This window comes from Argiope bruennichi, chromosome 2 (genome assembly GCF_947563725.1).
Source record: "Argiope bruennichi chromosome 2, qqArgBrue1.1, whole genome shotgun sequence".
In the NCBI taxonomy this organism is placed as follows: domain Eukaryota; kingdom Metazoa; phylum Arthropoda; class Arachnida; order Araneae; family Araneidae; genus Argiope; species Argiope bruennichi.
The window spans coordinates 54,480,715-54,536,834 of record NC_079152.1 but is presented as its reverse complement, the minus strand read 5'-3'; the positions used below and the strand labels follow the sequence as shown (position 1 = coordinate 54,536,834).

The window sequence follows — 56,120 nt, the reverse complement described above, 5'->3', positions numbered from 1 at the left end:
CCATTTAAAATGCGTTTTCATGGAAAAGTTGAAATTCAAAAATTTTCTTTCTCTTTTTTTCTTCTTTGTCAATTATTAACAACTATTAACTATTACTTTGATGACGTTTCTATTTATTAGAGAGTTAAAATTGCATTCATAAAACGAAGTATTGGTTTTAAATTTATACAGTTCAAACGCTATATTTTACTAGTTCAATCAATTAATTTAGTCAGATTTTAAAGCACAAATTTTTTAATTCCATCAATAACATATATCAGTTGAAATTATACTTTACCTTTCATATGAGGTTGTGCATGTTGTACATGTTCCTTTCATTCTATTCACTTTAAACTTCAAAGAAAAATAACATTTTAATAGAAAAATTTAAAACCAAATTCAAAGAACAAATACCTTTATTCGATAAAATTTATTTATCTAATAACCATTTAATTCAATAAACAATTTTATTGATTTAACTTGTTCTTCTTTAGAAAATTTTGCAATCGATAAGGACAGAAATTTATAATTGATTTTTCGTCCAATTCCAAACGTACTTAAGTTTTGAAAATTCGTATAGTTTTGTTTCAATAAGGTATTTAATTTTTTCAGAAATTGATTATCAGTCAATCGATTTATATTACTAAAATATTGATTCAATGAGAGGCTATGGATATAACAATCAGATTTAAACAAAGCATGTGTTAAATATTATTATTGAAACCTATTTTAATGGAATATTCTAAGTAAATAATTTTAAGGCATTTATTTATAATTTTATTCATTTTGATTTTTTTAACCCATTTTTTTTTTCGGCCCACGTTGACCTGATGATAAGGTCTCGGCTTCGAATCCTGAGGGCTTCAGGTTCGAGACCCGATTCCACCGAAGAACCGACGTGTAGGCAGGTGCATGCTAAATTCGTGGAAGCCAAACATCCTCCAGCCGGTATGGTGTTGAATCTTGGAGAGAGGGTGCCAGATCATGTGTCATCCTCGTCAATTGACCGCGGTTCAAATTAACGAGGTCCGCCCCAAAACAGCCCTGTGTTGCTTTAAAACAAGACGTTAATAAGACTAAAACTAAACCTATTTTTTTCCTTCATATTCAAATAATTTAGAATTTTGAATTATACTTACTTCTATATTCCCGAAAGTAATATACCATTCAATTTTTTTTTTAGAATTTAATGAGTGTTATTCAATTGATTTGACTAAATTTTGATTCCACACGACTGATGCCACCTGGTGTGAATTTGTAAAGATGTTTTTTATATGATTCCGTTATACTCATTTGAGATTAAACTAAACTAAAATAAAGCGTTAGGTTTTTAACTAAATAAAACATTATGTTTTTAGAACTGTAATAGAAATTAAAAAATGGTTTTCATTAAATTTATTGAAGATTCCAATACATTCTTGTCTTTATTTACTTGGTTGAAAAGTTTCGGTATATAGAACAGCTAAGAAAAAGAGTCAAGAAAACATATTTTAAAATATCTTTATGGCGTGATCAAGAATCAAGTGAGATTACCACTTTCTTAAAAGATAATCTGTTTGTTCAAGCAGTAATAAAAAATACATTTACTTTTTCTAAAAAATAAATTTTGCCATGAAAAGGTTTTTCAGCTTCCTTTAATTTCTTTATATACAATGAAAAACATGACAAAGTAAAAGATTTATTCATTTACTTAATTATTTTTGGGTAAATATTTCTTTCTCATTACTGAATATACACAAGAAATGCTGGTGATGTTTTCATTATATTTCACTCAACTGTAAAAGTTCAGAATTTGAGTGGGTATGCTTTTTCATCAATTTAGAAATAGTGTGAATTTTAAAATTTAAGTTATTTGGTAAGTAAATAATTTTGAAAGAAATCAAGATTTAAAACAAGCAATATATTTTTAATTTTTTGGTATTTTTTTTTTATCTCGTTGAAAAAAATTAATGGATATTTGGCAAAGTGATGTTTAATGAAATTCAATAAAATATTTTTTTTTTTTGTCTTCAGGTACATTTTAAAATTTTAAGTAACATTACTTCCACAGAAAAAAAATGTAGTTGCTTAAAAAATAAAATAAAACATATTTTCTGCAATAGAATTGAAATTCATTAATCATTAATTATTAATTATCATTTAATTTATTATTCATATAATCATTTAAATATTCATTTAATCTTTTAAATTATTACTCTTTTACCAATAAAACCATGATCAATTTTTTTAAATATTTTTTCTTACTATATTCCTTTCCCTAATTAATCAAAAAGACTACGGAAATTTAAAATGTTTTAAACAAGCTAAAACTATTCGTTAATTTAAACGGATAAGACTAAATTCCTTAAACTAGCATTAAACTAAATTATTACACAAGCAGTCCTATCAAACAATTCAAGCGTTATATTTCCATGGCTGACTCCATGTTTTTTTTAGAATAACAAAAGCATTTATATTTTACATTTTTTTTCTTCAGGTTTTCTTTATACGTGAGCTTTACTGAAAAAATATTGGTACTTCGGTTAGCTCATAATAATCAATAAAATATACCAAAATTTAATATATTTCGTCCCCCAGTTCTGCCCTAAATTTTCAAAGGAGATCACTTTCGTAAAAAATTTTATTTGTTCCCTGTAGAAATTTTAGTGTCGTTTGTGATTGATGACGATTAGCGACATGGCATAAATTAAACCCGAAGCACTGTAATAAAAGAGCTCCTATCTCCAACCTCACGCACAACGAACTAAAGCCATCTTTTGACTTTACGAATAATAACTTCTTAGCTAAAAGGCCGTAGTGTCCTCAATTGTTTCGGAATACCCTCTAATAAAGATAGGTCTTTAAGTTATAAAACAAGAGCTTGAAAACTTTTATCGTGCCCTATGAATGCATTTTAACGATATCCTTTTATTTTAACCACCTTAGACGCAAGAAATCCGTCCTGTTGCCATAAAGGGGAAAAGGAATTGTTTTCAGTTACCAGTTAAGCGAGCTATGATGAGGAGTTAATTTTATGAGCGTCGGAGGAACAATTAAAGTATCCTTTCATCATTGAGTTCCTAGACTGCACCTTTGCAAATAATTTATGGACTTCATAAAAGTTAGCACCTTTCTTCTTGCCATGCATTTTGTTTTGACGTGAAAAGTCACCAGTGATTTACGATTAAATAACTGTACATACTTGTGCTTTGTGAAAGGATTTATAACAATGTCTTTAAGAAATTTAACCCAGCCATATCAATCCAGGATCCTCATATTTGTAAATTCTGCATCGGACTAACCTGGATTATTTTTTAAATAATTATTTAATTAACGAATAATAAATATTTTGGAATATTAATTGTAGAATATTGATAGGTAGAATTCTATTTGCTTTCTATTTAGAATATAGAATATTTTATTAAATAATTAAACTTTCATTCAAAAGTATTTGAAATGTTTTACCATAACCCCATAATTAAGATCACATAAAAAGCATTTCCCATAAAAATATCACTCACAAATTGAAATCAATTTTTTTAATTTAAGCCGCACTCTTTTAAAACCGCCACAAAAATCTTCTAAACGTGCGAAAAAAGTATACATACGTTTACGTTAATGGCTTAATGTGAGTCCTTATTGCTTTCTTCGTTTAATATTTTTGAAGTCAACTTCAGAATCTTTGTCTTTTCTCGACTATTATTAATCACAAAAAAAAGTTCATTCTAAAAGATATGTATTAAATCAATATCGTTGAAGATTTGATCTTTTAATCTGAATTCCACAAACAGCAAAATCAGTGTGTGTGTGTATGTGTGTGTGTGAGAGAGAGAGAGAGAGAAAGAGTGAGAGAGTGACTGTGACGACAATTTATAATCATTGAGTAGGTACAAAGATTTCCATGTATCCTTTAAAAAATTTAGTAATAAATCTTAACCTGAAGGAATAATAATAAACTATATCATCAATAGTAAAATAAATAACGGTGGCCCAAAATTTGTGCAAATGAAGATTTTAAAGAGGAGATACAGGACATTCCAATCGCTCTTAAACTTTTACATATTTATGAAAAATTTAAGGGAAGAATCTAGTATTTACTTATTTTTAAATGAATTATTTCAATCGGCAAAAGAATTGTAATAAAATAAAAAGCATGACAGCAGAATGAATGATTCACTTTTTAAAACATTGTTTATTATAAGTCACATCATTATTACAAGTTCCGCTGAATTAAATGATGGTAAAGTTTCCATATAATTGATATTTATTAAAAGTGAATTAATTTTTTCTCTTTTGAAATGTTATACAAAACTTATGCAATATTTGGACATTCTCCAAAAAAAAAACAAAAAAAATTCATTTCAATTTTACATTACTTTCTCTACGTTTTCTGAATTCTTTCTAAATACAGCTGAAGTGGATTCCTTTTGGAAAGATCAATATCTTAAACATTTTAACCATTAAACATTTTCGATGAAATCTATTCCTTCAATTTCTTCAAGTGCGTCCATGCTTGGAAATTTACCAAGAAGATATCTTACAATGCATAATTTCACAATAAAAACAAAGCGCATTCTCAAGAACTAACTTGCATTTTTTTTTCCAAAATAAAACTTTGTTTTGTTCTACAAAACAAAGATGATACAAATGATGCGTTCTAAAGAGAGTATAACGTATCGAGGATACAAGATTTAGAGTGGAGATGGTTCATAAAACTCAACGAATTTCGCCCTGTGATGCACATAAAAGAAGGCTGCCGCTAGGCGAATGAGCTGTAGGCAGCTCACCTTTTTATGCGACCGTTCGCATTTTTGAGAGTGTCTCTTTCCTCTTTTACGATTTTTCGGATGTTTTATTCGGTGTTTAGGAAAAACGGCACTTTATAGACAGTAGTAAAACAAATAATGATGGTGGTTAGAAAACTTGTGGAAAATGAGGATTTTAAAGCGTAGATACAGATCCTTCCGATTGTCGTTAAACTTGTACTTATTATAGAGAAAAAGAGCATTTACTTATTTATAAACGAATTGTTTCATTCGACCAAAGAATCGTAATAAAATGAATGGGAACAAAATAGGAAGAATTGCTCAGTTTTTAATAAATTATTTATATCTGATATAATTCTTTAAGAAGTAATGAAAAAATTTTCAAGCTTAACGGTAAATGGTAGTTAATCATCTGCAAAAAAAATGTAAAAATAACATTAGTTTACAATAATCCATAACGTTTGGGAGTACGCAGAAATCTAGAATTAATCTAATCATGGGTGAATGAGTACATGTTTGTAAGAGTAAAGAATTCCGTAAAATTATATTACTTTAATTTTAAATATGCTGTTCTATCCTAAGCATTATCCATAATTATCTTTTGAAACAAATTTCCACTTTAATATTCGAATTATCTTTGTATAATTTTGGATTATATTCAATACAATTAAATTAATTGTAATTACAACCCCGAAAGCACTACTCCCACCCTGCCTAAGCATCCGGCGTACTTAAATGACATGGCGGAAGTTCCATAAAGAGAACAAAAGTTGATATCCAGTGATCATCACTGGCAAAAATATACTCCCTCCCTGAAGATATATGTTCCAGATAACTTGTTTTCACTGAATTGCTTTAATAACAAGGAAAACAAGACTAGTCACTGAACTTTAAAAGCCTTTTATCCACATATCTTCAATACCCACTCATTGAGTTCAATTGAATGTAATAATAAACTGAAAGCTTTCATTAAATTGTCAACTTCATCTGCTAAGGCATTGTTTCAATTAATACATTTCTCAGCCAAAATTTTATGTACATTTTAAATATTTATATTAAAATTTCAATGTCGTATGAAATTTATAAAAATTAATGTTTAAAATATGTATAAACAATGTAAAGGCAATTTATACAAAAATTGCATTTTCTTCGTTTGAGAATTTTTTTTTTTTTTTAATTTAAAGAATTATTTTTTGGAATTGGTAATCCCGATCTTACTGATAATTAATATTTGTTGTTTTTTATTAGGATTATAATTTACAAATAACTCAAAAAGGTAAAAAAAAAATGAAAATATATCAAAATTAGTTAGATAAACAAAAACAAGCTAGCGCTTCGAAAAATTCAAAACTTAGACAAATTTAAATTGGCATTAAAAATGGAATACACAGTATCCGCATAATTATCACATCTAAAAATTAAAATACAAATTATTTCAATTTTTTCGTTGATTTTAACTATTAAGTCATTACAAAAGCAATGGTTTCATTATAATTGAGTTTCAAATCTGCCATGATAAGGAAAGAAGAAAGGCATACTTTGTTGCAATTCGAATATAGTCGCATTATTGTGACTATATTCACATATAAATTCTATTTTAAATCTAGAATTAAATACTGACACTATTTGATCTATAGTGAAACTTTGATCTGCAGCCAGAAGATCAAAACTTAACTATAATCGCCTTCAGTTCATATTTTAGTTTGAAAACAAGATTCTTCTATAATCATTCAATAAGTAGATACTACATTTTTATTTGTACAATCTACCTTATATATATTAAAACTCTGATTAGCCAAATTCAAAATTTTAATTAAAAGTTGGTATAATGATAAAAGACTGCAATAAAAAAAGTTTTAAAGTATTCATATTTCATTATTTTATGATTCATAAATCTATAGTTAAACTTTTCAGCAATAACAATTTTGACTTAGAAAAAAATATGAAAAGTGTACCAATGTTCGTCGAATTCTCGCTTAAATGCATGTAAAAGGGAGACTCAATTTAATTATAAAAGTTTTTTCTACGATATATGTTCTTTCCGGATATCCCGTTAAAAAAATCATTTTCATAAATTATAAAAAAGTAAATTCATCTCCAAAAATAAATTTAAGAAAATATATTATTAATACAGTAAATGGGTAAAAAAAAGTTCATTAAAAAATTCAAAAAAGTTTTGTTTATATTTTAGATTGAAAGCAAAGTATTTCTATTATCGTCTTATAAGTAAGCATTTTTATTTATCAAATCTGCATTGTATATTAGTACTCTAGTAAAACTCAAAATTGTAATTGAAAGTTGATACCGTAAAAACAATTTACGGTAAAAAAGTAATTGAGATAAAAAAAAAGTCTTTTTTTTAATTTATACTTAAATTTTTTTGCAAAAGCATTTATTTTTAGTTGTAAAAATTATAAAAAGTGTATTATCTTCAGTCAAATTCTTCCACATGTCTGACACAAATCAGTTATAAAAATACTATTTTCGATTTATGTTCTTTTTGTATCTCTCAGATAGAAAAAAGAAATTGCCAGACATTGTAAAAATGCAAATACATGACCAGAAGTGAGTTTACTCAAAAATAATATTGCAGTAACTGAAATGGGAAAAAAATATAATAAAAAACCCCACAGAGCACGAAAAATTTATCTATGCTTGTTATGAAAACTACTTAGTATTATCCTCTACCTCTTTTTCAAGGTATATTTTAAATTTTAAAATTTTCAATAAATTTAACATAATAAATAAATAAACATTGTCGCTGAAATCTTCTGCTATTTTTATTGAAAATTAGCGCTTTTTCTTTTCAATGTTTTTAAGATTATTTTATAATCCTTCAAGTTTTCAAAGGAATTTTGAAAAATGTTAGAAATTCTCAATCTAACAATCGATTCTTTAAATAAAATAAACATTTTTGACAGAGAAAGAATGTTGTAGTCTTTTAGTAAACAAATTTCTTTATAACTACATAGATGTTTCTTTGAAATATTAAAAAATATATTTTGTTTACTTCGTGCTATTTTAAGTGCAACAGCCTTTACACTAAATCAAAGACAACAAACGAAAAAAATCTTTTATTTACATTATTCTTATTTAAAAGAAAGCCTCTTTAGAGTTCTTTGATTCCTTTCAATTATAATTTCCTTTTTGTAATTGAAATCGCTCGTTCGTCCATCTTTTAAATAGACAACATATATAAGCAAGCGATTAACATTCAATTATTTTATTATATACTAGCCGCCTTTGGCGACCAGCCGTTCACCTGTTTTACCGCTCGCTACAATTTTCAATTAAATATTTTAAGTAACTTGTCTCTTAATAGCTTCTCAAACAAAACATTTTTAATCTTCAAATTTTGATAGTCATACCAAACTTATACTGTTGTTTAGATCGTTTCGTTCAATTTACTATATATATTTTGCTAATTTGTTGTCATTTCCGGTAAAACTTCAACTTTAATTTAAAGTGGAAATGCTGAAATTGCAATTAATATAAAGATATTTTTTAATGAAACCAAGCGTTTTATTTTATTTATCATTTTTGTTGTTATTTATTAATTATTATTATTATTGAATATGAGTACTGCAAACAGAATCGTTCGGTATTTAAGTCTTATGTGAACTACAAAATATTTTTCATAATTTGTGTAATATCTCAAAGAATAATTCAATAAAAAGTTCTCAGATTCAGCATAAAATTCAGTTTTCAGTTTTGCTTTCAAAAGGATTGAAATGAAAATTGAAATGGAATCAATATTTTGTTCCGGCCTATAAATATATTTCAAAAATTATGAAGTCTAAATTTTATGCAGTAAGGTATCATATTCTGAGAAATATTTTGGACACACCTAATTTTAAATAAATGAATGAATGTTTCTATTTTGCACCATTAACTAAGACTGATTTATGAAGTTTTGAATGTTAAAAATTTAGAAAAACACAACATTTTCATAATCTTAGGCCAATTAATCTTGAGAAACCTGCGCGTTGATTGGCGTATTTTCTTTGAAACGATGGATGGAAAATCTAAAATTATCCTTTTTTATTGAATAGTGATATTCAAATTTTCATAAATCAGTCAGTTTAAGTGATTGATTCAGTTGATTGGAAACTAACTCTTTTTATTTAAAATATTAGTGTTTCAAGAACATTTTGTTAAACGTGATTTCCATAGCAGAAGCTTTATGTAAAATCAAAAATTCGTTATTTATTAGAGCAATTATTGAATCAAGTTACACAAAATATAATCATTTTCCATTTAGACCATTTTAGCAGATCTGTGTCTATTACTAAAGGTTTACAAATTAGCTGTGTGGCACTGATTTGAATGGATATCCTGTTCATATTCAACAAAACTTGCCTTAAAATAAAACTGATTTATTGGATTAATAATATAGATAGTGTTTGTTTGTTTTGTTTGTTTGAATGAGGGGGATTTAGGGATTTTTAGCTACAAAGGCTGTCATCCCAATAGATAGTGTAAAGGATCATAAAATAATTTTTCTTGAATTTATTTTTTAGAAAAAAATAATATTTCATATTTGTTTCATTTCCTACAGACACGTGATGAAAATCATATTTTTGCAGATTTCATTTCCAAAAAGATTTAATTTATTTTTAAATGGAGCCTTAATCAATGTGATGGCAACACTTTGAAAAAAGATAATTTTTTCCCATGAATGCGAAACGTGCTCGTGCAGCTTAAATTTTATTTTTATTTTGTACGAAAAAGAATGTTGAAAAATATAGTTAAAATGTTTATTTAAAAATTAATTAAAAATAGAAATTTAATTTTAAGGTTAAAACATTGGTATCATTTAAAAGATAAATTTTTGATCTTTAACTTGATGTAAAAATCTTTTTTGTGCGGTAATATTTTTGAAAGTTATAGCAGAAACACTCTAAAATTTCACTTATTTTTTAAATAAATAGAACTCTAATTAAAAATTCGAAAAAATAACCCCGAGGTGCACATTCCCGGCCTCCAAGATATACACGTGCCAAATTTCGTAGCTGTAGGTCGAACGGTCTGGCCTGTAGAGCGCCAACACACACACACATTGAGCTTTATTATAAGTATATATATATGTGTGTGTGTGTGTGTGTGTGTGTGTGTGTGTGTGTGTGTGTGTGTATGTGTGTGTGTGTGTGTGTGTGTGTGTGTGTGTGTGTAAAGATAGTAAATTCGTGAATATTTGAAATTTTGTTAGAAAATCAATAAACATTTAATAAAACTCTAGAATAATTATTAACTATTGCTATCATTTAAAAAAGAATCTATTATTTAATTTAGAGTTATAAAGGATAAACAGTAACTCTAAAACCAAATAAGTAGTGTTTCGGAAAAGTATCTTTAAATAAAAAAAAATTAGTACATCTGTAAATAAAAGTTTCTTTAAATTAAAAAAGAAAATAAAGATATATATTTATAGTTTTCTTTCTTTTTTTTTTGCATTTAATAAAAAGCAGTATCTATATTTAGAAATCTTCAATGGACACAACATTCATCACACGCAATATATATGAAGGTCAATTCTGATTGTATCTATAAGCCAAAGTTTGCACTGAACATAAGTCTTGATCTAAATTCGATCCACCACATAACAAGGCTCACCATTTTCTACAAAAAAGCTTGTTGGAATGAGAACAATAATATAATTACTCTGAAGATATTTAATGTTCAGTTCATTTGCAAAAAATGTGAAAAGATTTATATTTAACTAGCCGCCTTTGGCGACCAGCCGGTTCGCCAATCTTAATGTTCTTTAAAATTTTAATAATTAAATATTTTATGCAATTCCTACTTTAATAGCTTCTTCATCAAAATATTTTAAAACTTCAAATTTTGATAGTCATATAATTCTTTCATAATATTATAAACGCCTTCAGTCATAACGTAATATGTATCTCTCTCATTTTCTGTTAGTTCCCGTAGAATTTATGCTTTAAATTAAAGTGTAAATGATTAATCTGCAATTAATATAATAATATTTTTTACTGAAACAAAGCATTTTTTTAATAATATGATTACTCATAATAGAGTCACTGAGCGTTTAAACTTTATGGGCACTAAAGAATATCTTTCTTAATTTATGTAATATCTCAAGAATTTGTCAACAAAATATTCTCAGATTCATTATGACCAGAACGATTCATTAACAATGTTTAATTTTAAATGCATCAAACACTAAGAAAATAAAACGAATCGTTTAAAATAATCGGTTGAAAACAGGTTTAAAAAAAACTAAAAAAAAACGATGTACTTAAAACTATAAGCGTATACAAAAAAATATATAACTAACATAAATACAATTTAATTACAAAAACATGCAACTAACCTAAAAATAATTTAAATCATCCGTTGATAATGGTTGTCATGTCAACAATCAGAACACAATGCGCATGCGTGAATTTTCAACGCCAGTTACGGTAATGCAAATGCGTGAGTTTTTCTACGCCAGTTGGGGTAACGCTATGCAGATTAGAAATTTTTAATTTCCTTTATTCTGTTTTATTTTAATTCAAAGGCACTTAAGAATGAATCTGAAAGATCGATTCATTAACAATGTTTAATTTTAAATGCATCAAACCTTAAGAAAATAAACAGAATCGTTTCAAATAATCAGCCGAAAAGTCTTAAGCCTAGCCTCATGACTGTTGGGGAAAAAAACTGAAGCCGTACCCGTTTGGCGGTGGAGAAAATGAAAAGATTTTTTTGGCTGGAAAATTAGTTTTTAATTAATAATTAAAATTCTAATTAAAAATTCAAAAAAAGGGCTATAATATCTTTTAAGTTAGATCAAACTGCACACGGTGTGCAAATTTGATTAAAATCGGCTAAGTAGTTTAGGAGTCCATCGCGGACAAACAACGTGACACGTAATTTATATACATTAAGATTTTTAATAATAATAACTCGTTTAAAGCTTTAATTTCGTTTGTTCATTTTTAAAAATACTTTTTTAAAGACCAAGTATTTAATGCCCACCCAAAGATTTCTCAATTTCCTGGAGTAAAACCGTATTGAAACGAAGGCGAATATCAATGCTCTGAAAATATTCAATATTCAACTCATTTCCAGAAAAAAAGGGTTAAAACTGATATTTTATTTGTAATATAAAGAACACAAAAAGGTTTTAATTGTATTAGATTATTTTTATAGATATATTCGAATTTCCATTATTTAATAATAGTGTTTCTCATTAGGCAGTTTAATAGAAATTTATTAATAAATAGCAAATAGTAACAAACATTCCTACACTTTGTAACTTCAAAAAATCGGATTTTTTTTTTAATATTTCTCCAAATTGCAAAAAATATATATCATATGTATATCCTATGTGTGAATGCGCACTAAAAGTTTAACTATTAAATTTATCCACACTACATTAACTTTTTTGGAAAAGAAAATATACATTTAGGTTTCAACAGTATCAATATTGTCACGCTGTTTCTAAACTAAAAAAAAAAACTTTCATAAAGAAATACAAATTAAGCTTTAGGCAACAAAAATACGACTTTTCATAACCTGTTGTTTTTTGCCAGAAAACGCACGAAAATGTATTCCGTGCAAAACATTGAAATAAACTATCGGTGTTTTTTGCTACAATCGAATAAGTGCAAATCGTAAAATCTGTCATCTTAGCGTCTGTTTTAGTTGTGAGAACTTCCCATCTGTGACAAGACAACTCTTTTTTCCCGTTCCTTACTTTTTCTTCAATCGCCGTTGGCATTTCCTTATCGCTTCAATTTACAGGTATATTAGATATCGAATTATTTCTTCTTCTATTAAACATTAGATGATGATCTTGACATATACATAGTTTTAATAGAAATATTTTTAAGATTTGTCGAATATTAATGTTTTTATAAAGCGTTTTGATCGGACTAAGTAAGTATTTTATAATAACTGATTTAAATGATAATAAATTATGCATATAAATAGCTTCAATATGTATTTAAATTATTTTATTATATTATTTTTTTTATTTTATTCTTGACATTTTTTATTCTATTCTATTTTAAGCAACAGATGTATTTTTAAAAGAGTTATTAAGAATATTTAAACTATTTTTTTTAGTTTTGACTTTTTTTCTATGTTCCACTGTAAATATACAATTTTAAAAGCGTAAAATGGTTTGAAACTTTTAGTTATTAATTCATGCATTCATTTATTAGTCTATATTGGCCTTAGATGTTCATTGCACAACAAATTTTTACAGGTAACAATTAAAAATTATCCTAATTCTTAAGTATTTGTAAATAAATAATTATCGTTCTTTTATAAAAACAGACATCGGAATGTTAATAAGGGAAAAAGCATACCTATTTAAAAGTTTCTTTCATAAATTTGAGAGGAACGGAAAAGGATTTAATTTAGAATTGTTTTTATTTATTTAAGGAATATTTCTTGCTATAGATGAAATTAATATCATGTGTATAAAAGAATCATTGCATATTTTCTTGTAAAAACACTGAATGGTAAAAAAAATAATAATATAGTTTCTTATTGCTTTAAATTTTATGATTTTTTTAAGTTATTTTGTATGTAATGTAAAAAAACATAAAAATTCGTACATTTATTCAATAATACCAAATCATGATAATGTTTCAGGCTTGATTGATTTGTCCCGTATTTGTCTGGTTTCATTACAGCAGCCGTTGCAGTCTTTGAGAATTATTTTTACGGTATGTAATTTATGGAAAGAACATTAATATAAACATTTCATCTTTTTAGAAAGTGACATGCAATATTTTGAAATATGCAAAAGCAGCAGTAAGTAATAAATTGAAAAATGAAACAACAAAAAACCAATAAAAAATTATTGAATGCATTGTATCCATTTTACCTGTTTCTAAGCTGTAATAGAGCAACTTTCGTACACATCTCCCAATTTTGAAGCATATGTATTTGATGAGAATGACGAAACAGCCACTTTTCTAACTTCCACAATACATCACCTAGAAGACAGCTTATCCAGATAAATTTAATATGCAGGGTCGCGCATAATTTGCATTTTTTGTAACTTTATTTCGAATCCTCGAATTTTCTGTTCTACAAGCTCCACTTTATCCCTTGAAGAACTGCTTTAATGCTTTTGGTCCTCCATCAATCATTAAAACAACAAAAGGCTACCGAAATCTATTCTAATGCAATCATTGCATTTCATTTATTCTGGTATCATATAACAACCATTGGAAATGATGCTAATTTTTTAATTAATTCATTTCCAAATTATTTTTTTACTATATCTTAATTTTTTTTTTCATTTCTTCTTTCATAGATTGAATTCTTCAAGTATGGCCGTCACTATAATGCCGTACGTTCTGCCCCTTCTGTTGGGCAGGACATTCAATCTGGACACTATGCAAATTGGCGTCGATATATTTCCGAAAAGCGTCACTACCAATCCAGTAGTAAGTTATTTTTACACAGAAGAAATATTTTAACATTAAAAATTATTTCTCCAATTGATTTTACAAGCATACATATTTTACTATTTCATTGGTGGAAGATAAAGGGAGGGGGGCATTTTTAAAATAATCAATTTAAAATGACTGACTCCTCGTTTCTTATTTCTTCAGTTGCATAAGTTGTTTTATATTTTCGTATTAAGACCAAAGGGAGTTAGGGAGTTATTTCTTCATATTAACCAGAGGGAGTTATTTCTTCAAAACTTTCTTGTATGCACTTTAATAAATATACTTGTGTAGTATTAACCTCATGACATTTGCGAACTATATTTACAAAATAATAGAATAGTGCGAACTTTTGATATGGTTTGTTATGGTTTGATTTATGATTTATTGACGCAAAAACCATTCCTTGATCATAATGTACCTGACTTAAGGTAAAATCTCTATTTAAATATGCATCTGTTAAAATGCAATTATGTCAATAGTTAGAAACAGTGAAAATATGACAAAATAAAGAGAATATGATGAGAAAATAAGATAGGCTCAATGAGTTTCGAAAAAAAATGCTAAAAATACAAAAATGTAACTTAATTTAAAAAGTAAAATTCAATGGACTTTAAAAAGGGGAAAAAAACCTAAATTTGATACAAAACTGCAGTTGTAATCACAAAATCACGTATCAAATTATATATATTTAAGCCATTGCGTATTTGAGTTACCCCTTCTACAGGGTTGTAGTCAACCCCCTTTAAAGATTTGGCTCCAATCATTACATATCTGCTCTTTAAATGTTAAATATCTGTACCAAATTTTATCCATCTTGCTCACTTTGTTCTGTAATTATCGTATTAATTTATATTCGGACAGCCGGATAGATATACTTCCTCTGAATGGATCTCGTTAAAATTTGATAGAAATATACAAATGTGGAGTAGAGATCATGTATCTATTTTTATCAGACCAGTTCAAAGCATTTTTAGTTACCGTTTTCAAGGACAAACACACATAATTACAAAAAGGAGTTTTTCGGACTCAGTAAAATTTGAAATGAAGAAATTCATGAAAATTTTAAATTTGAATTTTTTGACAATTACAGTATTTTCTCTTTGTATACTAGGAACACATGTAAGAAAGTTAAAATTCAAACAAACAAAACTAAGTATCTCAAAAGTATTGTACTCAAAATATATTTACTAATAATACTTCTCTTGATTTTCTCGACATCTTTCAAATATTTTCCGCATTTGAAATATTTTTGTCAGTTTATTTTTGAATAAAAAAGCAAAATCAAGAGAATCGAAAATCAATTTTAAAAAATAATTTAATTTATCGAGTGATTCTTTTTCCACTCTCTATAAGTATAGAATAATATTTCGTTCTGTTTAAAAACGAAAAATTCTCAGTTTTTGAATTTTAAAAAAACACAAGAATGGTACGAAAGTCTACATTTTTATGTTAAACATCTATAAATGAAAAAATTTCTACTTAATCCACAGAAAATGTGATATATCATTTTTATTTAAAATTTCGGCTTAGAAGAACTGCAGTTAATATTCCAAAAAAACAGGATGCAAAATCTTTCACGTAAAAGCCGATAACATAAAAGTTCTAAAATTTTGCAGATATCAAGAAAGGGTAAGTAAACAATTAGGATTAAAACTGAATAAGAAAAATGTTATACTGATCAAAGTAAAAGAAGAAAATTTCAAATTTTGTGAAATTAAAAATGGTTATTTTTATTATTTATTTTTCATACTTAATATTATTTATTTTTCATGCTTATATGGTGCACGTATAATGAGTTAAGACAACTGAGTTGAAACTGGAATCCTACATAGAAAAAAAACTTGACATGACACCATAGCATAAAGAATCTTATTATTAAAGATTAAGTATCATTGCGTGGATATGCTTGCCATTTGATTATGACGTAACTTAATTCCTTTGTTAACTTCAACAAAAGGTAGCCTGAGTGCATAATACATTCCACATTATTAAGTAGTTATTTTTTTTACACTATTTCCTTTATCTGCAATTTACTCTGGAGATTTCTTTAAATATCTTTAGCACTGTTTTAAGTGAACATGTTAACATTAAATCCACAATAACAGAAATGTGATAATTGCGATTAGTTAAGAACAAAAATAGTTCTTTAAAAGAGAAATTAGGTTATATCAGAATTCAAGTAAGGTTTTATTAGTATAAAAAGGGTTTTGTGACGCTATAAAATAGTTAAACCATTTCACCTCAAAAGATTTAATTTTTTCAAACGTAATGATTTATATCATTCAAAACCAGATAATCAAAGATCAATAATTATCTGTGTTATCATTTACAATTACTTCAATTGCACTTTTGTCTTTTTCAGTAAATTTTGAAGAATTCAAAAAATTGATATTAGCATGAATTACTCGTTACTTGAATTACTTTATGCATCTTATTTTGAAAAAGGAAAATTAAAGCAAAGAAATTAAATTCAAAATCAAAATGTAATCCTTTTCTTGCTATCATTAATACAGGGTGTTTATAAAGTCCCGGACCCATTTTGATGTTTAATAACTCATAAAATAATAAAGATATAAACACACTTATGACATTTATTGATGGAATAACTCATATATTTTCCTTTTCAGGTTTGAATATTTTTACTTTTGTAAATATCGTCTGCGCGTGTGGTTAATTTCAGATAATTTCATTTTCCAGTCTAAATATCTGTACTTTTCTAAATATTGTCTGCTTATTAATTGCATTTTTCTCTCTTTTGTTTTTGGCAACTATTGCAATGTTATGTTTACTTTTGATGTGTTTGTTCTATGTAGTACTTTTGTATGTGATGTTTTATTCGAGCGGATATTAAGGAGAATGCATACACCACAAGAGAAAGCACAGATTTTATGGTGGTTCATAGAAATGAAATCGATAGTGCAAGCACAGAGAAATTTCAGAAGAATTTACCAAAAAGATCCTCCATCCAAAAACAGCACCTTGCGGTGGAAAAAGAATTTTCTAGAAATTGAAAGTATCGCAGATAAGAAACGTTCCAGACGTCCTTGCATAAGCGATTTTGATGTTGAGCGTGTCAGAGAGACATTTTTACACAATCCTAGAATATCTGTGAGATCAGCGGCAACAGAATTGGATATGCCAATTTCGACGGTGTACAAGGTTATTAAGAAAAAATTAAGACTGCATGCATACAAAGTTCAAATTGTTCAAGTTTTGGAACCGAACGATAGGCCTAGGAGGATGGCCTTTGCAACAGATATGCTAAGGAGGATAGAAGATGCTGCTGATTTTCTGAAGAGCATAATGTTCTCCGATAAAGCATCCTTTCATGTTTCTGGCATTGTTAATCGCCATAAAGTGCGCAAAAGGCTCTGTGGATGCCGACATGCTTGTCGCTACCTGGCGTGAAATTGACTATCGACTTGATATTCTCCGTGCGACGAAGGGGGCACACGTGGAAGTTCATTGACAAGGGTCATGAAACTTTTTGAGTCTATTTAACCATTTATGTTATTAATTTAAATCTATCTTTATTATTTTATGAGTTATTAAACATCAAAATGGGTCCGGGACTTTATAAACACCCTGTATATATATATATATATATATATAAAGGTGATAAATTAAAGGTGATTTAAAGGTAATATTTATCTATATCCACATCATCGCATCTTTTTCTTTTCTTTTGTTAGATCATTCAAAGTCCAGTGACAGAGACATCTTACAAGATAGTGGACAACGCTGTGGAATCGAGAGATCTTCTTGATGTGGATGGTTCGTTCTCTTTAAATGTCAAAGGAGGGATATTTAAAGCCGGCGCCTCGGGAGCTTACTTGGCAGACAAGTACAATCGTGAGAATACTGTGGAAGTAGCTGTGAAAGCTACTTACCTGACGGTTGGTATTTTAAGAATAATTCTTTTGCGAGTAAATTTTACAGAATTGTGAATCCTTCTTACTTTTTTCCCTATTACTTTTAAATCTCTCTAAAATCATTAATTTCTTAACCTCTTTTAATCTATGCATTTAATTTTCAATTAATTCCTTGATTTTGATTGTTTTAGCTTGCAGTATTTATAAGGATTGAATTCCTTCCAAACTTAAGCTGATTTAAATGTTCTTTAAAGGATTTTAAGCAAATTATTTTTTCTAACAATGTTTTTTTATTTCTCCTATTTATATATAATAATAGTAGAAATTTTGTAGGCGCCAAGAATAAGCTTCCTTATAATTAAATTTGAAATATTTGCTAAAAATTTATTCTCATGAGACGAACACAGTTTGATATCAATTATGATTTTTTTTAAATTTTGGATTGATTACTTTAAACTACTCCTAATAATAAGCGTTTGTTCTACAAATCTGAAATCTACTTTACAAATTATACAAAACGCGACTTACAAAGAAATGATTAATTTCCAAATAATGTAAACATTTTTTTAACAAAATTATTTCTTTAAGATTTTAAAAGAAATAATTTTGTTTCGTCATGAGTACATTAGAGTTGACTCTTATCCTACATCCAGCTATGAGTATACTGTATATACATATTCTATTCTACGTATTTCTGCTTTATAAATGTCGTACAATGAAAACTCTTGTTTAATCTGTCAATGTAACAGCTTCCCTAGGTCATTTATTTCATATTCCTACAATTTTATGTTTAATGATCGCACAAGAGTTTCAGCATTTAAGAATTACGTTTTTAAACTTAAGTATTTGGAGTCTGAGGTGGTTGTTTAAGTTATTGAAAAGAAATGGACTGGAATCGAAGCGTGTTGCTTATTATTCGTGAAAAAAAATTAATCATATCATGTTAATATCAAAAGTTTCAAAGGAATATGGTTACTCGATTGTAGATTCGAGTTCGAAATTAAATTCCATTTGTGCATTATTTTTCTGGTATGTGTTATTTCTGCCGGAGAAGGCAATCCAGTTTTTTAAAACTTCTTTTTATTTAATATTGTCTGTTTTCAGGAAATGAAACTCTTCATGCTTTTGCTCATTTGCTAGTCTATATTTGATTGCATCAAAATAGGATTGAAATGAAAGAAGAAGGAGATGTTTGCTTCTTCCTAAACAGAAACTTTTGAAAACAGAAAACTTTGTAGAAAAACTTTTTTTCATTAATTAATTTTCTGGAACGTTTTATATATATTATAAAAATCTTTTTCTTTCTATGGCAACAGTTCTCTTGGTGTATGCAATACACTTTGAGCATGCATTTTGAAAAATAAAAAACATTTGCATCTTCGATAGTAATTTTGCCTTGTGCATCAAGACTCGTTTCGAATCCTATTTTCTCTTGAGTAACTTTTCTTCTTTAACATTTGTAATGGCTTTTTAAGTTTTACATTTATTAAAGTTTTATTTTGTTAGTAAAAATTAATTGCTTACTTAAACACTTACATTTACTTATGGATGTAGTATCTATAAATTTATATAAATCCCCACATATAAATATACATTTACGTTTGTATATATAAGGAGAATTCTTAAAAATTAATACTTAATTATTCTTGTGGTTACTGCGCGTAACCGCTTAAAGATATAAAATTGTCGAAAAGTGATAGGCAGTATTTTCTGAAATGAACAATACCCTCCTTTAACCTTAAAAAAAAGGCATCAATTAAGTCAATCAAAATCAGCGTAGAACATTTCCAAGTTGTAAGAAGTATACTTTTAACAATTGTTTTTCATATTTCATAAAACTGTTTTACTATCTCATATTTGAATCGCTGTGACTTCGATCTGTAAATAAGGGAAAGTATTTTATCCAAACATCTGTTAACATTCCTGGGGATATTGTAACATTATTTCTCAATATAAAAAAAATGTTTGGACAAATCAGTTTTAATAATAACAAATTTTCAAAAAGTCAATTTTAATTCCCGAAATCCATCATGTATCACTCGTAAGGAAAAAAATGGTCCTTTATAGAATTAAATGAAGGCATGTCTTTTAACCACTAAAACCTCAATGCAATTTATCTTTCGCCTCTCTCGGAAGAAAGACGACCATAAAGAAAGAGACAAACTTGTTCTTTCAGGTGACAGAGCAGTTACCTGCTGATGCAAAGCCTCACGACTTCTGGAAATCCTTGGGAGACGCTGTGGGCACGCATTTTGTCCGGAGCATCACGTACGGTGGAGAATTAATCGTGGCCTTACGTCTGGAATGCAACAGCACTCGAGACAAGCAAAGGATCAAGGCTGCTGTCGATGTCGGGGGAAGACTTGAAATCTTCGATCTTGGCGTTGAAGGTATTCATTCATTAATCGTAGTTGTCATTTGCCTCTCATGAAAATTATTGAAAAAAATTAATCGCATTTTTGAAAAGTCGGATTACTTATGAATTTTTAAAAGATGAATAAAATTTAACATAAAGAAGAGCAGCTTATCTTAATAATTATCATTTTGATAGATAAGCTTTTTTTTATGCTTTTTAGTTATTAAATTTTGTTACACATATGAAATAACAACAAATTTTTTGGTATGAATAAGCTTTCGACTTTATCTTTCACATATTTTATCTGAATGGTTTCCCACTGGGGGGGACTTCAGAAATGAGGATGAGAAGCTTCCGGTATAGTGGCTGGTTCTCGCTACTCTGGTGGATACAGAAATGGTGGTGGTCGGCTACCTCCTACCGATTACGGGACGTGCTTCTCACAGGAAAAGTTGTAGCGTGGCCGGTGATGGCCCTTAAGACTCAATCATAGTTCCTACCAGTTTGCTGTCCGATCAATCAGTTTATCCGTGTGTTTTAATGCGGGTCTGATTGGCTATTTATGGTTATCTAAACGGTCTAAATTGCAATTTTTTATTCGCAAGTTAGACCAGAAGGAAGTTCTTCCTTCGACATTTTGGTACAATTACACAATAAAACATATTTTCTTTTTGTTTGGTTTACTAAAAGAGAAAATACAATCTTTGTCCAATAATGCCCAAAATTTGACGTATATCTATAACTTTGGCGTCATCACATTTCAAAATGCTTTATACAGTTAATTACGTTCTTAAGTTGTGGTTGTTCCTTTTCACGATGATGGGCATACAAAGAAACATAGTTTATTTTATTTTCATTTCGAAAAATTTGAAATCTTAGAAATTCAATAAAATCCTGTGTTTTTTTAATTATATTATTTTATTTTTGCATCATGAGAAATAGAAAAACAAGATGAAAAAAATGACCTTCTGTAGATTGAATTCCGTAGAAAGTTATGAGAATGGATTCGCTGAGGCTTTGATGAACTGTAGCATGAAAGAAAATCAGATAATAAAACCTAATCTTATCTCCACAAATTGCATTAAAAATGTTTCTTTATTAGTGCTAATTTCCAATTATGTTAAAATTTTATTTCATTAAAAAGTTCAGAGCTAGACGGCCCTGTTACGGCTCTGTTCTGCTTGTATTTGTAACCTTATTTACAAATACAAGCAGACCTTAGAGAAATAACCTTATTAGTTTATTAAAATTTTTAATTTACACAGAAACGATAATGACAAAAATTTTAGTTATCCTGAATGTCCTGCCCCAAATATTTGATTATACATTAACAAAAAAAGAAACTGATAATATTCCTTGCTTTCTTTCTTTTTCTTAGTGAAATTTTGTTTCTGTTTTGTTATAAACAACTGCCTGATAACTTATTTATGAATTTTCAGTCAGTGGCGAATATATGAAAGATGTTGCCAAGACAGTGGAGAGTACTCAAATCAAAGTTTTTAGTTCTGTACCACTAGGCAAAGCTCCGAATGACATGGAAACTTTGAAAGAAACCATAAAGAATTTCCCTGATGATTTAAAAACTTTCAACGGGGGAAGGGGCATTCCAATCAAGATGGAACTGTGGCCACTAAGTTATCTTGATCCATCTAGAAAAGATAAGCTAAGAAACAGGTACAAATGCATATTTACTGTTTACTTCTTCATTTGTAATCTTTTTAATCTGAAATAAAGAAAACAAGCTTCTTTTATTAAGATGATAGTTAGATTTCTGCTTCTGTTTCTTCCTTTTTGTTTAGCCTTGTAAATTTCTACTTACCTTCAAATTATAATCTTTTGTTTATTGTTATATAACCAAATTATGTCCTCCTTTTTTCTAAGTAAAAATAACTATCAGATTATCATTTAGCATGTTCTGAAAATTTCTACTTAGCAAAACTTAATATGCATAATAAAGTAGTCTCATACAATTCAAGAAGTCTTATGGTATGATAGTATAATGAGAATATTTTCATAAAATTTATCAGTGCAAAATGCTTTAGGTTTACAGAAAATTCTCAAGCATAATCAAAATCAGATATTTTAATATGCATTCAACCTTGCTATAATATAATTAATTCATTCCATATTGTATTAAAACATGGAGGGAATTTGACATTAATCTCAGAATATTAAATTACAAGTTGCCTGCAATTATATTTTCATTTTGTTTTAATAATATCAACGGTTTTACATCTTATTAAACGAAAACATTGTTTAAATTTTTTGTGACTGTAGAACTTACGGTAAGAAAAAAACTAATTAAAAATAATTTTTCACATATAAATTTACTTTGACGAATTCCAAATGTAATACAAAGGACATTCAACTTTAAATGAATTAGAAATATATATTTAGTATGAATAATCAGTTTGAAGAACTGGTCCAAGCAATTCGAAATACAGTACACTCCCGAGTATCCGGCTTAATGTGGCGGAAGGGCAGGTCGGATAACTAAAAAACCAGTTAAGCCAGAGTTCTATGAACTATTTTCCCATCAATACCACAAGACAAAGTTTTTATTCCAAAATCCACCGTTATAATACGTATTTTCTCACTTTAGCCTTCTCACTTAAGCCAGTACTGTGCCTTCCAATTATCTCATGCCACATAGAATGTGAATATGTGGCATGAGATAATTGGAATCTCATGCCACATATTCACTTGGGCCCGTTGAATCATAGGAGCCGTTGCCGGTAAAGTGTTGAATTAAAATTAAAGGCTATGTACTGATAATTTATACATGTTTATATACTTCATTGCACGTTTCAAGATTTTATAAGATAAAAAGTAAGTTAAAGGATATAAAATGTTCACATTTTAAAATAAATTCTGTAATGCCTAACTTAAATGCTGAAAACATAAACAAAACATTAACATTAATCGCAGGTCTGATTCTTAAGAAAACTGACTCAAATTTATTTTATTTTTCACTGATAAATCATACGCAGATATGAGAATTTAACCGTAAGATACGATTCAAAACTTACAGTTTTTAGTTTTTGAAAAATCAGGCCGGATAGTAGCGAACAAAATACTTCAGGGTGTAATGTACATATCAAATGTGTGTTTTAATCTATACTCTCTTTGTTAGTCTTAAAAATGGAAAGACTTCTACTTATTAAATCACCTCTATATAAAATAACTTAAAACACTTTGATTAAGAAAAGCAAAAAAAAAATATATATATTTTATAATTTTCCTATAAAAGCAGCCCCTTGATTTGTTTTTTTCTTCTCACCGATGATTCATATTTGAAATAATCATTTTGAAGTTTAATGATAACAACGCAGGAGTTCTCGCTCTCTCGAAATTCTAGTATATTTACTATTTTTCCCATTATCTTAAAGGAAAGAAAATGTTATCATTAATTTTCGTTTCCAGGTTTCTTGAAGCTAATTTGGATTCATTTGAACAGAAGTTCGACGATCTTTTAAACACTAAGAGTGCCATAGCTGATTGGATGAAAGTAACCAGACCCCTCACTCCAGAGCAAGAAAAGCAGGTGATCGAAATTCATTTAATTCTATTATTCATCAAATCAACCAGATTTCTTCATAACGAAATTAAAAGGAACATATTTATATTTTACACAAATATTTTTTATTTATATGTAGTGATATCTCTAAATCTAAATTAAATCTTAATTAATTTCCTAATTTTTATCTTAATTTAGCCCATATTAATTTCATTCTAAAATTTTCTCTTATTACCTAATCCAATTCCGCCTTTTTTATGTAATAAATGCAACAGAAGCTCTGTAAAAATGTTTAAATCATCGATTCTCACGCTCCGAGTGAAGGGATAAAAATTTATCGATCTAAACAAATTCTTTTAAGAGATCCCTATAATTCCCTTACCTAAATCGACACATGTAAAAAAATCCCTATCAGAATCTCATAGAATAAAATCAAAGGGATAAATATTTCTTTCAATTTTTTTTCTCTCTTGTGTTGTGATGTAGATTGGCTTACCTCGTCGCTTCTTGCTTGTGCTTAAATTATACCTCCCGGGATGGAAAAAGCGAAGTTTAAAAATTAAAAGTGTTATCTCTTTCTTCGGCCATGAACCTGCTTAAAAATATATGTGTTTTGTATTAAATATATTTCTCTATGCAAATTAACTGAAATCCATTACCTGAATACTTTGATTTAAAGGATAATTTTGGGTAAAAATCGATGTCCATGTTCGCAAAGATAACAACAAAAAACATCAGTTTTAAGATATTGGTCATTTTAAATCTAATGCTGAACAAAAAAAAATTCCAGTTTACTTCACTCTAAATTGAAACTTGTATATAAGCAGAATTTATTATCGCTAAAATCTTGATGTTGTGAATAAAAGAAACCATCGTCCTTTGTTAAAACTCTGTCTCGACTCCAAAAGGTATGCTTTATTTTCCTTAACATATTGATCGCATAGAATTTTATATAAATTGGTTGAAAAATGAATATTGATTTGCAAGTTTATATTGTGAGAATGTATTAAACCAAGTTTTACATTTTATCATTTTAGTATATTTTCAATAATGTTTAACGTACTTTTTTTGTGTACAATTACTAATACGTGTCAAGGTATGAATGAAATAATTTTACTACAAATGAGAATATGTGTTGTTTCTTTCTTTAATATTCCCGAGCCCAAACGCAGCAATATGCAAAAAGACCACTTCGATCACTTGTGAACCAGAAAGATGATAGACAGTACTGAACGATAGATACCTCAAAAATCAGTCTACTTAGTCGATCACCTATATCGACTAAGTATATCGCCACGGTGATATTAAAATAACTAGATGTCGATCATCAATGATTCCCATGACGAATGATATGTTAATTGTAGACGTTTTTAATTGTGAAGTAAATTAATGTATAGTTTTTTATTTATTATATTATTATATATTAATATCCTGTGAATCTAGCCTTCAAATAAGCTATTTAAACATTAACCGCAATCTAGATGTGTTTTACCTATATCTGACAAAAGCAATTTTTTTTAAGACTGTAAAATATTTTTAGTTATGTTATATTGATTATAAAGAGATTAAATCATTTAAGTAGATGATTTGATGAATCAAGAAAAAGTCATTATAAGCGCAAATTAATATCGATTATTTGAGCCATTTCTCCAAAAATTCAATTTTCAAACTTTATAATTTTCAGAAAAGAAAAGCTAAAGTATTGATTTTTCTTAAGATAATATTTTTTCTAAGATAAACCTCGTCACTTATTCTATAAATACAATTAATAGTAGAATTTACAAATGCATATAAAAAACGCGACATTGATAAATTCAAATTTGAAATGTAAATCATATTTTCAAATCGAAAGGCTCAGAAATTGTTTTTTTTTTCTTTTAATTTCTTTGAAACAAGAAGATAAATGAACACATTTACGAAAGGTGAAAGAAGAAATAAATAAACGTTTTAAAATACATTAGTCTCTCAATTATATCACACCAGAGAACTTATGTATTAACAAAAGAGCGAACCAGTGGAAATTCCTTTTTGAAAATAAAAAAACACTTTCATAGCAGAAACTAAGTTTATTACACAAATTAAATGAAAATATTTAGAAATTCTCATAATATATAAAAAATATTACAAAATATAAATCTTAATTTAAGCGGCCACTTAATACATTGTGACAAGATCATTGAAATCTGAATGCATAGAATGACTTGTTTTCTCTGTGAGGCTTTACAATCACTCTTTTGAAAACATAAGACTATTGGAAGAGTCAGATTATAGAGTAACCACTTAACAGGTATTTTTACAAAAATAATGATAAAAAAAACCAAATTCTGCATTTTTCTTTAATTTATTATAACATAATAAGTAATGTATTGTGTTGCATATTGATGATGGTTTACTCTCAGATAGCAATTCTGAGCACACGTAAAAGTGAAATAAAAATACATTGAGAAGTTACTTCTCTACTGTATATTATCCCCCACTCCCCCAGTAATTAAGGATGAGAAGCTTCCGGCATGGTGGTTAGTTCTCGTCACCCTGGTGGGTACAGAAAAAGGTGTCGGTCTGAATCGTCCCTTCGATGACAAGACGTACTTCCCAAGGAAAGGGTTGTACCGTGGTCGGTAACGGCCCTTAGGACTCAACACAGCTCCCTCTAGTGCGCTGTTGCGGCGGTTCAATCATTCAGATTTTTTCCGTGTGCCTTTGGGGAGAGGGGGGGGGTCAGAGTAGGCAGTTTAAGTTTCTCTGCTGAATATTTGGAATCAATTATTTGCGATTAATTTTGAAACAGTTTTGATATCCTCTCTTGTTCAGAATTTTTTCTTTAGCTAATTATAAAAAGATGCAATTAAGTTATTCTTTAGTATCTTGAATGTAACTTAATTATGTGAATGTAACTTAACTATGTTAAATATGTGAATTTACAGCATAATTTTCAGTAAAATCTTTCATTATACGTTAGGTGTAAAATTTCGAGTAAAATACATGTTTAATTTTTCTTTTCTTCTTTAGGTTGGCGATCTCTATGCAGAAGTTCAAAAGGTAATTCGGCCTTTCTACGATGTTATAGGAAAGTTAGATATGACAGGAAGCAGTGATCAACTGAAACCAGCAAACGACGCCTATGGTTTATCGATTCCTGGAGTTTACTATAAAAAATATCTTAAGCTCAGACAAACAATAGTAAGTGTACCTTTTTTAATCTTTTCTTTACTAATAGTATCGATGCTGTACAAATCTACCTAAGAATTAATATGAGGCATAAAAATTACACCATCAAATACTGGAGTACTATTTGAAATAGCACTTATCAGATTCCCTCTTTACAGTGGATAGCTCACAACTACTTAGATTGAACCATATTGTATCTTTTAAAGATAAGGAAATAATTCAAAAGTGAAATTGGAGTTTACTTATTCAAATATAATGCTACGGTTTAAATTATTGTTTTCAATCTTGCTTGTCTAAGATAAGTCGCACTTTAAAATATATCTTAGACATTAAATATTGAAATGAAGTTGTAAAAGCCCGCAATACTCAAGATCTATTCAAAGTTTGTAAGAAAACAGCAAAAATAATGAGTGAACGTAACTGATAAATATAATATATACTGAGTGAATATGAGTGAACGTAACTGATAAATATAATAACCGTAAAAATAATGAGCAAACGTAATGAGTGAAAATTCTCCACTAACTACAACTCTGTTAAATTCTTTTTTACTAAAGTTTGGGAAAAAATAATATTTAAATAATATCGGAATTTTTTTTATTCTAAAGTTAAAAATTATAGTTTTATTTAAGCAGTTTTAAATTTTATAAAATATTTACTTCTTAGATAAATGGTTGTTTCAGACTTCTGTAATATCTTCGAAATAATATATTGACTCCTTATCGATTTATAAAATATTGACTCTTTAGATTAATGGCTCTTTCCAACTTTTATGGTATCTTCGAATGCATTTACATTTATAAATAAAATTATAGAAAACATTAAATAAATTCATACCTGTGACTAAAATTTCATGGCAAATGCATATTAGTACAAACTCTCTTTTTTTACCTATTATTCAATTTAAAAACTAATAATTAAAAGTATAAACTTTGTTTTAATTTGCTTTTAGACACTACATTTAAAGTATTTTATGAATCAAATTCTATAGGTATTTATTCTTCCGCTTATAATTTCCAGAATATAAAAAGTGATAATATACATCCCAGTGCTCTGTTCATTAATCATGAATTCTCGTTTGTCTGAACATTTTTTGAATATCCTTATGCGAAATAATATAGCTATAACAGAAACTGTTTGAAAATTTTAGAATAAAATTTCTGAAAATTAATAAAACGTTCACTTAATTTAAATAAATGTTTGTGATTTAAATTCCAATTAAATTTTAAATGTAAGTCCAGCAAAAGTATTTAAATTTGAAATGAACGAAAAAAACAATTAACGTAATTAGTTTAACAAAAACTATTTTTATTAATAAGCTATAAAGTAAAATTCATTCTGATAATTATCTCCTACTTGCTATTTTTTAATTTATAATCCTTTAATGTAAATATTTCGGAATTTTTTAATCATTTCTTAAAAAATCAATTGCCAAGCTGTGTCATTGGAGATAATCAAAATTTAATTGCATTAATTAATTAAATAAAAATTATATTCAGAAAACATTGAAATAAAGTATTGTCATTGAGAAAACTTTAATTTAAAGACATATTCAAAAGTAATACATCAATAAGAAATTAAAATAGACTATTTCAAATCTTACAAATTTAATACAATCAAGTTTTTAAAAAAGTTTTCATAAATCTTACTCTTAAATTGTTTAACCGATGTAGCTTTTATGATACAAATAATTAATACTAATGATAAACTAACTTTGGTGATACTAATTTTTGATACTAATAATTTTTTTAAATATTTTTCAGGCAAAAGACCAAGGAGGTGAGAAAACTGTTTGTCAACTATTATTCTTAAGTTTATTAATAGTCTTTTTGTAAAACACATATTTTCTAAAATTTATTTTAATATCAAATAATTCTTTGACAGTTATGAAATTATAGTCTTTGTAACACGTCATAAAACATTATATTGAGGATCCGAAAGTTGAGATTTCAAAAAATTATGTGATATCTCTCAATCTTCTCTCCTTCCAGGTAACTCAGGTAGTACCTGATTATTTTGAATAGCTGCATCTTGAATATTAATAGAGATAATTTCCAGAAAAAACACAATCAATATATTGTGATCCCATTTTATTTTACTCGTTTCATTTATCTATTTCGAAAAGGTTCAGACAAATTGCAGGAGCAGGTTAGCTACGCTGTTGAAATTTTTAAATGTATAATATCATATATAAGACCAGGATGGAATATCTTTCTAATGTGTCAAACTTAGTATCATTCTCGATGGAAAATAACGAGTTGTTTGTATAATGAAATGGCTTTCAATTTACTTTAAAATTCATTTTAATGCAAATGAACATAAGAATATATACTCAAAAGTGTCTAGATAAAGTTTGTGGCCTAAAGAAATCCTTTAATGGCCTTATGTATAAAATTGATAATATTTTAGGTTGAAGAAACCGTTTAACTTTCGTTTGGAATAATTTTTTTTTCAAAATTTATTTGAGTGGATTATAATGTTTTATAAAAATTAAATTCTATTGATCATTTAAAATTATAAGTCGGCTAGCGAAGCTGCTCTGACCGAGGAAGATTTGGACAACCAACTACGTGTTAGAACAATGTTTAATAAATAAAAGAAAGAGATAAATCAATTTTATTGATATCCATCTCTAACATAAAAATTTATATATTTCGTCAATTAATGGTTTTATAAAAATGTTAAAGCGTATAGAATATTACTTTCCTTCAGTCAATCATTTATTTTAGAGTATAATAATAAATTAATATATTTGTTCTTTTTTTTTTTTTTTTTTTTTTTTACGAAACGATTTGCGTCATCTAAAAATAAAGTTTTGTATCTCAAGCAATTACGTCCGGTAATGTTTATAATATATCTGAAGAATGAAAACATGTATATTTTTTGATAAACTCAGGTGTATTAAAAGTAATTTTTGCTATAATTTTTATCCCAAAATAATTTAAAAGCTTCAAGTCTCATTTGAGTTATAAAATATAATATTTCTTAAAACTGAGCCTATATATTTGATAAAATTAGTTTATTTCCATTTTACTGGAAAATTCTTTTTACTGTAATTTAATAAATCAGTTGTTTATTATTAATATTACATTTTTCATAATTATGGTTTTAGAATGAAAATATTAATTAAAAATTATTTATTTTAAACAAACTATGAATTATTATTTTTCGTCAACAATATGCTGTGATTTTTACTATTTTACGATACATTTTATTTGAATTAATAAAGCTATTTTAAAAATAATTCAAAATATATATAGTTTTATTAATTATAATGTATAAAAAAATCATAAATAATACTATAGTTTTAATGTAGTAGTAATACATATAGTAGTTTCCGAAAGCATTATCAATTGATGATTTTCTCAAACTTTCAGTGAATATGTCATGACTTTGATTTTCGTCTGGTATTCCATCCATTGACTAGTGTTAAGAAAGAATTCAAACAAGAATAGTAAAATATACAAAAAATCTGCATGAAAAATTATTTAATTTTTTTCCTATTGCTTAAATTTAATATCTTTTAATCTTGCCATACATAAATTGTTTACAAACATAAAAAGAGCCCCATTTAAACAATTAAAAAGCCGTAGGATGCTAATACTTGTCTAAGCTAAGAATTTTAAATTTGCAATCTAATAAGAATGTTTTATTACGAATACAGTAGTATAAATATGCATGAAATATTATTTAATTTTTTTTCTTTTTACTTAAATTTAATATCTTTTAATCTTGCCATACATATATTATTTACAAACATAAAAAGAACCCCATTTATACAATAAAATAGACGTAGGAAAATATACGTAGGATATACCAATACTTGACTAAGCTAAGAATTTTAAATTTGCAATCTAATAAGAATGTTTTATTACGAATGCAGTAGTATAAATATGTAACAAAAGTAATAAAATATTTGGGAAATTATTTACCTCTTACGGAAGAAATAAGTCTCCTGTTAGTCTCAGATAAATTTCATTTTCATAATTTGTCAATTTCGAATTAAGTTCTGACCTGAGAATTGAAAAATTTCCTTAAAGAAGAAATGTTTACAGCAAGGAAGATAAAACAAGAATTGAAAAAAGCAAAATTCACATTTTTTTCAACCTGTGCTTTTTGAAATAAACGTTCATCTCTATAATAATTGAACATTCTGTTTTTTAGAGTTATTCTCTTTCAAACTTGTTGTTAGACTTTGAGTTTTATGTGTTTGGCTCAAAATATTTCATTGTCCTCCGCCAGTCGTAATTTGGGGTCTTTTCTCATACAGCCTGGGCGATGAGTCGAGGAAATGGCGCCACTTACATCCATTGGGGTAAAAACAACTGCTCCAGCGGTGCGGAGACGATGTCCAAAGGTAGTGCTCTGGGACCGTCTGGCGATGGAGGTGGTGCCAACTTCCTTTGCCTTACAGATAAACCAGAATTTGGCGACCCTCCTGCAAACCAGAAAGACGCAGCAGCACTACAAAGTAATGCATGCTTGAAAGGATTAATACATTCTTTTTTTCGGCAACACATTTTTACACAACATAGTTAAAATTAGAAATTCAATGCTTGTACATTCTATACTAGGCTTAACATTTCCTTCAAAGAAAAATAAGAAATCAATTAGTATCGGTTCATTCTATTACCTTCGTATTGCTTTGTATACTGCTAAAATGTAAATATTTCATTGTTTTCAGAGTGAAAGTGATTGCAAATATATTATGTAATGATTGTTAGCAGCATAATAATTGGCTTTTAGACGAGACATTTACATCGTTATGTCGTTAACATCATGATAACAAGCTTCTCGAAGAGAATAAAATCGTTATGTTCGAACTACGATATAGAATAAATTCAAGAAGTATAAAAAAAAATTAATATTTTGCACATATAGTTAAAGAATAAAAAGTATTCTATGGTTTCTGAATACTTAATATCAAAGAGACTGAAAATATGAAGTATTAGAAATTGATGAGATTCGTTTTATATTGTCTTTTATCTCTAGTCCCGATTCTTTATTTACTCAGAACATTAATTTTTAAATCGCGAAAACTGACAATACGTCCTTCTTTCAAATTCTCTATATTAGATATAAATATAATTCAGAATCTCTACATTTAAGAACTATTTAAATTTTTCCATTTAAATATATTTAAGTAATTAAACTAAATACTGATTCATTTCAATTCCGTTGATTTTATAAAATTTGACATTTCGAAATATTTTTTTTAAATTCCATTTTGGATGGAAAAAGTTTCAATACTATAAAAAATAATAAAAAGACAAATTTTTCTTAAATAGACTATGATTGTCGTCGATTTTATCAAACATTTATAAAATGAATGCTTGAGAAAACAAAGAGGAAATAATATACCTAAGAGAATAAATATGGTAAAATATTATTTTTTATTTTTTTACCAAAATCAACGATTGGTTGTAACTTTTGATTCAATACATTAGTAGATGATACCGATGGCAGTTTATATTTAATGAATCCTAATGGATCTTAAAATACATCGATTTGACATAAATCATATTCATATTAAAGAATTAAAACTTCATACGGAAGGCAATTATGGAAAACAATAACTAAAAGTGTATATTTACTGTATTGCAAATAAAACTGTACTGTGTACTGCCACTCAGCCCCATTTTTATTATATAAAAAAATATCTCTTAATTTCATATATAATTTTATTTCATAGTTGCCATTTAATTTTTATAAATTAATTATGAATCTTTCCTTAATTCATGTTTACAGAGTTTCCATTCATTTCATTTTCACCGTTAGCATGTAGAATGTATTAAAAGACTAAAACAAGGAATGCTGTACTTATTATTCTAACGATTATTTTTAATAACATTTTGTTCTTAGATCATATATTTATGACCTTTTTGTTAGATTGAGCGAATAGCGTTTATTTAACTTATCATATTATTTCCACAGCAACAACTTACCAATTTCCTAACGGTAAACACCTCAAGCTGTCATGTTCTAACTGTCGACTGGCATCAAGAGGTACAGTTCAAACATTTGTTGGAAGAGCACAATGTCCTGAAGACTGGGACTTCGTGTATGAAGGCATTTTAATGAGCGGATCGCGAAATAGTATCTCCACCAATTTTGTCTGCCTGGACAAGAACCCTCAAGAAGGAGACGAGGTCGAATCGCGAAACCCTCTTGTCCCTGACTGGGCAGTCATACCAAATAAAGATGATGATGAGGAAGTTGAGGAAGAAAAACAACTCTTGTTTACATGTGTTGTATGTGCCAAATGAAGTATTTAAATGAATGTTCTCATTTGGCTTGATATTAACTGTAAAAATATGCGAAATTCTGAAAATAGCGTTTATGGTAATTAAGATACTATAAGTTATTAATACTTCATATTATGTTCCTGAATATTTTTTGTACTTATTTATATTGTATCGCTTCATGTCCATTACTGTATAAATAAATTAGTTAAGACAACTGATGCTGAGTGACTCTAATATTATATCATCTATTTATTCTTCATGATAGATAATTATTTATTAACCATTGCAAATAAACTTCCATTCTTGTAGCCATTTTCATAATTTAGTAAATAAATATTTGAAATATTGTCATTTACCTAAAAAGATTGAAAAAGAAATATATCTCCTTCGCTTGAAAGTTAAGCGGTTAATCTAAAATATAATATTTATTTCTGGTTAATACTGTATTTTAAAATACACAACAACACACAGATATATTGTTGTTGTTATTTAGAGTACTTTACAAGACTGCTGATGAATTGTCAGCGATTTAAGCCGAGTGTACAGTAGCTTCTGAGGGCAAGGTCTCTGAGTACCCGATGACAGAAGTCTGCCTTCTAGCTCATATGAAGATGACACGCATAATCGCTTGCAGAACCTCTTTTTTCAGGGGGGGGGGGTCTTTCACACACCTCACAGATAGAACACAGGCTAGAGAACAAACATGCCCAAACCAGGACTCATCCCCAGGACGCCCAGATCGCGGGGAAGAAGTGCTACCCCTAGGCCAGGAAGCCGGCAGACACATGTATAACAAACCCAACAAGCTGATTAAATTAATCCCGACACTGAAATGTTGAAACTGGAGCAGAAGGTAGAATCAAACCTAAAGGAAGGCACATCATATTCAACTTTTCACAGCTATATTATTTTTCTCTGGTGTCCAATTTTTATATATGTACTAATAAAATCCCCCTCCTCACCCCTCACACACACATGCTTACTATTTACGCTTCTTAAAAAATCCTTTGAACCCCACCAATAAGATCCATCGATGTCTTTAAGCTAAACACATGACTGCAAAATAAAAAGTAAAAAAAATATTATAAATAGCATAATCTCTGTCAAAATCGTTTTTCATTAAAGACTTCCACAGTGTCAGAAAGAATTTTCAAAGAAATATTAGTAAAAGTCATCTTTTCTCCTTAATTTCTCTAAACTAAAATTGAGCTGAACTCTTCTATAAGCAGAGAAAATGTGCCAACATAAGGATTGTTTTGGGAAGAACACCAAGGTCCGCTTATATCATAATTACACAGTTACCATATACATTCAAATCATCTAAAAATGTTTTCATTTTCTCGGTAATTTGATATACCTTTTTAGGAAAAAAATGTACAGTTCAATATATTATATATATATATATATATATATATATATATATATATATATATATATATATATATTTGTTAAAATATATTGAACTGCACATTTTTAGTTACAGAGAAGACCTTTATATTTAAGTGGGGTCATTGATTTGCACTTATCTTTGAATTACCTTCTAATACCAAGCAATGTATTAAATATAACAAGATATTCAAATTAATGTCTTAAAGTTGGAATCTGTCAATACGGAAATATCGAACATATGAACTGAGTGATTTAATTTTCGCCATAGCGGTATTGGTAGCCTCAAATATTAATTGGTACCATTGCTGGACTTATCATGCCTTTTTCTGACGTTACCTTACCCCCCACCCTCCTAAAAAGTGCTGAGGGTATTGTCACGTTTATCTCAATGTCTGCAACTGTCATCCAATGTGTGTAGATTTTACAGAACGCTCATTTCTCTTTCTGCCATCGATGATAAGCATGCCGTTCTTGAGAAGTGCTGTTAATACATCTTACCTCTATACGTTTCTTAATTGTATCATTAGTTTTTTATTAGTATATATTTTTCATTTCCAAGTATTCTTTTTTTTCTGCATGCTGGAGCATAACAAAGACTTTGGTGCTCGACAGGCCAGACCATTTGGCATATCAACTTTGGCGTATATTTACCCTGGAGGGAAGAAATAAGCATATTAAAAAAAAATTTGCATTTTTAATTATAATTTTAATTAATTAAAAATAAGCTGAATTTTTAGTGCTTTTTCGTGATAACTTTCAAAAATTACACAAAAATAAATTTTACACAAATACAAATTTTAAAATGATTACACAAATTTTGAACCGTTGAAACATTTTAAAATAGCTTCTTTCAATGATACCAATTAAATAATATATCTATCTATATCTATCAAATTTGGCATATATTTACCCTGGAGGGAAGGAATGCGCATCTTGAATTTTTTTTTTTTTCTTTTTTTTGAAATTTGATATAAAAAAGTTTTTGCTCAAATGACACGGAACTTTTTATTTCCTCTCAAATTATTGCTTAAACAATTTTCCAGAAAAAAATCCAAAATGTTGGATCATTTTATTTATGAGTATCTCAACCATTTTTTCCTTGCGTATATATATATATATATATATATATATATATATATATATATATATATATATATATATATATATATTTATTAATGTGTATAAGGTTCTTGTAACGTTATTTTGTGCATTAGTAAATGTAACATGTAGAATTATTTTTGTCATTTTTAAATGAGTACTTTTTAACTGTTTTTCATTTTTCTATATTGGCTACCATCTTTCAGATATGAACCAATTTCTCCTTTTATATACTATTTCATTCCAAAAATAATTCTTAGAAGTCATTAAAGAGTAAATATTTTTATATACTGGACTCTATGATAAAATATATAACATTATTTTATGAACAGAGATTCGATATCAACACAATAATAGTCAAGTGATAATTATATAGGAATGGAATAATATTCGATAAAAATATTAATTTGTTCATGAAATTCCTTTGAAATGTATTTTACATCAAAAGACCAAATTTTATGTTGCATTTAGCTTTATATATCACTTTAGAGAAATTCTTAACTCACTTGCTTTAATCATAAAAAATATTACTGCACTTTTCTCTCTCTTTCACTCCGTTTCCCCTTTGGGTAATACTAATAAGAACTTTCAATAAAATTACAGTTTATTAAGAATTTGAAATTTCATCAATAGCATAAAAGCATATGAAACTATTAATTTTAAATAATTTTGGAATCTTATTTTACTAGTTCAATTAATTAATTTTTGAATGTATTCAATGCAGACATACTTTGAAAATAGTGAAAATCAGAAAAAAAAATCCAAACTACACAGAGACTAGTTTAACACATATCTTTTTTAGTTGAATAATAAATGAAAATCGCTTTTTTTAAGTATAAGTTTCGAATTTATATTGTGAAAAGATCAAGTGCATTATTTAATAAAGAACAATAGCAATCCACCAGCGTAAAAGATTTTTCTCCCTAAGGGATTATTGTTAAAGCTGCAAAGAGTGCCACATAAGACAGAAAGTTTTTATTTAATTTTGCCAGGGGTATTTTTAGGTGAAATGACTTTTTGTGCATTCATTTCTATGTGGTTACGTGATGACACTAAAATATCTCAAATATTTCTTTTAAAAATTTAATCATTGAATAAAATATTTTTTTGCTTAAAAAAGCAAAAGAATGCAGACTTAAGGATATACTATCTCTTAGTATTTTCACTAAATATTCCAAAATACTTGTCCATGCTTTAATTAAAACATTAAGTCCAAAATAATCCAAGTTTGTCATGAATAGAACCTACTGTTTTAAGGGTATGCCCATATTAAATTGCTTAGAGACATTGTTCTAAATCTTTTCACAAAGCACAAGTTTGTATTTTTATTTAACCGTAAATCACTGCTGACTTTTCACGTCAAAACAAAATGCATGGCAAGAAGAAAGGTGCTAACTTTTATGAAGTCCATAAATTATTTGCAAAGGTGCAGTCTAGGAACTCAATGATGAAAGGATACTTTAATTGTTCCTCCGACGCTCATAAAATTAACTCCTCATCATAGCTCGCTTAACTGGTAACTGAAAACAATTCCTTTTCCCCTTTATGGCAACAGGACGGATTTCTTGCGTCTAAGGCGGTTAAAATAAAAGGATATCGTTAACATGCATTCATAGGGCACGATAAAAGTTTTCAAGCTCTTGTTTTATAACTTAAAGACCTATCTTTATTAGAGGGTATTCCGAAACAATTGAGGACACTACGGCCTTTTAGCTAAGAAGTTATTATTCGTAAAGTCAAAAGATGGCTTTAGTTCGTTGTGCGTGAGGTTGGAGATAGGAGCTCTTTTATTACAGTGCTTCGGGTTTAATTTATGCCATGTCGCTAATCGTTACCAATCGCAGACGATGTTAAAACTTCTACTGTAACGAATAATTTTTTTTTATGAAAGTGATCGCACTTAAAATTTTAGGGTATGCCTAGAGGAGAAATAAATTAAATAGTAATATATTTTATTGATCTTTATCGGCTATCCGAAGTACCGATAATGTATTCAATGAGTCGGAAATAGAAATAATGCAAAATATTTTTTTTTAAAAAAAGTGTCGTTTTTACATCGTGGTTACTTTAAGAAATCAAGGATTTAAGCCTGTAAAATATAAGGCACGAATTCTTTGATTGTACTGCTTACATATTAATTTAATTTAATAATAGTTTAAAGAATTCAGTCATAACCTCTTGAATTATGAATGACTTTAGCTAATTTTAAATAATTTAAACTTCCTCGAAGTTTCTTGATTACTTTTACCCTGGAGAAAACAATACAAATTGAAAAAATAGGAAAGTTTCTTACTTTTGAGAATTATTTTATTGTTAAATTATAATTTAAACACAATAGAAGCAGAGCAATCCAATACAAACTCAGTTCTCTAACAGAAAATATTTATTATTTATTACTAGAAAAATTACAATTTTTCTGAAAAGATAATTTAAATTAAAATTTTAATAATTAGAAGAATACTTGTAATTGAATACTGAATTTCGACAGCCACCACAGCACTGATAACATTTTCCAACCAGATATAAAAAAATTAGTCCAATTAAAGATCTAAAAAAATGCTATTTTAATTTCTTGATTTTTCTAATAATTATTTAATTAGTCAAAAATTATTGTTTCAAATTACTAATTTGCATTAAATGTTTAATTCAAATTATGACTTAATTGAAGAACAAATATATCCACGTAAATTATGAATATATATAATTGTCTTAAAAATATTAATATATATAATTAACATAATAATTATATTACGTGATTAACATTAATATATTTTAATAGAGGAGACATTTTATTTCATCGTGAGCTTCACTTTATTTAAATAATTAATTTAAGTTGAGTAAATATTTTTATTTGGCAAAATTTGATATTTTGAATGAAAAGGATTGTTATTCTAACACTTAAATAAATGATAGATTGTTTTTATGAACAGGTAATCTCGTTTAATTTTTAAGGATTCTTTTTGCAAATAGTTAATAATATAAGGTAAGGTATATCGATACAGCATAAAATTGGTCTTAATATTTTAGGGGGCTTTACTAGAGACTAAGGGGCAATGCATTCTGTTTGCTTCACTTTTTTATATGATTAAACAATTCTAGTATTAAAAATTTTATATATTACTAATAATAAAACAAAATTATTTAAATCGAATGTACCGCTATCATTATTTTTTTATTAATTAATAAAATCTAAAGTGTCAATTTATGAAATTGAAATTTTCTGGTAGTATAGAGTAGAAGCTAGAAAAGTCAGAATTAAATTTACTCCTTAATAAAATTTAAATAAATAATGTAGATGAACTTATATTTAAAAAAATTCTTCTTCCATATTTAAGTATTTTCTTTGGAATAAATAACCGCTAATTAATTATTAGTCCCTTTTTTATTTACGCTTATAATTTATAAAAAATAGTGAGAAAATGTATCAAAATGTATTCGAAAATATATCAAAATTATTCTGATAAGCAAAAAAAAAACTTTGTAATAATTCAAAGTGTATAGACAAGTATAATTTAACTGAGAGCATGGAATCCACAATATCGACATAACGGCCCCTTCTAAATAATTAAATCCAGATTAATGAAGTTTTTCCATTGGTTAAAGCTACTATATCATCATTGGAGTCGATGATGTAATGATGGCTCCATAATCATAGGTCCTTTGGTTAAAGATCTATTCTTATCCTTTACAAGAAACATGATTTACATGTGATTCAGATGCAGTCTTATTCTTGCATTGTTTAAATCGATAAGATTTGCTCTCTATATCTTCTGACTGATGATCAAAATAACACATCAATTGCATGCAGCTTATGCTTTAGATTGAAAACAAGATTCTTCTACGATCATCCTATAAGTATAGATTTTATCATTCATTATCATATATTAGTTATTTTATTATTCATATATCATATATTAGTCAAACTCAAAATTTCATTTGAATTGAAATCTCATTATAATTTTTAAGTTGCTGTATTAAAAATTATAACGAGTAAAAAATTGAGATAAAAAATAATTTGATTTTGGAGTAATTAAATTATATTTAAAATTTTCTGCAAAATCATTTTTGAGTTAGAGAAATTTTTAAAAAGTGTATTAGTTTTCAACGAAATTTTGCTCAGATGCATACGTGAGACTGGTCATAAAAGTATTGTCTTCGATATTTCTTCTTTTTGTAACTCTCAAATAAAATGAATAAATTTCATAAATTATAAAAAGTGCATACATCAGCAGAAAAGAATTTACTCATAAATGATATTACATTAGCTGAACCAAAAAAAATTGTTTTAGCAAGAAACCTCCAAAGAATATGAAAGGTTAATCTATCCTTATGATGGAAAAATTACTTAGAATCCACCATCTATTTTTGCCAATATTTTTTAAATTCTAAAATTTTCAAAGGGTATAACACAACAAAAAACTAAAAGTCATCTCTGAAATCTTCAGATATTTTTATTAAAAGTTAATACCTTTTTTTCCATGATTTTGACAATTATATTAAAATATGCAGGCCTGCAAACGAATTTTGAAAAAGGTTGAAAATTTTCCGTCCTACATACAATTCTCAAAGTAAGTACACTGCTAAAATATTTATGATGGAGAAAACCAATCTATGTTATAGTTCTTTTTGCGATATAATCTCTTGGTCTGTCGTAAAACAACTTTTTAAATAATGTTGTTGTTTTTTCTTCTCCGTAATACTTTATATGTAGATATCTTTTTATACAGATATCTAACATAAAAAACAGAAGAAAAAAATGTAAAAAAATATATGTGCTAAAGTTTTTTAAAAAGTATTTTTAGAGATTGTTAATTCCTTTTATTTATTTAGTTATTACCATCATGTGGTTGAAATCACTCTATATCCGTTTTAGCAATACACATAATGCATAAGAAAGAGAATAACTTTCAATTGCAATATTTATGAAATTTTGCATATTTAAAAAGCAATTCACTCATCTAATTTAGAAAAGAAATGAAAAGTATCATCTCAAAAACCAAATATGTAAAGTGTCCAAAATGAATAAATATTTTTTAAGATCCTTGAAGAAAATGAATAAATATATGCATTTAAGAATTCTTTTTCTTTGAAATCAGTAAACAAAGTATCAATGTTTAGAGAGTTTTAACGGGTGTATCATTAATTGCACGAAACATATATAGAGTCGCTAAGAAACTTCCAAACAGCATTGAGGTAACATGACATTGTTAGAAATCTGTTACGCTGTTGATAATGTGTCGATGTTATAAACAGATTTTGCTTGTAAGCTACTTAAAATTTATATCACACATCTGTTATAAATTTTATCTAGTTTAATTATAATTCGATCAACCATTCATCAACTTGTACCATTTTCTGCAGCAAGAAATGAGACAATATCAATCTATGAAAGTATGCAACATTCAATTAATTTGCAGAAAAAAAAGGGGTAAATCATATATTCAATTTATAGAATAAAAGCTGCTGGAAGGTTTTAATTCTGTTAATTTATTTTTGATGATATTTTTTGACCACCACCCATCCTTTAATGAGAATCAGATTTTCTCATTACACAATAAAATTGAAAATAGAAACAAAAATTATTGCTCTTTATATTGCACTTTGTAAAGAGGAACATATTTTATTTGCATTTTTTTTTCATAATTATAAAAAATGTATATACCATGCATTTTAATATTACCAAATAATTCATAGAAGAAATTCATTTTGGATTAATTTTACTTATTTACAGAAAAGCAAATATTGATTTGTGTATTGACTCAATCGTTGTTTTAAAGTTTCTTACCTAAAAAAGTTTCATAAAGAAACAAAAAATGAAACCCAAGGAAACAACAATGATGCATAAATCAATTTTGCTAACCTATTGATTTTGCGAGAAGACACTCAATAATGTTTTCAACATGAACCATTGAAAGAAAACATCTGTGTTTTTTGCTACAATTGGAGAAATACAAATCGTAAAAACTGTCATCCCAGCGTCTGCTTTGACAGTGTGAACTTCACACCTGTAGCAAGCTAAGTCTTTTTCCACTATTTTTTTCCTTTTACTTCAATGGCCAACAGCACTTTTTTATCAGTTAGAATGCAAATATATTACATTTGGATTTATTTCTTCTTGTTCAAATATTACAAGTCGATTTTGAGAGAAATATTGTTTTACAAAGGAAGATTTTTAAGATTCTGTTTACTCATTATTAATATTTTTATAAATCCTTTTGATCAGTTTAAGTAAGTATTTTATAGTCTTTAATTATCTGATTTACATTATTATACTTTATTATTCCATTATTATTTAAAAGTTTTCTGTATTAATTTACGCTATTTTGTTCTTCTTTTCCCAAAAACAGTTGCCTTGTATTCTTACCACAATTATTAGGAATGTTTCCACTCTTTTCTTTCAGTTTTGACTTTTTCCTTATCCTACTAAAGATATACATTTTATACTGATAAAATAGCATCCTTATTATCATTTCGGATATACTTATTAAATAGCCGATCTGATGGATTAAATGTAAAAGATATCTTCTTTACTTAAAATTTCTTACAATTAAATAAGAATTAACATTATGAAGTGATTATCATTGTATTTAAAAAAAGAGGTGGGGGATTGAAATATAAATCGAGAGAACTGTGCATCTCTTTATCATTTCTTTCAGAAATTTAAAAGAAAAAGAAAAAAGTTAACATAATTATTGATTTTCAGATAAACGTTTACTACAATTAATAATTATTATTCCAATAAATAAAACGGTTAATATCTTATGTATAAAGGAATCACTGAAGATTTTTTCATAAAAATATATAATGCTTAAAAATTAATTATGTTGGTTCGGATTACTTTGAATTCTCTTAAGGAGTTCAAATAATTTTCTTTCTCGATTATATTGGGAAGCAAAATAAATGCAGAAATTCTAGTCTAAAATATCTTAGCATGGTATTGTTATATGCTTGATTCACCTATCTTATCTTCGATTGGCTTGGTTTGGTTTGATTATATCGATCATTGCAATCTGTGAGTAGCTATTTTTGTATCAAGCAATTTACATAAAGAATGTTAGCCTAAAAATATGTTTAAAAAAATTCTTTATTATGAAATATGTGAAAGAAGTAAAAAATTAAAAGACTGGAAAATGAGACTTTTAATTTTGATTAATCCGACGAAAACCATTAAAATGATCATATTGATTATTCATACTTTCAATATTTCTTTGCGCACGGCTTGTGGAGAAAAAGATTTGTTTAAAATTGTTTTTGAAAAAAAAAAAACACTAAGTAATTGCACGTAACTAAAACTTATATAACTGAAAAGACAACTTTTTTTTAATTATTTATGCGTAATGTCACTACGAAGTTATTAAGGAAAAATGATCTTTATTAATTTTTAATTAATTAAAAAATCCATTCAAAATTTTGAAAATCCTTCATTAATAAGCATTTACTCTCCACCTAAGAGCTATAGGATAAATTTCTTTGCTGTCAGTCTAGAGATCAATCTGTTCCGCCCTGCACACCATTTTGAGCGAATTTTGAATTGCGCACTACGCAATTTAAAAACAGTATAGGGCAAAACATTATTACAGTACACTCTCGAGTAACCGGTTTGCGACTATCCAGCTTCTGCACTATCCATTTTTAGTTTTCTTTTATGGTAATTAAATGAGGAAGGTAAGGTGTTGCAAAAGCAGTAATCTATTAAGGATTTTTTTTCAAAAACTATGAACTGTATGTTTTGACTCTTATCATAGGGTTACATTTTCATATCTGTGTAATCATTTATCAGTGAAAAATAAAATCAGTTTGAGTCCATTTTCTTAAGAGCTATGCCTAAGATATACTTTATCGTTTGTTTATGTTTCCTGCACTTAAGTTTGGCATTACAGAATTTACGTTAAAATGGGAACAGTTTGTATCCTTGAACTTACTTTTTCTCTTATAAATTCTTGAAACGTTCAGTGCAGTATATAAATATATATAAACTATCAGTACAGAATCTTCTATTTTAATTCGACACGTTACCGGCAACTGCTTCTATGATTCACGGGACCACGGCCGAGTTCACATTCTAGGGCTTAGTACTCGTTACTTAGTACTTAGTACTAGTAGCTCGAGGGCTTAGTACTCAATAAGAAGTGAGAAGATACATATTACATAATACGTTTGGTATAAAAACTTTGTCTTCTGGCATTGGTGGGCAAAGAAACGAGTTCATAGAACGCCGATCTATCCGGATTTTTTGTTATCCGGTCTACCCTTCCGGTTCCCCCCCCCAACCTAATTACACTATCTATAGGAAATACAAGACAACTATCTACAAGATAATCGTATCGTGAATGACAATTGTCGTTCACAAATCATTAAAACAGTGAAAATAAGCACTGCTTAAAATCATACTAATGCAATAATCATATTTTTATTATTAACGCTTTGAATATATATCAGTATCTGGAAATAAAGCTGATTTGTTTTCAAAATTGCTTACGGAATAGAAATGAAAAAACGCTTTAATTTCCCTAAATAAAACTCGTTATACTTTTTAAATTTCTCTTATAACACTATAATTTATCTCTTTATATATCCTAACTAAGCTTATAAAAAATTAATTTTATTTGAATTTGAATTATACCACTGCTCAAGAATTCATTTACAAACCTATTTTATTTATTATGTCTTAGCTATTTTTTAATTTTTTATCGTTTTCAGATTCAAATTCTTTAAGTATGACCGTCACCATAATGCCGTATGTTCTGCCCCTTCTCTTGGGCAGAACGTTCAATCTGGATACTATGCAAATTGGCCTCGATATATTTCCGAAAAATGTCACTACCAATCCACTAGTAAGTTGTTTTTCCTCAAAACAAATTTTTTTAGAACCAAAAAATTATTTATTAAATTAATTCCACAAACAATCTTAATGTCTCATTTCTAGGTTGAAAAACTTTGAAAAAAAATATCGATTTAGAATGATTTCTCCCTTTTAACTTCTTTAATCTCTCAACAAATAAAAATATTTTTTTTGTACTTAAAAAAACGTTATATCAGAAATATTATACTTAAAATACTTTTTTTTCTTATCAAATGTGTCTTGGAGTCTCTGATCGATTCAAATATTTTTCGTATCAGAAATATTTTGATAGTTCCGTTCTGAATAAAAGATCAAAATGAAAAGCAATTGAAAATAAATGTTAAAAAGAACAACTAAATTCATGAAATGCTTTTTTCTAAAAACTCAGATCATTGTAGATAAAATAAACAATATTTTGCCATTTATAGTTTCAATGGAAATATTTATTTTATGGCTTTTAACTCTATCTAAAAATAAAAAATATTAATTTTTTTAAATTGAAAAGAAACTTAAAAGAATAATATTCAAGCTTTTATTTATGAGTTAACATCAATGATATGAAAAAAAAAATTTATGCAATTTACAAAAAATATAATTTATCATTTTTATTCAAAATTTCGGTTGAGATCGGCACTTATCATTTAACAGGATACAACTTAAAACAGATGAGAATTCATAGATAGAAAAGTAGATAAAATGTAAGTGTTAAATTTTCATAATAGCAATAACTAAATAAACAAATAGGATGAAAAATTAATAAAAAAATGGTTTATTAATAAAATTGAAAGAAGAAATCTACGAGTTTCAATTATTAGATAACGACTTCATCATGTTTACATGATGCACAAAATTTTATTTTGAAATCCTTTGTATAGAAAAAAAAATTATTAGTTATTAATACATCCTATAAACGCAAGATGTCAAACGATATTGATACGATATCTTCACAATATTGTCGGGCATTCAGGATATCGATTAAAGTAGTAGAGATATCGCATCATATTTTGTGCTAATTTTCTAAGCATAGCACCACAGCATGAGGAATCACGCTTTTAAATTTGAATAATATGCTCGATTATATCTGCCATGCGATTATGACAAAACGTAAAATAATTCCTTTGTTAACTTTAATTAAAATCTGTATAAAGTCACTTTAACCAGATTTTAATTAAAGTTAACAAATTTATGCTTACTGTTCGACCAAAAATATCCAGGACTTTTGTTGTTTATATACGGTTTTTTTTTTTTTCTTTTATCCTTAAATTACTATGGAGGTTTGACATATTATTTTCAGCACTGTATGAACAAGATATTTTAGCATGAGTTCAGTGATAAAAGAAATTCAATATTATAGATTAGTTAAGGCCAAAAATAGTCCTTTAAGACTGAAATTAAAATTATATTGGAATTCAAGTAGGTTTTTATGAATATGTATGATATTTTGAGACATTATAAAACAGTTTCATCATTCATCCGGAAAATTCATCATTCATCCGGAAAATTCATCATTCATCCGAGAAACTCCATTTTTACAACATTACTGATATCTAGATTATCCACCATTAAAACTTGTATTGTTAAAAATAGTTATTAATTACGTGGTGATTTATATTTATATGGCTAGTACTTTGTTTATTTAACTCTGAATAATTCAAAAATTGATTTATTAACTTATTAATTTGCTTCATTTTCTTTTAAAAAAGAGAATTTATGGCAAAGAAATTAACTTCAAAGTTGATATTTATTAATACTTTCCTTGCAATTATCACCTTAACTAATATATATATAAAAAACCTTTATTTGAAAATTTAAAAAAACATCTAATTTAAATTTAAAGGTGATATTTTCTACACCTACATCATCGCATCTTTCTTTTTTTCTTTTCTTTTGTTAGATCATTCAAAGTCCGGTGACAGAGACATCTTACAAGATTGTGGACAATGCTGTGGAATCGAGAGATCTTCTTGACGTGGATGGTTCGTTCTCTTTAAATGTCAAAGGAGGGATATTTAAAGCTGGCGCCTCGGGGGCATACTTGACAGACAAGTACAATCGTGAGAATACTGTGGAAGTAGCTGTGAAAGCTACTTACCTGACAGTTTGTATTTTTCAGACTACATTCTTGTCCGAGTGATTTTTCTTGAATTGCGAATCCTTCTTACTTTTTCTCCCATTGCTTTTAACGCGCTCTGAAATCATTTATCCTTAACTCTTAATACATCGTCAATAAATTGTTGTTGTTTTGAGTTTTTGTTGATTGTTTTGAAGTACATATGAAGATCGTATTCTTTTAAACTTAGACTGGTTTAAATGTTCTTTAAGGGCTTAAAAATATATTCCTAACAAGGTTTTTCATTTCTAAAATTCATGCATAAGAATTGTGACAAATTTTTCAGGCCCAAAATTAAATTTTCTTATCATTAAATATGAAATATTTGCTAAATACGTCACTACTCTCTTAGAGCGAAAGTATACAATTAAAAATCAATCAATATTTTTTTCAAATTAAGTCAAAATAAGGCATATCATTGTGTATATAACAATAAAAAATGTAATGAATAACAATATGAAGCTGAAAAGAATATTTTACCAATTTAAAATTTTTTCTACATAACTGTTATTTATGTTGAGGCATTTGTCCCAAAACTGGATCATTTTTGAAAATTCAAGTCTCATAGAGCGCTGTTACCTCATATGAGATCGTCATTAAACTTTTGAGTGACATGACTTTAAATGGATGAAAATTTGAAGACGCCAAATCCAGAATTGTATAGTGGGTGCTCCTAAACTTCCCTATCGAATCTTTATAGTTTGGTGCGAAAAGATCAACGGCGGTCATTGAGACCCGGATTTTCAAAGATCCAGGGCTGAAACAAATGCCTGAACATAAACAGCAGTTATGCCGAAAAGTAATAAATCGGTGTTATTTTCACTGCCATTTCTTATTAACATGCTTAGCATTTTTTTTTTATTATTATTATTACTGTGCACCAAATTATGTGTTTTACTTATTGTTAAATTCTCATATTTAAAAAAAAGTGAATTTCTTATTTCTTTATTAAGAAATTCAATTACATCACATTAACGTCAAAATTGTGAAAGAACCAGTAACTTGATAATAGATGCTGGGCTGCGAAATTAAAGGACTGCAGATTCAAGATTAGATTCCACCACCGTATATGTAGCCTTGGTCAGGTTATTTCTGCCACCGAGGACAAGATAACCTCATTTTGGTGAGACTTCGAAGCTTCAATTTTGGGATGCTGGCTCACCTTTCTTTATCTGAACTTCTGCTAATCGTTTTTTAAAGCTTCTATTCTAAAATATTGTCAATTTTCTGAAAGCAGATAGCTTCGATGGGGGTTTTTTTGTTTGTTTGTTTTTTTGTGCGTGTGCAGTATATTTTAATTTTAGCCGAATAGGAATATACTAAATAAATTAGGAAAAGATACAGAATTTTTTTTAAATTTCATTACTAGATTTCCTGGAACGTTTTAAAAATATTACAATTTTTTATGCGTATGCGCATTTGTATTTGGATGCTTAAAGAGCGCTATTCTTGATTTTTCCATATAGCTCCTTTGAGACCTCATATTTGAGGAAATGAAAGGGCAGGTTTTACTGCTAAATCTGCGTCGACCTTTCTAACACATTCACTTGCCCATTCTGACGCTAAAAGGTCCTTCACTTGTTCGCTCTTGACTACTTGGCAGGAATCATGCCTTTGAAGATCCACAGCAAATTGCATTCAATTAAACCGACGATTGATTTGTGGCATGTTCACCGTATACGAGAGGTTGTTGTCAAATTGATTCGCCTCCGTGTAGGACATACTCATTACACGCTCAAGCATTTCATTTTTGGCAATGCGGCACTAATTTTCCCTACTTTTCGTTTGCATGTTACCATAAATCACATTTTAATTGAGTTTCCATCTTTTAATTCATCCCGTTTACATTTTTAAGCCACCGTCATTAACTTTACAAGACAACAACTACAAATGGTGGGTGAGAACTATAACTGTTGGGTCATTACAACTGGTGGGTGAGAAATTCCATCCAAACATTTTTAAATTTTTTAAATCCATTGGCTTTTATCCTTGTATTTAGTACTTTTTAACTTCTGCTCATGTTTGACTTTTTTACATCGATTAATTATAACACTACTTTTGCATTGGTGTTTGATTTGAATTTATTAACATTCTAGCAATTTTATTTATTTTTTCCATTTTAATGTTGATATATTTTGCTTTTATATCTTAACATATGTGTTTTTATAGTTTTCTCAGTGGTTTTAAGATTTACTTGGCGCAGCATGGCCAAATATGGCTCTTACGCCAAAAAAAAACCTCGAACCTACCAACATTTGAGATATCACATTATCACGAACAGTAAGCCTCTTTTAACTTTAAAACTAAACAATAATCCAGGAAATTAAACCAATCGATCAATAAATCGGAAGTTTTATAAGTTACACTCTCATTCATTTGCGCAACACTTTTCCGAGTTTGTGAGAAGCGTACTTTCGACATTATTTTTTAATACTTGATAAACTATTTTACCACCTCATTCAATCGCTCTGACATACATTTGTGATAAAGAAAAGCATACTATCTTATCATCTATTAACACTCCTTTGGAATATGATAACTTCATTTCTTAATAATTTTTGTATAAATCAGTTTCATTAATAAAAAAATTTCAAAAATCCATAATGGGAAAAAAAGGCACTTTAAAGGATTAAATAAAAGCAAGTCTCCAAACACTAAAACATCACTGCACATTTTCTATCTGCTCTCTTCGAAGTACGAAGACATAAAGTGACAAACTTGTTCTTTCAGGTGACAGAGCAATTGCCTGTCGATGCAAAGCCCCACGACTTCTGGAAAACCTTGGGAGACGCTGTGGGCACGCACTTCGTCAGGAGTATCACGTACGGCGGAGAATTAATCGTGGCCTTACGTCTGGAATGCAACAGCACTCGAGACAAGCAGAGGATCAAGGCTGCTGTTGATGTCGGGGGGAGGATTAAGATCTTCGATCTCGGCGTTGAAGGCACGTATTCGTCGCAGTCGTAATTTTTAGAATCTTAATAGTCACAGAAAATAAAAAGAACCATCTGCGAACACGTCAGTGTATTTATGAAATTTAAAGGATGATTAAAATTTAGCATGGAGTAGATCAGTTTTTCTTGATATCGATTATTTTGTTAAAAAGATTTTTAGAAATTCATGTATTTAATTATGTTGCATATATGTATTTTAAACCTAATTTTGATATTTCTAATCTTTTATATTTATGTCCCACGAGGAGAGGGGGGGGCACTTCGTAATCGAGGATGAGAAGTTACCGGTATGGTGGTTGCTTCTCACCATCCTTGTGGTTATACGAAAGGGTGGGGCGGCTACCTCCTATTGATGACGGAACGTACTTCCTTAGGGATGGGTTGTACCATGGCCGGTGATGGCTTTCAGGACTCAACCACAGTTCCTTCCAGTGTTGCTGTCGCGGTGGTTCGGTCTTTCAAGTTTTTCTGTGTGCCTTCGAGCGGGTCGGAGTAGTCAGTCTAGGATTTATCTTGAATATATTTTGCTTAATATTGAATATATTTGTGTCTGTATCATAATTTTTCACTTGAAATTCAAGTTATACTTAAAAAAAGATTTACATATTCTCGCACATCCACACAATACGGCACGCTTTCGTTTTCAACTAAGTGCTAAAATAAAATATGAAGTTTGATTTCTTCCTTTTGTTTGGCGGCTGCTAAAATTTGATATAAATATACAGATCTCCATCATCACATGCCAAATTTCATCTATCCACCTATTCTTATTGGGTTATCTTTGTCTGCCTATACACCCATCTGAACTGGATGAGCCATAATTTATTTTCTTTTCGTTAAGGGAGGTTCAATTCTTGGAGACTAAATAAAATCCGGAGATTTTTTTTTTTTTTTTTTGTGATAATGCTTTTTTTTTTTTTTTTACTTTTTTTGTTTTAAGAAAAAGCGAAAAGATGCAAACAAAATAAAATAAAGTGTGGATTCATGTAAAATGGATCGAGTAGTCGATTATGACGTTCAATTTCTTAAACTTCTAATGAATTGCAAAGTTTAAAAAAAAATCAGAAAGCGTAATTGTTGCAAACTGCATCAAAAATGTTTTTTATTTGCACTTACTTCCGAATATGTTAAATATCTCTATTTGTGAAGAAACCTAAAAGTCAATCAGTTCATTTAAAACTACTTTCCCATTGAAGGAATAAGGGGATCTATTTCTTTACCTAGATAATTTCTTGTACATTCAACTCTCTTTGCCTGAAAATTTTTTTACACCTCTCCCACTTTTTTTCTCATACATGAAATTTGAGGTACGAAACTATTGAATACTTCAAAGACTTAATTTGAAAGTAACAGTAAGGAAAAATATTCAGTTCAATTCTATAATTCAAATAATTAAAAAAATGGGGGAAAAAAGAGATTGCTTAGATTCGTTTAAAAGCGAGCATAAAATGAGATTTTAAAAAATTCAGAACATCTCATTCATTAAATATTTTTCAAAACTTTTAAAAATGAGCCGGCTAATAAAGTAATATTAATTTTTTCTTTTATAAAACCCATTTCTTCATCTGTTTGATCAATCTTAAATTCAATTAATTATTCAATCATTTTTTTTGTATTTTTTGTTGTTGTTGTTGTTTTGTTGCTTGTTTCCTCAACCTAAATTTTTGTAAGAAAAGCATTGAGAATGCTCGTCTCACAACCCTTGCTCATATTCCTATAATATATCTTGCTTTTGTTTCAGCTCCATCTTGCTATAAAGAGAACCAAATATCCATTCTAGGAAACAGTTTTTCACTTATATTCAGTTCAATTCTATAATTTTACTCAAAATTTGATAAAGACTTGCATAAAGACGGCATGTCACATTTCAATCATCTAGCTCGTTCACTTTTGAGTATTTCGTGTTCAAATACACAAAGACAGACAACTTTGCCATTAATTTTTTTCCATTCAAAATTCTCTATTTGCAATTTTAAAGTAAAAACCACCTACTCAATAGTCTATTTTTTTCCGTTGTTGAATTATAAGGATCACTTATACACAAATATACAGATACGATTCTATTCCTTTATTGCAAAAAAAAATTCATCTAAAAAAATCACAGATATTCATCATTAGATAGAGATTGTAAACTTCGTATAAAAGAAAGTAAAAATAGTTTTTTTTTTATTTATTTTTGGAAATGAAATGTTAAAAGCCTTATATATTTCACAATCACTTTAAATCATAGTGTAAATGCCCTTATAATAATGATAATATCTTTGAACAATTAATATGAATACCGAAATGATGATAAGTTTATATAAAAGGATATATTTCGTATTAAAAAGATAATGACAAAAAATTTTAGCTATCAACACTGTCGTCTCCTAGTTATCTGATTATACATTAACAATATAAAAAATAGACAATATTCTTTGATTTCTGTCCCTGGTCAGATGATTTTTTTTTCTGAGCAAATTTCTAATTATTTTGAATTTTTAGTTGCTGGTGAATATATGAAAGATGTTGCCAAGACCGTGGAGAGCACTCAAATAAAAATTTTCAGCTCTATACCACTAGGCAAAGCCCCGAATGATATGGAAACTTTGAAAGAAGCCATGAAGAATTTCCCAGATGATTTAGAAAGTTTCAACGGGGGGAGAGGCATCCCGATCAAGATGGAACTGTGGCCACTAAGTTATCTTGATCCATCTAGAACAGATAAATTAAGAAACAGGTATGGTAGAAGTGTACATTTACTGTGGATTTCTTCATGAAAAATAGTTTTCCTATGATAATGAATAAAGGTTCCTTTTATAAATAGGATTAACAATTTTTCTATGGTGTGTGCGTGTGTGTGTGTGTGTGTGTGTGTGTGTGTGTGTGTGTGTGTGTGTGTGTGTGTGTGTGTGCGTGTGCGTGCGTGTGGGTGTGCGTGTGCATGCGTGTGGGTGTGTTATGGAAGGAAATGATCTCATCGGAACTTTTTTTTTAATTTTACTTAATTATAAATGAGAAAAAAAAATTCAGTGAGAGCTTTTTTCTTTCATTATTTCTGAAAATATTACTGCACAAATCATGATTTCTTAAAATATTACTGAATTCAAAAATTGTCTTATCAATAATGCCAATTTTGGGGCTTTTTTTCCCATTTTTGAGGATATAAAAATTCGCTCTATTTTATCATGTTGAATGTTTTCAGTATAAAGTATGTTTTTGATTTTTTAAAAATTCGTGATTTTAATGTAATAATTAAATATTAACTACAGAATCAAGTAACGATGAAAATATTTTAGAGCGGACACATTTTCAAATTTTTGACAAATTTTAATACCGGTGCACCAAATAGTCGTCAAAGGCAGTTAGTATTTTAATATTTTCGAATTATGTACTTTTCATTCCTAATAAATCACCAAATTGTAACTTTCTATTTTTAGTAAAAATATTTATCAAAGATCTTCATATAATATGTTCTGCAAGTTTCTACTCAACAAACATTAAGATTCTTAATAAAGCAGTTGTATACATCTAAGGAAGCCTCAGTATAGAATAAATAAAGTTTTTTTTTAATTTATCAGTGTAAAAAAACTTTAGATAAAGGCAACATATAGAAAATCTCAAATTACAATAATTCAATAACGGCAGATTTTTATATCCATTCGACCCTACCATAACACAGTTGATTCATGTTAAACGAGATATGAAATGGATGAAAAATGCTATCAGAATATCAAGTTATAAATCAACCGAGATTGTATTTTCTTTTTGTTATAATTGTTTTAATGTTTTGACATCTGATATAAAAACCTGGCTACCAAGATGCTTTATTGATGGCTTTAGACTTTATGAAATTTGCTTTATTGAACTTTAAAGTTTTGACATTGTTTCATACTGAAAACATGTTATCAGAATATTTTGTAGTAGCCACGTTACTTATTCTTGTGTTTTACTCATTCTGAGAAAAAGAGAAAAGGCTAGTTATGAGTTAGTTTTTCTCTCTATAAAATTGCTTTGAGGACTTCCAAATATGAGCCAAAACATATTCAAAGCTATATCTCTACTTCTTTACTCTACTTTAAATAAATTAGAAGTGTCTTTTAAATATAAATAGGAAGTTTGAGAAATGGAACCAAAACCCCAAAAAGAATCAAAACTCTTGTATAACTTGGGTTAACAAAAAAGTTAAAAATAAAAATAGGAAATTATATTTTATTTCTTGGTCGAAACATTTCTTAGATTTGCTCCCTTCCTCAAACTCATGACACATATCTGAAATCTAAAAATATACCCAAAATTATTAAATTCTAAGATTAATGATAAAAAAGCATACAGATTCTCTCATTGTATATTTATGATGTTTTCCTTCTATCGTAAAGATTATCTTTACGATAGAAGGAAATAATTTTATCATTAATTTCCCTTTCCAGGGTGCTTGAAGCCAATCTGGATTCTTTTGAGCAAATGTTTGATGATCTTTTAAACGCTAAGAGTGCCATAGCTAATTGGATGAAAACAACCAGACCACTCACTTCAGAACAAGAAAAACAGGTGATCGAAATTCATTTAATTCCATATTATTTCCCAGAGTGCATCGGATATCATACGCCGAGGCGAAAAGATTATATTCATTGTTTTCTTCGGTCAAATATTTTGTTTTGACGTTTTTCTGCCCTATTAATGGTAATTGATTGCTGGAATGCTTTACTTTAAACTAAAATTTTATGAATATAACAATAGCCGAATTCAATAAGCAAGAATTATCCCCTAGAAACATTCTAGCATATTCTCCAATAAATATACCTGTGTATTATTAACATTATACCATTGGACAATAAATATTCTTTATAACAGACGATTTTTTGACGACTTTTTTGGAGATTAATTGCTGGGATGTGGTAGACACAAAAGTATCAGAGAGCCAAATGTGCATTTGAAAAGCTTTTTCTCTGACTGATTGAAATCAATACTTGATACAAAACTATAACTGTAGTCCAAAGTATCACATATCAAATTTTACATATTTAAGTCAATGCGCTTTTGAATTATCCCTTTTACTTACTTATAAAAGTACAAACCGATATACCATCAACTCCAGGAGGGATTTAGTACCAATTCTTGATATATATCTACACTTTAGTTGATATCAACCTGTGTACCAAATTTTATCAGTCTTGTTTCTTTTACTTTGTATTTATCATGTTCCCTTTTACTGGGACATTCAACCATAAAAAAAATCTCCTTTGAATGAATTTTGTTTAAAATTTGAAAGAAATCTACAAATTTCTGTCAGAACAACATATTAAATTTTATCTATCCAACTCAAAGCATTTGAATTATATCGCGTTCACAGACAGGCAGACATGATTCAAAAAATATTTTTTTTCGGACTTAAGAATGTCTGAAATATGGAGATTCGACAAAATCTTCAGTTTGAATTTTTTTAACGATTATAGTACTTTCTTTTAGTATACGTTGTATATAAGAATGTATAAGAAGGCAAAAAGGCAATAAATGCTAACTTTTAAAATCTAATGTTGCAAGGAAAAATCCAATTGACACCAATTTAATCTGCATAAAAAAAAAGTCTGGAATTATTGCTGTTTTGTACTTAATAAAGAAACTTATCTTAAAAGTTATTACAATTCGAAAAAAAATAAGATTTTTTTTCTGTTTGTTGCATTTTTAAGATGTGAACTTGCTAGCTACTTTGTTTTATTATTACATCCCTCTGTAATTAGTCCTAAAGAAATTGTTTAAAAAATAATAAAATTCAAGGGTTATTTGTATTTGTGTTTTTACAAAAATGATGCATTCATTAACTTTTTCGGGATATAATAAAATATTTTCTGTTCTTTGTTCTATTGATGTTAAACAGATTCAATCAATTGAGTAGATGAAAATAGTAAGTAAAGTGGATGGAAAGAATTATCATAACACAAATTAATATTACTTTATTGAAATATTTGTCAAAAATCCCAATTTTCAAAAATTTATAATTTCTAAGAAGGAAATTATAAAGTATTAATTTTTCCATAGGATAATTCTTTCACGAGACTAAGCGATTTACTTTTATAAATCCAGTTAATAGCTACATTTTCAAATGTGCAACGAGAGTGAAATTCCTTTAATGAAATCAAACTCGGGATACATAAAATAATTTCTTATTGAAAGATTATAATAAACAATTTTTTTAATTCTGTCATAAAAAAAGATAGTTAGACGATACGGTAAGAAAAGCAGATCAAAATACAAATTTTGTAATAAATTAGTTTCTTAGTAACCCAGCAGGGAATTATATGTTAACGAAATAGCTGACCTAATATAAATTCATTTTAAAAAAATCTATCTGAACAGCAAAACTTAAATAAATTGTACAAATTAAAATATCCAGAAAATCATATTATGTGTAATAAATATCAAAAAACATAATTCTATATCTGA

The 56,120-nt window shown here is 28.0% G+C and overlaps 1 protein-coding gene across 3 annotated transcripts; it reads left to right on the top strand.

The window, feature by feature from the left end:
* The first annotated feature begins 12,392 nt into the window (after positions 1-12,392).
* On the top strand, positions 12,393-33,508 carry LOC129961555 (uncharacterized). 3 transcript variants are annotated; one of them, XM_056075041.1, is made up of 11 exons: positions 12,539-12,614; positions 13,338-13,411; positions 14,008-14,140; positions 17,839-18,042; positions 20,195-20,408; positions 21,814-22,048; positions 23,798-23,918; positions 26,901-27,071; positions 28,823-28,838; positions 31,330-31,530; positions 32,994-33,508. In XM_056075041.1, the coding sequence occupies exons 3-11, from the start codon at positions 14,024-14,026 to the stop codon at positions 33,323-33,325; spliced, it is 1,611 nt and encodes a 536-aa protein (XP_055931016.1). In that variant the 5' UTR covers positions 12,539-12,614; positions 13,338-13,411; positions 14,008-14,023; the 3' UTR covers positions 33,326-33,508. The 3 variants fall into 3 exon arrangements, with proteins under 3 accessions (XP_055931018.1, XP_055931017.1, XP_055931016.1); XM_056075043.1 differs by lacking the exons at positions 12,539-12,614; positions 13,338-13,411 and adding an exon at positions 12,393-12,479; XM_056075042.1 differs by lacking the exon at positions 13,338-13,411 and having other exon boundaries at positions 12,482-12,614.
* Positions 33,509-56,120: the final 22,612 nt, after the last annotated feature.

Coding starts and splice junctions, on each gene's coding strand:
- LOC129961555 (XM_056075043.1), top strand. CDS start 14,024: ATGGCCGTCACTATAATGCCGTACGTTCTGCCCCTTCTGTTGGGCAGG. Junction 18,043..20,194: donor TGAAAGCTACTTACCTGACG/GTTGGTATTTTA, acceptor TTGTTCTTTCAG/GTGACAGAGCAGTTACCTGC. Junction 23,919..26,900: donor CTCCAGAGCAAGAAAAGCAG/GTGATCGAAATT, acceptor TTTCTTCTTTAG/GTTGGCGATCTCTATGCAGA.